Source organism: Neofelis nebulosa, chromosome 6, assembly GCF_028018385.1.
Source record: "Neofelis nebulosa isolate mNeoNeb1 chromosome 6, mNeoNeb1.pri, whole genome shotgun sequence".
Classification (NCBI taxonomy): Eukaryota; Metazoa; Chordata; class Mammalia; order Carnivora; family Felidae; genus Neofelis; species Neofelis nebulosa.
The window spans coordinates 147162589-147234677 of NC_080787.1; the positions used below are offsets into that span (position 1 = coordinate 147162589).

The 72089-nt window shown below is 44.7% G+C and overlaps 3 long non-coding RNA genes across 5 annotated transcripts in view; all 3 read left to right on the forward strand.

The window, feature by feature from the left end:
- Window positions 1–77, forward strand: part of LOC131513540 (uncharacterized) — a 2779-nt gene extending 2702 nt beyond the window's left edge. Inside the window, exon 2 of the long non-coding RNA XR_009262634.1 lies at window positions 1–77. This exon is cut by the window's left edge and continues 295 nt beyond it. This is a non-coding gene — a long non-coding RNA (uncharacterized LOC131513540).
- A 38023-nt stretch (window positions 78–38100) lies between these two features.
- LOC131515130 (uncharacterized) lies at window positions 38101–45635 on the forward strand. Of its 2 annotated transcripts, XR_009263462.1 has the most exons (4): window positions 38101–38758; window positions 44033–44248; window positions 44416–44475; window positions 44611–45635. It is a non-coding gene; the product is annotated as an uncharacterized LOC131515130 (long non-coding RNA). The 2 variants fall into 2 exon arrangements; XR_009263461.1 differs by having other exon boundaries at window positions 44033–44475.
- Window positions 45636–47291: 1656 nt separating this feature from the next.
- On the forward strand, window positions 47292–50408 carry LOC131513541 (uncharacterized). 2 transcript variants are annotated; one of them, XR_009262636.1, is made up of 3 exons: window positions 47292–48445; window positions 49844–49877; window positions 50039–50408. It is a non-coding gene; the product is annotated as an uncharacterized LOC131513541 (long non-coding RNA). The 2 variants fall into 2 exon arrangements; XR_009262635.1 differs by having other exon boundaries at window positions 49844–50408.
- The last annotated feature ends 21681 nt before the right edge of the window (window positions 50409–72089 follow it).

Here is a 72089-nt window from a genome sequence, read left to right on the forward strand (position 1 = left end):
TGGAAAAAGCTTGACATATATCAAAACTAATACACAAAAAGCCCAAAATCAAGAATTAAAGAGGAATGGATCCTGGAGACATGGTTTGAGCACCTGGATCCAATTATATTTCCAGGAACACACTCTGTAATGTACCAGTTGGACAAGCCAGTGGCTTAGCTTTCTGTGCATACATCAGTCCAAGTTGGGTTTTTGAGACTTGGCATGAAAAAAATCACCCAGGAGAAACATAACTGATGGGACAATTCACAGACTTCTCTGAATCTTGGACTCCCTCTAAGACATTATTAAATAAGAATTAAGAGAGGTTAAGTGGGTTGGCACAGCGAGTGCTGAGTGATATGGAATTAGAGTGAGTGAGTCTTATGGGCCGAGTTTGTGAGTGAAGAAGGGGTACTGGAGAAGCTAAGGATGGGGGTTGGGTGAGGGTGGAGTGTTCTAGTAAATGATTCTAGAGTCGAAAACCATGTATTTAGGTCTTCTTTAATGTCCTTCAGAGATGCTAGAATAATAGAAGTCCTTTTTAATTGCATTTGACCTTTAAACTGAGCTACTTGAACCTTACACTGTGTTTATGGATCCCACAGGATCCATAATTTTTGGATAGGTTGATAATTTTTGTGTATCACAGTTTGTAAGGCAAAGAATACTTTCTTTCTCCTCAATTTTAATTCCTCTGTTTACAACTTTTGTTTTGGCTTGAGAAATCTTCACCAATGTCTACAAACTTCATTGTTTCCTAATATTAATATCCATAGAAGAATGATAAAGTACAATTATGAGGGGACTAATATGAAACTATACAAATTCCCAGGTTTTCAGTATAGTTTTATTTAAAAAACAGACTAAGAAAAAAATTTGATTTTATCCAGAGACTCTTTTTTTTGAAAATATAAGTGTTGCATTTCATAATGAAATCAATGCTAAACAAAGATCTGTTGTTTTTGTTGTCTGAACTGATTTGGATAAATTTCTGGAGGACAAACTTTGGTTAGCAGTACAGACAGATGATGACTTACTCAGCACTGGTTTTCTCAGAAATGTAGCATAGCACATTCTGCTAACCAAGGCAATACCATCACGGTGATGGGACTATGGCTGTATTGCCTTTTCATGTTATTTTGAAGTCCCGAGCTTCAAATGCCAGTGTTGAAGATATATATGAGTAAATGAGTGATAATCCAACAGTATAAATGTTACTTGAGATCTAGTACATCATGAAATGCTTATTGCCCAAAGCTGAAGAAGAAAAGGGGCAAAGAAGCCAGTGAAGACTTAATAGTCTTTATTTTTGGTGAGAGACTATTGAAAGTATTGGGCCTCGTTTTGTTCTTGTCCCTGTGAGATTTGGAAAGAATTTGGGAAAGGAAGCAACATCTAAAGGAAGGAACAAGAAAACCTGTGAAGTTAGCTTTACAGAAGTGGGGGTATCTCTGCAGAGAAGGCGGAGGGTCAACATAGCGGCCTCGAGAATCTTGTGGGTGGTGATAACAAACCGTGGCCAGGTGTTCTCCATGTCAAGAGGGACAAGAAACAGCAGATGGGTTTATGATGTAACTAGAAAATTTTAGATTACAGCAAAGGAAAAGATTAATGGTGAAAAGTTCTTCTAAGAAATGCTGTATTGTCATCCAAAAACATATTTAAAATACAGCTGATTTTCATCTTCTTTGTAAGGCTTTGAGGAAAAGGAATGTATGAGATGACTATATGAGATGTGCCTTTGGTGGCATCCCAGCTGGATGCTGGACCCCAGTAACTCTTCATGCTCTTAATGGTGCCTATGATTCCCAAAAAAGAGCCCCCTGTGAGAATGTGGAGACCCTAGAATGGGAAACAACAGAAATCACTATGGAATCACAGAACGTTAGAGGTTGGAGGGAACTTGGTTTTCAACACAATCCTCTGGACCTCTTCATCACACCTGGCATATATTGTAATTAGGTGTTTGTTTGACAACTGACATCCTCTTTAAGTCAGGAGCCAGTATCTTTGTTCCCGGCCCAGTGCCTGGAACTCTAAGTAGTCAACTAACATTTGTTGAATGAATACAGGAAGGAACTCTCTCACTTACAAATGAGGAATCTGAGCTCAGGGAATTCACACAGCTGGTCAGCAGTAAAGGCCTTTTCACCCAATCTTTGCTACATTCATCACATTTAATACATTTACTGCAGAGAGGACTAGCCCCCAATTCAACTAAATATAAGTCTTAGTCAAGAGGGAACTGTTTTTTGGGTGAGGTCTAATTTATTTTGAAAGTGGAACCTTAAATTGCAGAGATTTGCCTTTGAATTCCTTACAAATTCAGCTCAGAGTGCATGTGACAGGCCAATACTTTGGAAATATTGACATCTCCCCTCTTTCCCAAGATTTCCTTCTTCTCATTTCCTCTCCACTGGCATGGCTGGTGCTTTTGTGTTCATTGTTTCAGGAGGGTGTGGTGGTGTGGAAAGCAGATATCTACCCATTTATTCAGGTATGAACTCATTCCATACTCATCCCATGCTGAAGACCAGCAAAGCACATTTAACACATCTGCAAGTAAAAAAATAAGCCAGCAAGTCTCAGCCTGTCCCTGACCAGGCAGATGATGGCACAGAAAGATGACTTAGTGTACTGGCTCCATTGCAAGAAGGGGAAAGATGGGTGCTTCTCCATGGCCTCTGTGAGATGGCCAGTCCCAGATTCCCTCCCACCTCTGTGACCTCTTCTGCCCCTTTGCTGATGTGCCTCTTCAAATGAGTTGGGAAAAGCTAGACAGCCCTGAAGTTTGGCCCTAGACCCTCCTCTTTTCCCACACTGTGCAATGGACTGGATGTCTATGTGCCTTCAGAATTTGTGTTGAAAGTGTGGTCCAATGTGATGGTGTCAGGAGGTAGGGCCTTTGGGAGGTGATTAGGTCATGAGGGTGGAGCTCTTGTAAGAAGAGATGCCAGGGAGCTTGCTCTCTCTTTCCCCTGCCATGTGAGGACACTTCCAGAAAATGGCTGTGTCTAAGCCAGAAAAAGAGATCTCACCCAACCATGCGGGCACCCTGATCTCAGAACTTCCAGCCTCCAGAACTGTGAGAAATAAATGTTTATTGTTTAAGCCACCAGTCTGTGGCTGTTATAACAGCCTGAATGGACTCATATACATTCTACTCTCCACTTTGCACTGAGAATAGGAAGGAAGACTTTGAGGAGAGCTGAGGGCAGAGCTCTATGGAAAGGGATAGTTTGCTCAAAAATAACATCCTATCCTCGTGATGCTTGCAAATCTCTGTGGAGTTAGCTTCTTTCTGTGATCTAATTCATTCCTGTTTCTAATCATTCTTTTAAAAATGTCCAAGAATCAATTTAACATTATTTACATTACCGTTTTTCATGATTACTGGTAACTCAGCAGCCAAGGATAGCACAATTATAAATGTTTAATTTTGTTTAGATTTAATTTTGTTTCAAGACCCTGTGCTTTGATACCCCACATAAAAAAAATTTTTTTGGAAACCATGTGCCAATTTCAATTAACTTGTGGGAAATATTCTTTTTTCTTTTTTCTAATTTTTTAATGTTTACTTATTTTTGAGAGAGAGAGAGAGAGAGCGCAAGCAAGGGAGGGGAAGAGAGAGAGGGAGACACAGAATTCGAAGCAGGCTTCAGGCTCCAAGCTGTCAGCATGGAGCCCAATGCAGGGCTCAAACCCACAAACCGTGAGATCATGACCTGAGCTGGAGGTTGGACGCTTAACCGACTGAGCCACCCATGCACTCCAGGTGAGATATTCTTAAATGAAATATAGAATGTTTTGATTTCTATGAATTGCTGAAAATATATTTTTGGTTTCTGAGTAAATAGATGTGTGTTCTTCACTGAATATTTAATTGGATGTCCTTTGGAGATAAACCATTTAACTCCATTTGATTCAGTTTGATTTGATCCAGTTCAACTTAGCTCAATTCCATCATGTTTATTAATGTTTATTATCACCTTCATTCATATATAACAATTTGTTAGCAATTTCTATCACAGTCCCTAAATTTGAAAACTCATTGTCTAATTGGGAAAAAAAAAAAAAAGACAATTTCAAGATAATTTAAAAGCCAAAGCATGGTTCTTGGGAGAAGCGGGGATGACATAATTAAAGCCATCATTGGGGCGCCTGGGTGGCGCAGTCGGTTAAGCGTCCGACTTCAGCCAGGTCACGATCTCGTGGTCCGTGAGTTCGAGCCCCGCGTCAGGCTCTGGGCTGATGGCTCGGAGCCTGGAGCCTGTTTCCGATTCTGTGTCTCCCTCTCTCTCTGCCCCTCCCCCCGTTCATGCTCTGTCTCTCTCTGTCCCAAAAATAAATTAAAAACGTTGAAAAAAAAAATTTAATAAAGCCATCATACCACACTCCCCTCCCATGTCCATGGCAGACATTGCTAATCATTGCTGCATTATCTCTGTAGTCAATGGCATCTCCAGGATCTTTCTCAGTCACTACCAATCAATCAGTATTGGTATGTTACCTAAACCCTTTATCCATCCTGGAATAAATTATATAAATTCTCAGATGGATTCCAAACTAGAGAATTTCATCTGGGTCTGGGCCTGCAGGCTTTGTCTTAAGAAAATAAAGTAGCTTGGTAATTACAAGGATTTATTGGTTGAGCATGAATTAAAACAACATGAATCTTTACTGAATTTTTTCCAGTCAACTCAGAGCATAGATTCCTACACTATTGCAAAGAAACATTTGAGAAATTAATCAGAGTTTTGAAATCTGAAATAGAGATTAAAATTTCAAAATCTGCAAAGTGCATTGAAACTCAGGAGAGCAAGATTCCATTGTGCTTTGCCACTAATTAATTGTATAATCGTGGATGATTCTCAACCTTTCTGTACATTTGAGTTTCACTATGAGGGTTAGGAAGTGAAATATTTTTAAAACATGTCTTTCAAAATGATCCAAATTCAGCACCCTAATAAAATAATAAAAATGCAATGTTTCCTGATGGAGCTGAGGCTTGAAGCCTGAGCCCTGACCCCCATTGGCTTCCCCTCAGCCTCCACCTCAGTCTCGTGGAGACCCCTGGAATGTTTGCAAGGAACATCAGCAATGTGAAGAACACATTTTTAAAACTCCTAGACAAGAGATTCTTGGGATATCCTTCTAGCTCTACACATGTTAATGAACATAAATCAGCTAGAGGTAATTCATACAATTATGCTGAGCATTGATAAAAATAACAAACTCTGGGAATCATTCATATTAGGGGAAGATTTGAGCAGCGGGAGCACATAGTCAGTTCTCGCCTCCATTTAGGGCCATTCACTTCTTCACCCACTCTCGAGGTCCTGGTTTTGGACCTTCTGTACGGTCCATCTGATTGTTTGCATATCACTTTGCTCTCACTGCCACGTGACAGTGTGAGATCATCTCTGTGTACATAAAACGAGAAGAATGAATAAACTTCTAGTGGACTTGGAGGCCAGATTGTTAGCTCCAGTCTGTTTTTAGCATTTTGACATTTTCTTCTTGACACCAGTTCAGTAACACATTAAAAGATTTTCCAGGGGCTGTATTAATCATAATGCCATAAAACAGACTTACTGGATCCTGCACTTCATTGAACTATTAAGGTCATATATATATATATACATACACACACACACACACACATATATAATATATATATGTAGAATATATATATAGAATTTATATATAAAGTAGAATTTATATATATAGAATATACATAAAGAAGAATATATATATATATATATATAGAGAGAGAGAGAGAGACAGAGACAGAGACAGAGAGAGAAAGAGAGAGATAGAAGTAGAATCTTTGTGCTCTAATAGTAGCAAAACAGGTGTCTGGTGATTTGGTTTTTCTAGGGTCTAGAGTTGCTTAGGTCTTGACCTGGCTGGGGGAGTGCTAGAGAGCCTTAACAGGTTACTTATGTCCTGTCATTTATAGATTCAGTCCTGCTGGATTTGAAGTTGGAATCACACAAGGAAAAAAAAAGACAAATTAAATCATTTAACAAAATTCTCCTTTTGATTGTTCATTCAATAATAACTAAAGAGAACTCTGGACATCCCTTCTGGGATAAACTTTCACAACAAATTTTTCAAGCTCTTGGGTTCTAAAGAAACTGGATCACTTACAGGGGATCCGAGGCCTCACAAAGATTCTAGAAAGTAGCAAAAAGAACAAAAAGATAAGTTTGGACAACATCCAACAGGACTGGAACCCAATGTCGGCAATACTCGTGTGCTAGAGGTGATGAGCATTAAAAAAATTTTTTTTCTAGAAATTGTCTTTAAGAGGGCAAGAGTCAAAGTGAATCAGAATACACTGGGCTCTACTTAGGAAGAGGGATCTTGGAGCTGGAGGATATATCAGGCTTATTCTCACCTGCATTTTTTTTTCATTTGGTCTCCCTACTGACATTCTTCCAGCTCTCAGGCACTGTGTACTACCTTCTCGATGGGCTGAGACTTCAGTGGTCATGGACCGTGTCTCTTGTAAGTGTCTTATAGTCTAAGGCAGTTCTCAGCAGCTTTAAGAAATACCCCTCTTGGCCCACCTCAAACCTTCTGAATTGGAATTACTGAAGGCAGCTCCTAGAAATAAGTATTCCTTAAATACCGGCGGGGGGGGGGGGGGGTAGGGCACCTGGGTGGCTCAGTCAGTTGGGTGTCCGATTTCTGCTCAGGTCATGATCTCGCGGTTGTGTGTTTGAGCTCCGTGTCGGGCCCCGTGCTGACAGCTCAGAGCCTGTAGCCTGCTTTGGATTCTGTGTCTCCCTCTCTCTCTACCCTTCCCCACTCATGCTCCGTCTCTCTCTTTCTCAAAAGTATACATTATTTTTTAAATTTATTTTGAGAGAGAAAGTGCAAGCAAGGGAGGGGCAGAGAGAGACAGGGGCACAGAGACAGGGAGAGAGAGAAAGAATCCCAATGTGGGGCTTGAACTCACAAACCATGAGATCACAACCTGAGCTGAAAAGTAAGAGCCAGATGCTTAACTGACTGAGCACCCAGTGTGGTGCTCGAACTCACAAAACTGCGAGATCATGACCTGAGCCAAAGTCAGATGCTTAACCAATGGAGCCACCCATGCGTCCCCATTTAAGACGTGCTTTTCTAATCTCTGCTGATGCTGATGTAGGATGTGTGTTGCTATGATGATTAGGGGAAGGAGGTAAGGATTAGGAGTGGAGGTTGCAAGGTGGAGAAAGGTACCGACTACATAAACTTTTGTCAAGGTGACACCTCTGAGTAGGCATCGCTTGTCACTTTGCCTGCTCAACAGGGGCCACAGGTGTCTGCTACTGCCCAGGCTGAGAGCCCAGCTCACTGTCTTACATCAGCCCGGATCTCAAAGGACAACAGGTAATGAGGAGTTTCCCTGGTGATAATTTTATAATGTGGCAACAGTCAATCAGGCCACCGCTTTCCATTACGTATTACTTTCTAAATGACTAAATTACTTACTAAATTCTGCCATGGGCAATGTTCGCCCAGCACCAAGGCAGTCAAATACTGAAAACATCAGTTAGTCTGGTTATTTTACATAGTACAGAGTCCCAAACTCAATTGTTGGATAGAACTGGGTACTTTTCAGTTGGCTCTCTTTAGTGTGATATACCCAGGGCCAGGGCAAATGTACAAGATCTTGCAGGTTTTGTACAGTTTGCAAATAACTTGATTATAGGGCCCAGAAGGTGGCAAAACAAGTCAGTGTAGGACATGGGCTGACTCAACAGGAGCAACTGAGGCAGGAAGGCACAGGTAGTCGTTCGGGTTTACGGCAGTCAAGGCAGGTGAGAGGTCTGGAGGCTGACAGCCAGGCTAGGCCTGCACTCACAAGTCACAAGCAACTAAAGTCAGTAACCAAGACAGAGGCCAGGAGCCAGGAGCCCCGGAGGTCGGGGTCAAACCTGTGGGTAGGAGTCCGGGGTTCAAGATCAAGATCATGACCGATCTCAGAGGCCAGCCCAAATTCAGAGTCAACCAATACTACACATCACAGGTGCCAAGCACCTGCACCATGTAGTTAATCCCCACCACAGTTACAGAGTAGGTGTGACCCATAGCTGAGGTGGGGCAACAGTTCCAGAGAACAGCGGTAGTAGAAAGTAGTAGAAATTTGTTGAGTGTAGGCACTCACTGTATGAGCATATACTGTTTTGTTTGGTTTTCAAAATTCAAGGCATACTTACAAATGCCACCATAGAGCAGGATTGTGCCGGGTGCAAGGGATTTAAAGATAAATAAAACCTTGTCATCACCCCCTGACCTCAGAGGCTAGAATGGTCGTTCTCAGATGGAGCGATTTGGCCTTCCCGGGGACGTTTTTTGGCAACAGTTTTGGTTGTCACCCCTAGGGGAGGGGGCGAAGGCCGGGGATGATGCTAAATATCCCACAATACATAGGACAGCCCCCACAGCAAAGAATCATGTGGCCCACGGTGCCAGTGGTAGAGAGATTGACAAAGCCTGGCTGGGATGGTAGAACGCTCACGTACCTCTGTAAGTGCAATACAGTGTTAGGTGTGGGATGGGACTACCCACGATGCAGTGGGGATTCCGTAAGCAGGAAGGTCACATCTCCTGTGCGGGAGGGAATGGAAGGCGCTCAGGAAAGACTTCTGGAAAAGGTAGGTCTTGAAAGAGAGCAGGCGTTGCCCTGGCAGATGGGGTGCGCAGGGAGGCAGCTGTATAAGACCAGGGGCAAGGAATATGCCATGGCATTTTGATTTAGACAGTTACACTGTCTAAACCAAAATAGGGTTTTTTTGGCCAAGTTTTTGTTTTGGCACATTAAGTGAGAAAACATTATAATCAAAGAATTCCCCATTATCGATTCTGAAGCACGTTTTCACCACTCACTGTTGTTTGGTTCACTTCGATGGGTTGAGGTCAAGACAATGAGGTTGACTTTCCCACTAGGGAGCTCCGAGCTTTCCTCTGTGAGGTGCAGAAAAGTGAAGTAACTGCACAGTCAGCTTCCTCGGCCAAGGAGGGCATAATGAAATCAAGAACCTATAAAATATTTTTGGAATTTGCTGGAACTTCTTGCATTTTTACCTAGGGCTGTCACTTTGCTAACACTTTCTCACTTCAGTCCTATCCCACAGAATTAGTCAGCTGAAGCGAGCCAGCCCTCCCTGCTGGAGATTCGTTTATGAACAGAGGCTAGAAAGACAGTTTATGGAAATGTTGCCTTGTATAGTCAAACCTTAAATGTACTCCAATATACTAAAGAAACAGTAATGAGATGTCAGGATAAAAGGAGGCCAGTATCTGAGAATGCAAGAGAAAATGTAATAAATGAGTCCCTGAGCAGGAGGTGGGTTACATAAAACCCTGGCTGATGTGGCCAACAGACTTTTCTGGAACTCTGGAATTCAAACCCTCTTCTTACGGCATAGGATAGGGTTACAGGAACATAATGTGCCGGGTAATTGATCAAACCATTAAAAACAACAGCAGAAAAGTTCAGAGCTTTGACAGGCTTGATTCTTTTCAGAAGGAAGCCCGGCTTGTGAAAGTGCTGATGTGCATCTTTGCAACCTTCTATAAAAGTGTGGTGAAAAAAGGGAAATTTATACTGGCACTCCTCCACTCGTCAGCTGAATTTCCAGCGCCCTGTTCACTAGCCGGCCTCGCTGGCTGTTGGCTGACTGCGACACGGGGAAGGGAAGCCCAGAGCTCACGTTCAAGGGTGGGAGGCTGCACCTCAGCTTACGACTGGGAAATTAACCAGAGGAAGACATGGGGCCAGGGAGGGCGAAGACACATGTGGGGACGGGAAGGGTGTGGACCGGAAGGAAAGGAGGACCTTTCCTTTCTGAAGGAAAGAAGGACCTTAATCGCTGAATGAACTTTCCAGCGACAAAGATTACTGATGGCTTTGTGAGCAGAAGCAATCGCCTGCCTGGTCAGATAGCGAGGAAGAAAGCAAATATACCTAGTGGCTTTCGTGTGTGACAGAACGGCACTCCTGTGCCAGCCGGGGGCCTGAAGATATTTATAAAGCAGCACTCCCAGGGTCCCCTCAGAGAAGAGGAACACACATTGCCCTGTGTTTTCTTGTCCACTGATGTGCTGCCACTGAGCTGTGCTGGGTCCTGGTGCCTTGTCATAACCACCGGATTAGGGGACTCTTGTGTACAAGTGGAGGAAACTGTCCCATGATCTGGGACAGTCGGGTCATTATCTTTTACATCATTGCCTCAGTGTCCCTCGTTTTACTGGATTTGTCCTTCACTAATTAATCTTGCATTTCTTCTCTGGTCCGCATTCTGGGGACGAGGGTGGAAGAAAGAGACGGGGGTCACTGGAGGTCCACGTGCCCTCGGGCAGATTCCACCTCACACGAGAGTGCCCTGGCAAAGGCAGCCCATCACAGCTCTGCTGAGCCCTCACCTCTGGCATGGAGCCGCTTGGGAGCCTTTTTCTCATTCATCCCCAAAGACATAATCCACCCACCTGGAAGAGGTACCTTCTTCATCCCCACAAAGATGCATATGTGGGGGGCAGCCCCTCTTCTCATTGGTTTCTTATTCAGACCAGGCTACATCCCTTCCTTCTACCCGCCCCTCTCCCCCTCATGCTGCACCTGAGCTCGGGATGGTACCCCAGCTGCTGGACCCACAATGCAGAGAAGGGTGGGGACAGCCCTCCTCTGATGCCCCAGTGAATTGTTCCCATTGGAATGGTTGAGTGGGTCCAAGGTTCAGTGATGGAGGTTGCGATGTCAGCTGTGGACACACCTGCCCGTGTGCACACGTGAGTCTATGGGCAATCATGAATAGTCCTTGTATCGTGAACACAGTCAGCTGAGGATTATGTAAATCATTCCAGAGCTCAGAGGAGCAGAAGAGGAGCAACGAGAGATGGACTAGGAAATTGTGTGCTTGAAAGGAGTCAGAGATGTTAAGTTCTGTAAACTGAGTAACAGCACAGTAGAGGCAAGAGTCCTGTACATCCTCCGTCTGCCCCATGTGTCACACTGAGGTCGTGAGAGGGGATGGGAAGCTGTCCTCTAGAGAGCTCTTTTGGAAAAAAAAGTGGCTTAGTGGGAAAGAGCCCTGCAACTAGAAAAGAGATGTGGTTCTTGCCCCAGCTCTGCCACTGAATAGCTGTGTGATCCCCTGGAAGTCAGCCTCATTTTCTGGGCCTTAAGGTTTCTTGATGTTCTGAAATGCTGTGGATTTAGAAGACTAGATGGAATTGTACAGCTATGAACTGGCATAGCCTAAAAAAGATTCTGGCCCCCTAGAAACTTCCTCCACCTCAGAAACCAGTGCCACCCCCCAGGGCTTGCTTTCCAGCCTGTTCTTTTTTCAACAGACTCCAGCAGAGCTCACCTGCCCTTCCAGCCTCCGACACCTGGCATCATGGGGCCGTCAAAGGGGATAGAGTTAAGTGGCAGTGTCTGGGTGCCCCTGCCTCAGAGGGGTTCTCCATGCAGCCCAGGGTCCATGGGGCCAAAGCAGCAAGACAGGGGAGAAATGATGACATATTTCAGTACAGAAATAACAAAACAGGCTTCCACTTTCCTGCCAGCTCTGAGCTGTTTCCTCCTTGATGCTCCCCACAGATACAGAACAGAAAAGGTGACAGCACTAGCAAGGCCACAGGTGTGTGCTTGCCACGCCAAGCAGAGCATCTTAGGCTTTTGTGACTTGTGGCAAAAGAGAGTCCTATTCAATTTGGGGCACCTGGGGCACCTATTCAATTTAGGGCACCTATTCAATTTTTGTGACCTGTGGCAAAAGAGAGTCCTATTCAATTTGGGGCACCTGGGGCACCTATTCAATTTAGGGCACCTATTCAATTTTTGTGACCTGTGGCAAAAGAGAGTCCTATTCAATGTGGGGCTCAGTCGGTTAAGCATCCGACTCTTGATTTTGGCTCAGGTCATGATCTCACAGTTCATGAGATCAAGCCCCACATTAGTACTAATAGCACAGTATTATATTAGTATTAGTACCAATAGCACAGAGCCTGCTTGGGATTCTGTCTCTCCCTCCCTCTCTCTCTCTCTGTCCCTACCCTCGTTCATGCTCATGCGCTCTCTCTCAAAATAAATAAATACCTTTTTTAAAAAAAGAGAGAGAGAGTCTTATTCAATTCCTAATCTAGTGACAGTGGCTTTTTTACTCCCTCCCCAGCCCTACAGGACCCCATGCCCTCCAAGGGCAACGGCAGGGGTGGGCAGCTGAGAGACAGCTGGCTGCTCTTCAGGGGCAATGCAGCTGTGTCGAGCATCCCGGCCTTTGTTGATGTGGCCTGTGTGGGTGCATCTCTGGTGGGCACGGCACTCTCCAGCCGCAACCCAGGGAATTCCCATCATGGGGTGGGTAGCTCTCGTGAGCCCTGTGGCATGCGAGCATGGGCACCCTACTCTTTCTGCTCTGGCCGTGCTCAGGGGCCAGGGTCCAAGTGTCATCCCGCTGTGCCCACGCCCTCATCTCCTCCATGAAGACAAAGAGCTCAGGTGGCTCGGAGGCTCCTCTTCCCACAGGAGGTGGTGCTGCGTGAGGCAGTCCCTCTGCTGAGCTCTGTCCAGCTTCCTTTGGTCCTTCCTTTGCTTCCTCAGCCCCTTCCATGCTAGATTCTCTTTGTTCCCACCCTCAGTCATCTACCACTTCTTCCTGGCTCCCTGTAAACAAGGCCCAGAGAGAGAAAACATATTTACATATTTTTCTCCCCAGCAGACCTTCTACATCGTGCTCTCAAAACGATCATGTCTACAAGGGGCCATTTGACACCCACGGAGAATCCAGGTGGCCTGAGATCTTGCCCTGAGGCCAGGTCAGGATGCTGTAAGGCCGAGATGGTCCAATACCATCTTGGTGGCCTCTTTGGTCTCAGAGGAAATGGCACAAATGGCCTGGCCACGTATGTAGCTTTAACATCAGATGCACACAGGCAGAATCAGAGATCTTCCTGTCCTGGGCTCTATACGAAGGCCTTACATGTCCGCAGTGTCTAGGAAAGTGTAATGCACACCAGCTATTTTATTAAGACCCATAAAACAAACCAAGAAAAAGTGTGCCGTGACTTTTTCATAATCATATATGTTCAGGCCTCTGAAAATGGTGCTTTATGTGAAATATGTTTTCTTATTGAAATATAAGTTACTGACACTTAAAAAGTGAAACAAACGTCCTAACGTTTATAAAAGCACTTAAACAATGGCAATGTCCGTTTCATAAGAGCAATTCATGCATAAAAATAGTGATGGCACTACCTGTAAAATGGCCTAGCACTGTCTAGACAAACACAAACTTGGAACAGCTCAGATTTGGAACAAATGGATTCCTTCTAGAAACGTAATCTCCATTCATGTTTTGTCTGAAAAGCCAAACAGCCTATAGAAATAGGATTCCCTTGCTATCTTTTTTTTTTTTAAGTTTATTTATTTTGAGAGAGAGAGAGTGAGCATGCAAGCTGGGGAAGGACAAAGACAGAGAAAGAGAGAGAGAGAATCCCCAGCAGGCTCCACTCTGTCAGCAGGAGCCCAATGTGGGCCTCAAACCTATGAACTATGAGATCATGACCTGAGATGAAGTCAAGAGTAAGCCACCCAGGCACCCCTCACTTGCTATCTTTGATTCAAGAGAATATTTTTAGGACTATTGGGTCAACATCAACCAAGATAATCTGGCTACCAAAGATGAAAGCATGCATCTCTAGAAATCATTATCTTTTGAGAACTAACCTAAGTGGACCAATAATTACAGAAATAGTGGCTAAGTGAATCCAGAGGCTTCACTTCTTCCTAGAATTGATCTTGTAGTACCACTGATATTACACCAAATGGACTAATGATCCCCAAACTCTGGGCAAAGGGCGAGGGATTCATAAAGCCATATGGACAAAAAGTGTGGCATAATATTTTTCAAATGTATGTAGATGCTGTTAGAATTAGTAAAATATAGTTTAGAAGTATTGCTCTTTAACATTGACTCAGTGGATATTAACAATACATCTGGGGGCGGCAGCGGTGATTCCCTGAAACGTGTTTCGTGTTGCCAAGTTGAGAATCACATGAGGAAAGCTTTTACTTTAGGTCTTCAGATCAAGTCACCCATCCTTTTAGGTGGTTGTTACTAATTTTGTAACGTTTTTGACTTTCCTCTGGCATTATTCACCGTTGAGGGAACTTATCCTGAATTGTGTCCTACTTGTCAGAGTATTTTTGAAAACATTCAAAAGTCCAGTGTGTCTCAGTTTCACCCCAAGGGTGGCTATTTAGGGAGATTTCCACTAGGTCTGATTGTACTTGATATTGGTTTATGCTGTTTCCGGTCTATCACTTTCAGCCATCTCTGGAATGTTCAAAGAAATGAGTACTGAGGACTACAAAATGGTATCACTTAGGGAGACAGATCAGTCATGAGCAATCTCTGGGTACAGTTCCACCTAGTGCTATCCACTCAGCTTCTTCATTCCATTAAGTGAGCTAAATTATTTAAATGGGTAGGCGTGGCTCTGGCCCGATGTTCAGCATGAGTTGCTGGGGGGCTTTTTCCGCTGAGAGCCTTTGGGGGTGCCATTACTCTAGTCTTAATATGATGGTCGCTTGTGGATGGAACCACTTCTAGAAACACAGTCAAAGCAGGCTGGAGGAGACAAAGTGTGAGCCGAGCCATGACAAAGTGTGGCATCGTTTCAGAAGAGCCCAGCGTAGAGCAGCCCAAGAGAGTCAGCTGCAGTCTCCGAGGGTATATAGACACCCACTGCTTTTGCCAGCAGATCTTCCAGAAGACGTGAAAACCAAAACACTTATCTAGGGGACTAATGCAATAGAAAATTGACCCTAAAAAAACAGTTTCTTTTTTATTCCTTGTGATGGTTTTAATGTTCCAGTAACTCACGCTTTCTTTTGAGAGTTGAAGATAAAGCATCCTTCCAAAACCCTGTTCCATATGCATCTAGAACTACCTCTACACATGTCCAGTCCTAGATGCATTTTGTGGGGCAGGGAAGGAAGGTTGTCTTGGATATTGATAAACAGCAGGATAACAGGAAATGCTTTCCCTCTCCAGCAAAGACCTCCTGAGGTCCCGCCCACTGTTTGATCTTTTCTCTTCTGAATTTGAAATGAATGATCCAGATCGGTGGTATGAGAACCATGCCCTGCAGAACGCTGAGCTGGAAGATGGCTGGGACCTGGTGCCTCGTTAAATCAAACAAATATTCTGAGCAGTTAAAACACCCTTAGAGACACTATGTTTACATGTCTAGCTTCTAACAACAACGGAAATTGGAGCGAGTTAGATTGGAGGTCTGGGCGTCCACTGCCAGCAACATGCTCAGGAGTTCTCGGACAGTTCAGAGTCATTGCTTTTCTGTTTCCTGTCACTTCTCCCAGTACAGACCCTCCTTATTTCCAGTTTCCTGGACTCCTCCTTCCCTGATCCTCCTCGTGGCAGACCGTTTACTCCCACTGCAAGTATCCTTCTAGCCTCTGCAACAAGGCTTGCTGAGTGTCTGTAACCTGACATCTCCCTGGTTTGTCTCAGGGAGGGACACCCCCCGCCCCCAACCTTCTGCAGGAGTAAAGCTGATCTCTGGGGTCCTTACGGGATCCTGAAACATTTTGATTCTTCTTTACCAGAGACAGGAAGAGAGAACCTATAGCAAATCTAGTTTTTGTTATTCCTGCAAAAAATTTTAACTTTCTATTTTTTTCTACTCAGAGACAACCCTGAAATATAAAGTAAATTGCCAATAGAGTTGTGTCCCCTCACTTTAGAATTATATAATATAATGTATTTTGTTCTGTTTTGAGGTGTGACAGCAGTTCCACGTGTAGCAGGTTTTTCTCATGATTGTAAGGGGCAACAGATACATCCGGGATTGGTCCAAATGCGGGTCAAATACCCTTGAGGTTTTGTTTATCCATTTGTCTATTGGGGTTTGTAAAAAGTAATTTATTTTCCCCATGATTTTAGATCTGTATGTTTCGCATGAAAGGGAGATCACAGAGTGTAAAGTCTGAGACGGAAATAGCTAATAACTAGTAGTGGCCAAATTCAATTTGCAAATACTTTGAACTTGCTTCAAAAGTAATAGCACTCTGTTCTTCAAAATGGAATGGTAGTGGACTCCTCAAGCGCCTTCCAGGTTCAACTTCTGCCCCCTGGGCTCAGCCTCTGCTCACCCCAGAGTGAAGGGCTCTTTCTGGGTTGGTGACTTCCGCCCCCAACAGGATGGGGTAACAGGGACAGATGTACCTTCCTACCCCAACCAATGAAAAAACTGAAAAAACGTACGAAACAACTGCTTTCAAAGCACTTCTGGGGCAGCAGGACGAGTACTCGGGAGTGTCTTGCCCCAACGAAAAGGAAGAGGCTGTCAGAACTGACAACACAAAGAGGCCAAACCGTGTGCTGCCTCCAAGAAACGCAGTTTAAATATAAAGACACAAAAAGATTGCAAGTGAAGGCCTACAGAAAGGCCAACACCAATCAGAAGAAAACCAGGACAGCTGTATTAATATCAAACAAAATCTATTTTAGAAGAAAAAAATATCAGATATGAGAGGGTAATTTCATAACGGCAAAAGGTCAAACAATCAAGATGATATAAAATCCTAAATGTTTACGCTCTTAATGATGTTTATGCTTCCCGGGCACCTGGGTGGCTCAGTCGGTTAAGCATCCAACTTCGGCTCAGGTCACGATCTCGCGGTTCGTGGGTCTGTGCCCTGCATCAGGCTCTGTGCCGACAGCTCGGAGCCTGGAGCCTGCTTCGGATTCTGTGTCTCCCCCTCTCTCTGCTCCTTCCCCGCTTGTGCTCTGTCTCTGTCTCTCTCTCTCAAATATAAACATTAAAAAATTTTTTTAAAAATTACAGAGCTTCAAAGTCCATGCCATTAGAGCTGGAACCTGGGGCTCCAGTGTAGACTGTCCTTTCCCATGGAAGAGCAAAGAAATAACATCCAATTTGACAGTGGAAACAGTTGTGGAGCCCCTTTCAGCCAAAGGTTAAGGGTGTAGCGAAACCAAACCTCCAGGGGCCCTACTTTGCCAACTCTTCCTACTTGCACTCCAAAAAAGGGCAAGGAGTTTGCTCTCCAACCACCAGTATCACGGCTCACCTGATACTTCTTTTTGGACGCGAGGCCCCTGTGATGGTGACTGGAAAGTCATAGTTACTAATACATAATAAGAAGCCTAACAAGGGTTATCCCTGCTTGGCACTGACTTTGACTCTCTTAGGAAGCTTTCCCATAGGTGTGCTTTGACAAAGCGAACGTCCTGGTTGAGGGCTTTTCTCGCAGACATCCTGGGGTCTGGGGTGGAGCACGCCTGGGGGACCGTATGGCTGGCCCAGCCGCTCAGGAGTTCTGTTCTTGGGCAAGGTTTGCAGCCTCCCCATGTCTGGCTTTCCTCTTCTCTAGTGGGGACAATACTATTACCTGCCCTGTGGGTTGTTTCGAGAACTGAGTTTTCTAAAGTGCTTAGCTGAGCGCTGGCACACAGTAAGCGCCACATAGGTGTTTTCTGAGCACAAGACACAATTTTTAGCAGCTGCCTTGAAGCAAACACACAGGCAAAGGTTTCGTGTTGCGCTCACTGCTCTGGGCCACTTCAGCTGTTGCTTCTCTCCCCAAGCTCCACGAAGCTGGTGTGCCTTATGGAAGCTTACGGTATCTTACGATACGTCCCCGTGGCCACAAAGCCGAGAGCCCGCCAACTTCAAGTGGGCATGGCATCCAGCTGGTCCAGTGGCCTCTCTTCCATTTTCCAAGAGAAGAATCTCTAAACTAGTCAAGGACTCATCTTCATCCCGGTAACAGAATTTTTCATTAGGGGTGTTGAACAGTCTGTGACAAGGTTTACAAAGTTCTCAAATTTGAAAATGTGTTGAGGCGATGGGAAAAATATAGGAAATAAGGGAAAACATCACTGTTCTTTATTATTATTTGCTGCCCCCACACTGTTTCCCCATTTTCCGACACACTGGGGACGTTTCTTCCAGTGACAGCAGCCCCCTCTGCGTGGTAGTAGGAAAAGCATGGGGAGAGGTGGCAAAGCCAATGGAGCAGGGGCATTTTGAACTTTCCACACCCAGGCCTCACCCTAAAAAATGGTAAAGCATTTCAGAACGCAAAGTAAAACAAGAAAGGCTTTTTGGCACACTACAAGAAGACCAAAACCTTCCAGGAACTCCGTGTGGCAGACACCGCGATGGGCTCCACCCTTGAAGAAAGCCACGTGGCTTCAGCCTCCAGCCCCGGGGCACCAACTACCTGTCAGCCTCTCCTGAAACTGGCTCTGGATCCAGGGGAGAAGGTCTGTCTTCATCTGCCGCTGGTCCCTTAAGACAACTGTGATGGCAGCAGATAAACAACCCTCCTGCCAACTTCAGGACACGTGAAGTTCCTGTTCAAACAATAGGAAAACATGTTTCGGTGGGAGGTGAACCTCAAAGCAATGGGCTCCAGCTTCTGCTGCCCCGACAGGGGTTTGGTCAGTGTAACCGCCCTTCTGTGGGTGCTACTTGAGGCCAAGAAACACGTGTCCCCACTGCAGCTTCCAACACAAACTTCCTTAACTCCGTCGTCTCCCAGACAAGCATTCTTGCCTCTGCAGATGCAGGCCTTGCGGTCCTGGGGCTTCTCCTCCGGCAAAGTGACTCAGAGAACACAAAGGACCAATGTTTTCTAACTTGCTGGTTCAATCAGGGTCTTAGCGTCCCTACCAAGGGGGTGCTGACCACTTTTTCACCCATAAAACACAGTCTGCTTCTATTTTAGCCACCATTGATGGCTTGCGTGTTTTCTCTAGGATCCCTGCGGATGCTTTGAACCTCTTCTCACCAACTGGGGCTCCTGAAGTGTTAGGTGGCTCTTAAGAACTGGCAAAAATCAGTTTACTAAGAAGGAGAAGAGAATCAATGGATACTGAACCTTTGTTTTAGGATCATGATGTCAAATATACTGCTTATCTCTCTGCAGCCAAACAACTTTGCACTGGCTTTTATTAGTGTACTAGAGAAAAAATAGGTTGAAATGAGATTAATATTTTTATTTTTTTATTCAAAAAAATTTTTTTAGTGTTTATTTATTTTTGAGAGAGAGAGAGAGAGAGTGCGAGCAAGAGAGGGGCAGAGAGAGAAGGAGACACAGAATCGAAAGCAGGCTCCAGGCTCTGAGCTGTCAGCACAGAGCCCAATGCAGGGCTCCAACCCACGAACCATGAGATCATGACCTGAGCCAAAGTCAGACGCCCAACTGACTGAGCCACCAAGGCGCCCCTATTTAAAATTTTTTTTTAATGTTTCTTTCTGAGAGAGAGAGAGAAAGAGAACACGAGCAGGGGAGGGGCAGAGAGAGAGAGAGAGGGAGACACAGATTCCGAAGCAGGCTCCAGGCTCTGAGCTGTCAGCAGCATAGAGCCCACCCAATGCGGGGCTTGAACCCACAAACCGTGAGCTCATGATCTGAGCCGAAGCCAACTGAGCCACCCAGGCACCCCAAGATTGATATTTTTAAACTTACCTGCTTCATCTCTTACCAAAAATATAATAATAATGGGAAACAAAGAAGGCCACCACTTCATGAGAAAAATGAATTCTATGTACCACGTGATTAACACTTAAGAGGTGATAATGATGTTGTGCTCAGCATATGCAATATTTTCTTTAGTCTTTTCTCATTCAATTCTTATAATTATTCCATAAACTTGGAAGAGTAGATATGATCATCTTTACCTTGTAAATATGACTTGTCCGATGCCTCGTGATGATGTAGTGTCAGAGCTGAAAGAAGAATTCGGTTCTCCTCAGAACCGGTACTGGATCCATCTGTGGCCAGACAGGCTCCTCTCAGCCCCGGATCCAGCCCATCTGTTCCCACTGTGATATTGGAGGCTCTTGACCTTCTTCATTCTCATCCCGCAGCCCCCACCCTGGGAAGGCAGCCCTTTAACAAAATACTAAATAATGGGACGGCACTCCAGCCGAGGTTTGGTACGATAACGTGAAGATCAAATTACTGGAAAGGACCTGCATCTCCCCGTAATGCCTGCCTTACACAAGGATCACATACAAAGCAGGTGCTCTGTGTCACCGGGCCCTGCAACTTTTAGAACCAGCCAAGCTAATGTGGGACAGGGAAGGGACGCCACATGCTGGTGGGGTCCAGCATTCAGCCACGTGGGAGGAGCGGGTGGTGGTAATGGGGTCTGAAGGTGCAGCCAGTCAAATTGCAGAACTCCAGAATTTGGCCGTTCTCGAACGTGTCTTCATCAGCAGAATCTACTCCTTGATAGAATGCTGGCGTGGAACCCCTTCGTGTAAGTCAGCTACCAGGAGAGCTGCCTCTGGCCAAGCCGGGGAGGAAGCTGAAAACACCCAGCTCCCAGTTCTCTGGGTCCCAAAGGCCTCTCCTTGTGCCAGGGGTCACAATTTGAAAACCACTGACCTAATCCAACTCCCTGCTTTTACAGATTTGAAAGCTGGGCCTGGAGCAGCTAAATGGCCTGCCAAAGGATATTTATGTGACAAAGCCCGCGCTGCTGTCCTCAACCCTAGCTTTAGGCAGAGAGATTAAAAAAGCTTAGACTCTGGTACTGCAGGGTCTGGAGCTGATTCCTTGCTACACTACTCATTGGCTGTTTGACTTCGGACAAGATCCTTAACCCTTCTTAGCCTCAGTTTTCACAATGGCAAGATGCAGGTGATAATAGCTGCACACCTGCCTCAGAGGGTTGTGGGGAGGCCTGAATGAGAGAGTAAAGCACTGGGAACAGCACGTAGCAGGGACTAAACATCACCCTGTTTAGTCGCAACAGTCAGCTGCCTGAGCTGGAAGCTTGGTAACAGCGACTTTTCGTGAGGTGTTTCCCCTTCACAGTGCACACCAAGGCCCCTTTCCGGTGTTCCCAGGTGATGCCGGTAGGATTAATCGTATTTCCCCTTTAGTCCATATTGCATTGGTGACCATCACCCATTGCTTTAGCGGTCTATCGCTCTAGGACAAGTCACCCCAAAACTGAGGGGCTCAAAACCACAACCATCTCCGTGCCTGCCATCCTGTGCTTTGGGAACCGGGTAGGACTTGCAAGCGATGCTTCCCTGACATGGTGTCAGTTGGGTGACTCAGCTCCTACCCACGTGACCTCTCTTTCCCTATACCCCTCACCGTTCGGTGATGGCGCTGAGTTTCTAACATGGCCGCTGGCTTCGAAGGGGGCACCGCGGAAGCGGAAGCGGAAACGGGGAGGCCTCCTGAAGTCAGGGCTCAGGGTAGCCGCCTGTTGGTCACACAAGCCTCCCAGCAGCCTGAGTTCAGGGGGAGGAAATTGGTTCTATCTCTGGGTAGGAGGGGCTTCCCGTGGACACAAGGAGGGGGCGCTCTTGGCACCCGTCAGCAATGCTGACACCCCCCCCCCCCCCGCAGACAATTTACCAAAGTGCTCTTTTTGCAATTTTACACTTATTACAGCTGTTTATCTCGCAAGTCTTCCTCCTCTGGGTGCACCGTGGTGTGTTTATCCGGTCGCCTCAGGGCAAAGCACACAGACTGACGTGCAGACTATATGCTGATTGAATTTAGTGAAAAACAAAATGAATGAATCTTGGTTTTAGCCTTAACTTGTCAACAGTAACAGACAAAGACCACTCGAAGTCGTATTTAAGACTTGGAAAACGTCAGACTTTCATTCCTTTTTTAACTTTTAATGCACGTACTTCTCTCTCTCTCTCTCTCTGCCATTGTGTTTTCAGCCTTTGGGCTCTGCAAATAGGAAAATAACAGTTTTGAAAGGATGTCATAAGAAAAAGTGAACTTCACCCAAACTGCAGACCAAGGTGGTCTGACTGGAGAGTGTGTGGGGGGAGGGATAGTCAAGCCTTGAAAAAAGATGAGATGGGTTTAATATTTATGTACACGTTGAAAACTGAAACGTCAAAAAAAGTACATGATTTCTTAAAGCAAAGCAAAGTTTAGCAATAAAAACAAATCCTCATAACGTCTCTTAGGGAAGCTGCACTTTAGCCCCAGGGCACATTCTTGCCTCAAACCTCGGTAAATAGATTTTTCTCTTCGCAGAAAGCTGTAAAGCAGATCCTGGGTTGGCATAGTGAAGCTTTGTTTCTATCTTCGCAGCCAAGCTAAACAGCGCGCAGTCCCGTGTCAGCCGAACTGCCCAGGAAGGAGAATGCAGGGGGCTGAAGCAGGGCCCAGAAAGGCAGCAAGGGCCCCACCTCAGCGAAGTGCATTCACGGGCCTCGGGGGCTCTGGCCCAGTCCTGGCCTCTCCGCACAGCCAAAGGCAAACCGGATACCCTTCTTTTCTCAGTGGCGGTGGATTCCTGCAGCTGTGTCCTCAGCCAGGGATTGAAAACCAAGGGAGGCAGTGGGGCTGGGGGTGTGGGTGGGAGGGGTGAACGAACTTTCCACTTTACCATGCGCTTGGAACAAGACAAATCCCTAAATTGTCACTGCAGTTTAAGCAACCTCAGCCATGTGGAAACTCGGGAGGCCTGAAGCCAGGACCATTTGTCAAGCATATTGGATTCCAAAAAGGAATCTTAATAGTTACCAAGAAAACCTTGCACTCTTTGGGAGGGAAACAGAGCTCTGTTAGGAGTTAGGCAGATATGCTTCCCTGGAACACTTCTGCCCCCTGGTTTAGGCTGGTTGTTTATTCTTGTAAGCTGTGCTTTGGGGACTGGCAAACTCCAGATGAGCCACATTAATCCCCATCCTGGTGGCACAGACATTGCAGACTGTGAGGCTGGGCGGTGGGGGGATGGTGCTGCTTGGTTACTAGCTGGGAGTAATGGCTTAAACCGAGAAGAAGGGGCATAAGGACTCAAGCTGGGGTCCTGGCACCAATGAGGGGCCAAACCCAGCGGCTGCCATTTCCCGGCTATCCCATCTTGGAGGCTTTATTTTCTAGGGGCCTCTCGATTTCCTCATGTGCAGAACAGAGGTAATCACTCCTTCTCGTAGGGTTGTGGGAGGACCATGTTCTTCAGCACCACACGAGGACTTCATAAATAAGCTCTTACTAGTCGCTTAAGAGCATGTGATCCAAAGCTGTACCTACAGTCCTACGTTCATGGAACTTTCCCAGGAGAAGAATTCATTAACACCAATCCCCATTTTACGGCAGCGATACAGAACAAAGAGACCACGTGAACTCAGAAGAAAGACATTTGAGTTCATGGGCATAGATCTCAAGGGAATCAGACTAGCAGTTATCAAATGCCAAATTATTTGTCTCACTCACTGCATGGAAACCTTGTAGAAGAATGTTCTTTTCTCCACAGCTGACTGTCTTGATGCAGAAGAACAGTCTCAAGGTAAATGTAGTTTTAAGAGACATTAACGTCCTCTGCACAAGCACGTTCTTGAACATAAGCACCTGGAGCTTGAGCAGAACGAGTCCGAAGGTGTCCAGGTCGGTAGTTGAAGAGGATCTTACTGAAAGCCTCACGCTTTTACACATCTTCACCCAGTAATTTTCAAGAGTGTGAACTATCTATAATTTCTCCTTTACGGGCAGTAAATAATTACTGCTTTGTCGTAAGAAAAAAAAATTGTATTTTAACTGAGAGAGGAACCAGTGTTCACAGGCTTGAGTATGAGCCTACAGAAAAAGGAGACGAATCTTTGGCTCTCCGTTCTGGTAGATTCAATGCTACCTTACCAGTGGAAGGGGAACTCAGACATACTTAGAAGCTGCTAGGTTGAAACTATCTGGAAGAGCTCATCAGACCAGCCAGGGCTATCCCTGGGTGAACTAGTCCACAGAAGGCAGAGCTAGGGCCATCCCTGCGTGAGGTGGTCACCACAGCCTGGCTGACTGGCAGGGTTAGAATCAGCAAGCACAGTCAATCTTCCAAAAATAAGTGGGCCAGAGAGAAGAGCTGCCTTAAGAGAGATCCTTAACTGGGGCCAACTTTATTCTAGAGCCTTCCATCCAAAGTTCAAATCAGGGCTATTCAATCACCCCTATCAGCATGATTCTTTTGAAGGGCTGAGGTCGGGCAAGGCAGTTTTGAGTCTCCCGTGAAAAGTGGATGCTCTTTATTAGAACTTCAACTTCTACGCTTTGAAGACAGAATCACACGCTAAAGCCAGCTTGGGATGTTCCCAGATACCTGGGCTTCTTTGTTCCTGGAGAGTTTGGGTTCCGGGCCTGAAGAAAACCAGGAGCATTACAAGTTATCCATCACGTCTGCATTCAGGAAACCTCATCCTTCTTGACTCAGTTTACCCTGAGACAATAGTAGAGTCCATGGCCTCCCAGACCTACTCCATTGGGGAAGCAAAGCCTGGTTTGGTTTCATGCTTCTAGCAGAAGAATCAGGCAGTTAAACCAAAACTTTCTGTAGGCTCTGGACCTTTCTATCTACTGGTGCAACCAGATCATAGACCCCAGAATAAAGCTTATCTCAAATTCTCTATTTTGTCTTACCCAGTTCAGGGATGAATGCACTGATGGAGGTTGAAAATCAGAAACAACTTCTTTAAGGTGTTGAAGGAGAAAATTAAATATTGGATGCATCCACAAGAAGTGAACTAACCCAGACACAGACTAATTCTCTAAAGGAACACAGGAATCCCAAGGAAGTCTTCTACTGTTTTCGGAAAGCAGGATCAAACCAGGTCTATTAAAGCTAAAGGTCCTTTAGCTGATGTTGCTTGGTGGTCTGATAGGAATTGCATCACAAAGGAGAGGGCAGACAGAGGGATCTGAAAAACACAATCTAATAAGCAGGAAGTCATGTGTTTCTGGGGGACACTGATTGATTCCCAGGAAGAGTTTAAGGGGAGCAGTTGCTCATTGAAGAATACAGAGAGGTCTTTTATTTCAGTCAAAGTCAGCTACACACTCAGAGGGACAAGCTTAAGTTCCACACTCAGCCTTAGAAGCTCAAGTTCCATAAAAAAGCTTAACCTTCTCTCCAGAGTCAATATCATTAAGACAACCTATACCCTTTGTCTGAAATAGAGGCTTCCCAGGGTGAATTTGCTCCCAAGAGGAAAAAGATGGGCAAACCAAACTGTTTTTTTTCTTTGATTTAGAGTAAAAAATCCTAATTTTCCATAATCTATTACCAGCAAGGTGACAGGAGACAGGAGTTGATGTTCCCTAGGTCCAACCATAAGGGCAATTTTTTCTCTTGCAAGGATGTGAGAAGTTCATTCAAGCCCTTGCTTCCAACTGTAGCAGCTCCTGTTCTCATTCAATTTTTGGCAAAATATACTCAAGAGGTTTCAGCTTTATCCAAGAAGTTTTTGAGACTTGGGAAAATATGTTGAGAAATAAAAGATGTCATGAAAAACTACAGACTCAGCTCAATTCCCAACATAATTATTTCCATTCTCCTTTGGTACTTGTTGTGGGGGCTGAGTACTTCACATGGAAAACAATGATCAATTTCTAATAGCACAAGGATATATTTAGAAGTTAGATGCGTCTTTAAAAATAGTCTTGTTGAGGGGTGCCTGGGTGACTGAGTTGGTTAAGCGTCTGGCTTCAGCTCAGGTCATGATCTCACTGTTCGTGGGTTGAAGCCCTGTGTCGGGCTCTGTGCTAACAACTTAGAGCCTGGAGCCCGCTTTGGATTCTGTGTCTCCCTCTCTGTCTGCCCCTGCCCCGCTCTCACTCTGTCTCTGTCTCTGTCTCTTAAAAATAAATAAATGTTTTTAAAAAAGTTTTTTTAAATAGTCTTGTTGAATTCTACACTTAAGTGCATTTCTTTTTTTTTTTTTTTTAATGTTTATCTATCTTGGAGAGAGAGAGAGAGGGTGAGGAAGTGGGTTGGGGAGGGGCAGAGAGAGAGGGAGACAGAGAATCCCAAGTAAGCACTGCACTGTCAGTGTGGAGCCGGACACAGGCTTGAACTCATGCACAGTGAGATCATGACCTGAACTGAAATCAAGAGTCAGATGCTCAACCAACTGAGCCACCCCGGTGCCCCGAATTCTACACTTACATGCATTTCTAAATATATATCATACATCAATTAAAAGTAAAGTTCACAAAATAGTATTGCTTTCCCAAGATTATCAGTCATTGTTTATGTACACACTTAAGTGTATACGTAATTGTATAGAATTAGCCCATATCCGAAAATTATTTCTACAGTATACAGGCTTATTTCTTCTCGTTATCTAGTCATTCTCTTTGTGCTAGGCTTAAAAGTTCCTTCCACATAATTATATGATTAATAGTAACTTCACATTATGCCTTCAAAAACACAGTTTTAATGAAAACATTTCAAATTTTAAAAATCTCCTTGGGGTTCTACTTCTACCTAAGAGGTAGAAAGCTACAAAGGTATTGACCCATTGTAATAAGGAGAAAAATCCAGAAAAAAAAAAAAGTAGTATCACAGCATTTCCTGAACCCATCAGAGAGCTGACCTTATGGGGCAACCAATGAAGCAGTCCAAAATCCAAGGAGGGATAGGCTTCCCCAGGAGAGTTGGGATGCACGTACTAGCTCATGTGTGAAACAGCACCAGAGGAAGGGGGAGTTGCCATATAAGTAGGGAAAAAGAAATCAGCTATACTTTTACAGAATTTCTAAAGGTCAACAATGGGCTAACATGACAGCATAGAATCCGTGGAGGCCCCAGATATGAAGGGAGTTTGTACTAACTTACAGGATCTTTTCTACAGACCTCTGTGGGTGGCCCACAAGAAAGCTCAGGTGCGGGGTAGGAGCCAGAGAGAGCCCTCCCTAGTGACATCGAAGGTGAGAAGCAGAGCAGCTGCCGTGATGACAAAGGCTTGAAGCCTTGCCCTTTGGGGATTTTTCTCACAGAATGAACATCTTGAGCTTCTCAGGGAAGCAAACCTTGTCATCACCAGGGCACAGGTAAAGATCCATTGTTGCTGTGGAAAGCACAGGCCAACAAAACAGAAATGAACAAACGAAAAATAAAACCTTTATTCATGGGGAGGGGAAGGAAATAATCCAGGGCCCTGGGTTCTATACAAATATAATTAGGGACCTACTCCTGGTTGAGGGTGGAAGATTCTCTTCTAATCAGCGTCTGCCACAGATACAAGGCAAAGCTTGGCTGATGGGTTCATGCCACACATAAGGGTCAAATATGTAACAACTGGGGCACCTGGGTGGCTCAGTCACTTAGGCGTCTGACTTCGGCTCGGGTCATGATCTCATGGTTCGTGAGTCTGAGTCCCGCATCGGGCTCTGTGCTGACAGCTGGGAGCCTGGAGCCTACTTCAGATCTGTGTCTCCCTCTATCCCTGTTCCTCCCCTGCTCATGCTCTCTCTCTCTCTCTCTCTCTCAAAAGTAAATAAATATTTAAAAAATAAAAAATATGTGACAACTACTGTACCAAAGATAAAAGAGAGGGATAAGAGCATATTGTTGTAGGGTTCTTACAATGTTGTGAAGTGGTATCATTCACTTAATGATAAATTGAAGATATATATGATGAATCCTAGGGCAATCACTAAAAAGTGTTGGGAAAGAAATCATTACTAATAAGCATTGACTACAAAGGGGCCTAAAGAAATGTTGGGGATGAGATATTTACTTGTTTATTTTTTGCAGCAGTTATAAAAATTCCTAGAACCATACACCTAAAACAGCGAATTTTAGGGTATGCAAATTATACTTCAGTTACTCTGACCTCTACCCCTAAACAAGAACAAAATATGATCTCCCAAGACTGTTCCACCTCTCCTCTTTCCTCTTCTCTTCTTTGCTAAAAAGTTAAATTTTAGAGCCAGGCTGGTAGGCTTAGCAAGGTCGGCATATATGTGTGTGGAGGAGCCACAGTTGGCCCAAGTGGAGTCTCAGAGTCTGTCAAGAGCGTGGGAGGCATCTCCTGAGTTGTGGCCTTTCATGAGATGTCACAGCTCAAGAGGATGAGGAGGACGTCACTATGTGGGACAAGGTAGAGGGAGTCAGATCTCAAAGACAGTGAGTATGGCATCCACTGAAGTGGGAAGTCAGATCCTATGAGTGTTAGTAAAGCTTTCAAAGGTGGGGGGGCAGGGTTCAGCAAAGGATGGTAAAGGATGAGTGAAGAGTATGTCCATTTGAGAAGAAGGCCCAACATGGGTGCTGGAACTTAAGCAGGTAAAGAGAATATATGGGCGAGATGGGGGTGATCCATCATAGGGATTAGGATCCAGAGCAGGGCAAGAAAGGTGTCCACATAGGGTATGAGATGGCCCAGGATGGTGGTGGCTAGGAGTGAGGAACAGAGCCTGAAGAAGGTGAGCAGGACATCCACACAGAATACGGTGTTGGAGTCCAAGCAGAGGGACGGGGGCTTCCTCCTCTGTCACGCTGGAACACACGGTTTCAACTGCAACTTTGCTCAGGGAAAAAGGCCTACTGAAGATTCCAGTTGAATTGGAATTGTTGCAAATATATAGCCAGATGGACTGAATGGAAGCAGAATGCTTGTTCCATTGGCATTCAGCAGCACCAGGGAGATGCAGCTTCCCTGCAAAATCTGGGGGAGCTTCTGCAGAACCACAAGAGTAGACCTGTCATCACTTGGATTCCCCCAGTGGATTTATGGCTACCGGTATCCGTGAGGCTAAGTGCACTGTGCCAAATTGAGCCAAGTATGGAGGACAACCATGGACTCTTGCAATAACGACACAGCTCAGTTGAGAACGGAGACAGGAGTGACATTCCTGGGGAAATGGTAGAAAAGAACTTGCATCCATCTCCCCCTGTTGAGATCCTTTCTGTCTTTCAAATCCCATAATTACCAATTCTCCTTTGAAACCATTTTCCCAGTCTTCCACACAGGTGCAAGCTTTTTCTTCCATGCACCCCATAGTGTTTTTAAAACCTTTAATTATGGAAATTATTAAATAGATTCAAAGTAAAGACGATTGCACAATCAACAGCATTTGCCACATGTCCATCACTCGGCTTCAGCAGTTACGCACATAATGCCAATTGGCCCTCGACGCATTGCACTCGGGTTCCTTTTTTTGGACAAGGATAATCTGAACTTTGAGTTCTTTCTGTAGATGCCTCACATATTCATCCCCCCTTCCACTTTGCCCCCAAATACCAGATTCCACACGGTGGGACCTGTATTGTGTATCAGTGTGATCCCCACTGTCCTCAGCAAACGCTTGGAACCTATCTGCTCAACTGCATTGAATTAATGAGAACCCAGTCCTTCTGTGTGAGTTTTCTCTCTCTAAATACCAGAGGCAAATTTCTCCCCAAGGACTGCTTGATTTTTAATTTGGAAATAGGAAAGCTCTGCAGAGATAAAGCATAGTGGGGTTGGGCTGGCTTGGTGTGGATCACACCTCCACGGGGTATAGGTTTCTGGCAGCAGGTTACTTGACCTGTGGGTCTCAGTTTTATCATCTGTGAAATGGCAAAGATTATATCTATTGTACATTTGACTTTAAGAACTTGGGGATTGTGTGTGTGTGTGTGTGTGTGTGTGTATTGGTCCAACACCATGGCAGTGTAACAATATCTAGTTGTAGAATAGTTAGACTTAAGGAAGACAGCATGACTCTTCCTAAGCTTTTAGTCCATTCCTGAGAGTACTTCTGAAAGCCTTGGGCTCCAACAAAACCACTTACCCAGTGAGAAGTGAGACAGATTTGGGGATCCCTCTGAGTGGGAGGAATGACTGCCAGTCATGTTTCTCAACTTGAGGACACTGCAGACTATACATTTAATGACACCTGGCCAAAAACATTTTTCTAGATAAAAGACAGTTGCAACTCTGTTAATAATTCCATTTCAAAATGTTATTCCCCATGGATTATACTAATTAGAATAATATGGGAACATTATCCCCCTCTTCTTGGTAAACCATTCAACTGGCATTAACCTTAAGTGGTGCATATATATGGCAAGCCATATTTATGTATTCATATTCACTGGTATACTTTGTTTAGGGTATAGGGTTTGCAACTGGTAGATAAAGCCTAAAGTAATTCTTATTAACTAAAAAATATTCTCTAACTCTGAGGAGGTTTGAGTAAACAGTATACCTATAGAAGCAAGCTAGTAAGACCATCAATAATCATTTGCTGCAAATTTTATTTGGTTTCCAATCCAATTTGTGTGAACCAGATCTTCAAAGTTTATTTAGCTATGTAAGATCTGTATTTCAGGTTAAAAGTATACACATCTCACAATGATTGCTAGTGATAAGAGGGGAAAGATAAGTTTGGACAAAGGATGGGTATACAAGGTACAGATTAGAAGTATTGCTTAAAATATAATTTCATGGATCCCTCACCATTTCGTAGGTTCATACGGATCCATTGCAGCATAAAAGGGCTCATATTCAATAATCCTTCACAATTTGGGAAAGCAGAAAGAGATATCTTTTCTTCTTGAGACCCGGTTGGCAAGTAAAACACAGGTTAGCCATACAGGACGGTTCGTGGAGCTCTTCCTCAGGTCTGCTGAAGTGTGAAAGGAACAAGAGAGATGGAGGAGTGTTCGTGCATGTGTCCACTGTGGCCCAAATCAGAGCTTCTGGTGGAGCCTATGGCTCGGTTCTCCATAAGCATCACAACACAACCACGTCAGACAGGATGGTTTCCCAGCCCTGCCCACCTCACTACTCTACACAGGTCACGTGTGTGTGTGTGTGTGTGTGTGTGTGTGCGCGTGTGCACGAGGAGGGGAAAGACATGGAAGGGGACTAAGACAATATGGTACATGTCCCAGAGAAGGGAAAAAGTGGTCTTTTATACTTTCCCTCTCTGGGTCTCTATTTCACTTCTTACCTCTTTCCTCTGCCCATTCACAGACCTCCTTCACACGTCAGAGTCTGAGTGGACGTACTCGCCATAGAATAGATTTATGCATTACAAGGTGGCCACAGCCCACACCTCCCCTCTGACCTCCAACTGATAGGATCTCTCCATTGCTGCCACCTTTCCTTCCTGGGTCCTGATCAAAGCATCTGCATATCACTTCTCTCCCCCACCCCCACCCCCAGGTTATGTGTGTGACACTACCTCTACCCTCCCCCACCCCCTGCAGATGTGCACTGCCGATCCCCCTGGCACCTCTGCACCACTGTCAGGGGAACAGAACGTTTTTGTATCCTCTCCATGGTGGATGCCTCCCTTCTGCCTCAGTGATCCACAAGCCATTTCTTTCCTACCAACGCTGCTCTCCGTTGTGCCTTCCCCATAAAGCCTGTTGCCTTCCCCATAAAGCCTGTTGCCCTTCTGCATTCAGAGACAAAGCTGAGGTTCCCCACCTCCCAAGGTTTCTGGGATTTCTTTCATTCTCCCATCTTCAGGGGCTGGGCCCAAAACAGAGTGGAATATCTTCGTCTGGAACTCACTAGCATCTGAGCCCAAACCAATCACCAACAGAGAAACTTCTCGTCTGTCCTAACATCATCACACGCTCTTCCCCACTCCATGTATGGAAATTGTATGTCTTAAATTCCATAGACCATTTTCCTCCTTATAGTCAAGGTCAAGCTTGTGAATCCCTAGAGAAAATCCTCCCCCAAACTTCCAGCTCTTGTATAGAAACTGAGCCAAGATTTTGATTCTACTCTCGGCTAACCATCCCTTTCCCCGAGGTTTCTGCACAAAGAACGCCATCAATGCCACCAGTGGTGGGGCAAGTAATGGGTACAGGGGACCACCGTGGAGGGAACCTCAAGGATTACCTCAAAAATACTATATTGCCAAATTACCGGTGTCCCATTGTCAGCACTAACCCCAAAATGTAACCTCTGACTAGGAGCAAGATGGCAGCAGGAAAGGAATCTGGTTGTGTTCCAGTATCATGGACCACCAACAGAGGTGGCTGCTTTGCTACGTTTTCATATTGGCCCCATGTTAAGTCACAGACTGGGTGGCTTAAACAACGGAAACATACCGGAAACATATCATCTCAGAGTTCTGGAAGCCAGAAGTGCGAGATCCAGGTGCAGCCACGCTTGGTTCTTCTGAGGGCTGTGAGGAAACTTTGTTCCATCTTCTCTTCTAGATTCTGGTGGTTTGCCGACAGTCTTTGAGGCTCCTTGTTTGCAGATGGCGTTCTCCCTGTGCCTTCACACTGTCTTCCTTCTGTATGTGCCTTGTTTTTTGCACGTGGCATTCTTTTTGTAAAGACAAGATTCATATTTGTTCTGCACATGGTATTCTTTTTGTAAAGACAAAATATCCATATCATAGATTAGGAGCCCACTCTACTCCAGTATGACCTCCTCTTGGCTTAATTACACCTGCAATGACTCTATTTTCAAATAAAGTCACGTTCTGAGGTACCAGTTATGAGGATTCCAATATATGACTGAGGTGCATGGCGGGTACATGACTCGACCCGTAACAGACTCTTTTCTCTTCCCCCAGTTGCTCTGAACAGTTTGAGAGTCAAAAGATTGGACCCAAGGTCGGCTTCTGCTACCTCTGTCATTAAAGAGACACATCTTCTCTGTCTCAACTCTTAATTCCGGAGAGCCATGTTTTTTACACAGCGGGACCTGGGATCCGAAACTCTGACTTGAGCAATCAACATGATTTACGATCGACAATTATAAGATCAAGACGGCTAGGTGGAACAGGTCTAAACTGGTGTTTAACTCCACTTTGATTTGATTTGATTTGATTTCATTCCAGTGCCCGCAGAGGCTCTTCTTACAACAGTGTCTTTTTTTATCAGTAATTTTCAGCTTTTAGGAGTAACCTCAATTTCATGTACTCATTTCATTTAGCTCCAAATTAAATTACCATTTATATTTAACCACAATTCCAGTGCTAATTAAGCCAAGCCTGTGGCATAACATCTGGCCGCAGTCCGTAACCTAGCATGAGTGAGCGCGTGCATGCCTAGGAAGTCCCTAGCTCGTTAATAAGCTAGCTCATTAGGTAACCCTTTTTCTTTCTCTCCTTTTGAAATTGCAGACAAGCCATACACGTTGTGAGGTCTGAGTCTGAGAGTGCAGGCACTAATAAATTCATGAACCCTTATTTCCAAGACATCCATGTTCTCGTTGTTCACTCCCCTTCCAGCACTGAGGTTGTGTTGGGGCAGACGCTGATAGCCCGGGGTTGTCTTGTCTTTAGATGGAGCTTCTCCTCATGACAGGAAGAGGGCGTGAGTGTTTCTTCCCTCCCCTGAAGGGGATCTAAGGACAATAAATGCTCCATCTTTCCTCCAGAATCATAATGGAGAGCAGGGTTTGATCCAGGACATGAAGTTTTAGAGGACAAAGAATCAGGTAGTTATTTTAAATACTGCACAGCTTCTGAGCCCCCTTCCCCATCACCCCCTGAAAATTTGCCTGGTCGCACAGCCACAATGACAAGTGCATTCAGGCCCTCCTCAGCCACCTGGTCCCTGAGGAGCTGCTGGGACCCAGAGCCAAGCTCCCTGCCTTCCCTCCGCTTTCCTGCTGAACAGGCACCTCATTGTTTAGGGAGCTCATGTTTGCCATAGGCTAAAATTACCTCCTCCATCCCAGATTCACTTTTTCTGCCAGCTGACAGTGTAAAGATACTACCAGAATTTTTTTTTTTTTTTTTTTTTTTTTTTTTGCCAGATTTGAGTTACCTTTAATGTCAAACATAGACGTCAAGGGAAATGGTCATGCATGTTTCCAAATACATTGTATTATCTCTGGTATCAATTGAAAAATGAAATTTTAATGGATGCTGAACATTCAGTTTGCCACTCATGTTATACGGCTATTCCCACACAGCCCCAAAGATGCATTGGCTGACAACAAGGTTTATAGTTGCTCAGAACACTTTTATTTATTTTACTTTTTTTTTTTAATTTTTTTTTTTAACGTTTATTTATTTTTGAGACAGAGACAGTCAGAGCATGAACGGGGGAGGGGCAGAGAGAGAGGGAGACACAGAATCGGAAGCAGGCTCCAGGCTCTGAGCCATCAGCCCAGAGCCCGACGCGGGGCTCGAACTCACGGACCGCGAGATCGTGACCCGGGCTGAAGTCGGACGCTTAACCGACTGAGCCACCCAGGCGCCCCGCTCAGAACACTTTTAAAAACTGAGGCCAAGTGGAGCATGGATGACCTCTCACCAGATCATACTAGTCAATGCACACAACTAGATTATGCAGCACGAGAAAACCCAAATCAGAGAAGCAACAGGGGAAAGTCAACGGAGAATTGTCTATAACAGCAGAATCTAGGGGACAAGCCAGAGGAACTGATCGACAGAATTTTAAAAGCAATAGCTGGGAAAATATTAGGATCCAGTTTGGGAATGCGTGCTAAGCTAAAAAACTAAAAGGATCAAGGAAGTAACAGGAAATCTGAGCAGCCCAACTGATTTTCCGCAGAGAGGGATTCCTCCGCACAGGACTTTTCTTGACGTTTCCAAATTCTCCCATTTAGACTTAGCTACTCGTTAGTGTTCACGCATCTGAAATATTGGATCTTTGGCAACTATGGTTACATAACGTTTGCATTTTTTGCAAGTTCATTTCATTATTCTATTATCTTTTAAAACTATGCAAAATATTGTCAACAAAGAGAAATTAATCATATTGCTCGAACTAGAATGCTTGATTTTTCCATAGTTACAGTATTTACCATGGAAATGGATGAACAGATAATCCTCGGGTCACCCGATGACACCAATACTGGCTTGGAGATGTTTCTGGCATGGGAAAGAATATTTGGCCAACAATGGTAAAAAATGAACTTCCACTCCTAGCTCAAACTTCCAACTAGATTTCTAACAACTTCCCCCCGGAACACATACACCCCTTAAGAGTTTTCTCTGTCCCATTTATTTCTGCCACTTACTCTGTAGTTAAGTCCTTTAGATTCTGCAAGACACTGGAAATACACAGACTGACTGCATTTTTCTATTGGTTTCTTTTATTGCAATGTGGTACAGGAGTAAAATGCCCTGCAGTCTGATGGGCCATAACGAGAAACGGTCTTCCACTACCAAGGCCTTGACCATGTGCTGGTGGATTTGGGGGGAATGAGATGTGTAAACAGCACGTCACTAACAGAGTAGTTTTGTAAGACTAAGACTGGATCTTATTGTAAAACCAGTTGAAGTGGGAGAGTTTGTGGATTCAATTCATAGTTCATTCAATAAATATGTCATGAAAGTTGATATTAGGCTTGATATTGCTCTGGCTGCTAGAGATTCAGCAATGAACGTAAGAAAGCCCACCCGTCAAGTAAATGATATTACAATATTTGTGGAGGAGGGGGGAATGGTAGACAGAGGATGAACAAATAAATAAATATGCAGGCTAGCAGGTGATACATTTATGAAGAGAACAAAACAAAATTGGGTCCAGGAGAGGAAGAGATGGCTGGCAGGGACAGGGGTTTGTTTTGTATGGGGGAGTCAGCGTAAGCCTCTGATAAGTGGTTATTTATGCTCCACCAACCCACCCCTCCCTGCCCCCACCGTAGGATTTCTTTACACAGCCCATTCCCTTCCAGTCCACAGCCCACACAGTTGGCTTATGACACTCTACCTACCCCTTTGGGGCCAGAAAACAAAAAATGAGCATCATTCACCATTAACTTCAAAAGCCACTGAGCCAGGCATAAAACAGAAAGGATTTGAAAAGAGATGTGGTCTGGCATAATCGTTTCTGCCGCCTTCCCTCCTGGCATCCAGATTTGATAACATTCCTCGGGGCTGGGACGGGCATGGAGAGTTGAGTATGAAGCATAAACAGGGAATACATCTGATGGAGTTTCCCAGACATGACTAGACAAAAATCATGTCTGGATGTGTTTAGCTTTTAACTGAATGGGGCTCAGAACCAGAAATATACCTAATCATTCTACTTCTGAAAAATCAAGTTAAATTCTGCCCCCTCCAGCTCATGACGATGAGAACCAGTTCCTGCCCCACAAAACTAAACCAGTCAGTTGCGTGGGGATGTACAAGACTGCGTAAGAACAGCAAGGATGCCATCAGCCAGCCTGCGAAGCTCCCCTGAAGGTTTGTGTCGTGCACGGAAGTGTGAGCGTTGAAGCAAGCCCCGAGCCTGGGTCAAATCCCAGATGCCCCACAACTGACCAACTGTCGCTTAGGCTGCTGCTTCCTCCTATTCAAAACTGCCATAGTGATATCTGGCTTTATGTTTTCTGTGAGAATTAAGGTATTTGAACATTTGTAAAGTGCTAGAGTTGAAACTACCATTGGATGTTGGTGGCTGCCAGGCCACATATCCCCTCTAGGGAAAGCCTCTCCAGGCAGGGTTTTTTTTTTTACTCTTGGTGGCCCTTGTCACACAGTGCCACGGGGGTCACACAGGTGCACAAGCCGAAGATAATGAGGATCCAAGCAGGACATGAGGTGCCTTTGGGTAAAACTGAGCGGTGACCTATTAACATTCCCTTCCTTGGTGTGGCTGGGGCAGATGCACACATGAGATGCTTGACCTGCTTCTCAATATGTCTGAGCCACCATCCGAACCCTCCCTGAAGCCTCCTCCTCCTATAATCCCCGTCTCAGGAGGCTCTGGGACTTGGAGTGACTTTATAGCTCAGAAGAAGCCGACAGCCCCATGTGGCTCTTGGTTCCCTTTGGGTTCTTGCCGTAAACCCTCATTTTATATAACCTCAAAGAGCACATGAATATCCGTTTGCATCAATAAATAAATACAGCGTATAAACAAACCCATAAAATACAAGTAAACTAACAAATAACATGCAAAGCTGTTCTTGGGCAAGTTGCCAACAAAGCAATAGGTCTTTTGGGATGGTGAAGGGGTGCTCTGCAGCTATGTGGGCTGTATCGTTTGTTAGACACTGTGTTTTATAACAGCAGGTGGAGATGAGCCCGTCGTCCGCCCCATGGACCCCTTCCCCTTCCTGGAAGTCCTCTCTCTTTAGAACCGGAAGTGGGTGCCTTGGCCAGGGAAGCATGGAGGGCCTAAGGGCTGATGGCAAGGTGGGGCTCCCTCCTGTGTCCCGGACCTTTGACTTCCTCTCGTCGTGGTCACGGGGGTCCTGGCCTCGCTAGGGACTTCGGATTAAGTCACGGTGGCTGTCTCAGAGCATGTGTCTGAGGACTGAAGGAGCTACTTTCCTTCAGGGGGAAGGGATGGAAGGAGCAGGGGCCCCCGCAGCTGTCTTTCCTCCCAGAGCGGCCACCCCAGCGTGGGGTAGAGGTGCTGCTGCTCTCTGTGTGCCACATCCAGCTGCTGCAGAGAAATGGCAGTCCCCAACACACCCATAGCATTTGGAGTATGTTTAGTCACCTGCAGATAGTTACAAACTGGAGGGGTTGGTGCTAGGTGTTTTGGGGACCACTCTTCGAGACAGGAGAGCACTCCAGGAGCTGCCTAGGAGGAGACAGTTTTGGAGGCGCAGGGGGATGTGTTGGAGACGAAGCATGCGTTCTGACCAGAGAGGGACAGAGCCCCAGCAGTCACCACCCAGCGAGGGCGGCTCATTTAAGGGAGGTCAGCGTCTTCCAGAAACGCTCCGCTCTTTTCCTGACCTAAAAGCACAGTTTTCTATTTATCTTTTGTAGACTGGTCTCATGAACAATTCACTTTTAATCAGAGCCAATCGTCTTATCAGTAAAGTAGTTGAAAAAGCTTCCCATGTGGAGGCAGACCAGACATTTGTGAAGAGCTGTGCCGGCTTATGTTGACAAAAAGCTTTAGAGACAAGATAAGATCTTTTTCAAGATGCCTTTCCTTTTCTAATGAGAAAATGTTTCTTGCAATCAATGCGATCATCGCTCAGTAATCCCGCAAGCCTGGGGCTGAAATCTGTAGCTAGATTATTTTTTTGTTTTGTTTTTTTGGTCAGTCATATTCAAATTCTTTCAAGTTTGATGGAAGGAGTAAGAAGGGACGGTAAAGAGGGTACGTCTTTTGTGGGGTTTTTCCCTCCTAAAAAAAGGTGGTAGTTACTGGAAAGAAGAGTTTGAAAAGATGTAACAGATTCAGGCGCTCAGTCACAGCTTGCTGATTTCCTTCTCCGTGCACCCGCTGAGTCAGGCCCTGGGAACAGAACCGGCCACGGAGTTACAGAGTAGCTTGGGAGATAGACGTTTTTCAAATACCACGGAAACAGATGTGTAATTATGAGTCGGGCTAACTGTCACAGTGTTCAGGAGCTGTGAGTATGTCAGGTGCAGATTGACCGGTTCTGAGGGAGGGAGTGGGGGTAAAGCTAGCATGAGAGGGGAGGCATGAGTAGCACCGGGCCTAGGGAATGGCATGTGCAAACGTCCTGGGAGAGGATACAGCTCTGAGAATTCTTGGAGCAGAAAGAAGGCTGCAACATCTTGAGAGCAGGGAGCAAGCGACAGAGTGGGATGAAGGGAGAGTCTGGAAGGACCCAGACCACATAAGGCATCAGTGGTTAAAGCCCTATAAAAGTGAATGGAGAGGTTGGGAGGGCAGTGAGGAGCAGGTGTAATTAGATTTACATTAAGAAAATTTTTTTTTAATGTTTATTTATTTTGAGAGAGAGAGAGAGAGCACGTGCGCATGCAGGGGCAGAAAGAGAGGGGGAGAGAATCCCAAGCATGCTCTGTGCGGTCAGCACAGAGCCCAACGCAGGACTCAGACCCACAAACCATGAGATCACGACCTGAGCCGAAATCAAAAGTGGGGTGCTTAACTGACTGAGCCACCCAGGTGCCCCTTAATTGGATTTACATTTTCAGGCCAACCTGGCTGCAGGAGGAAGGATTGGAGCCTGAGGAAACTCTGGGGCAGGAAGGCCTGGAGAGAGGCCATTGCAGTGGAGTTGGTCCTCGAGCCCCAGTCTGGAGAGGAGGTGACGGGGAGAAGGAGAAATGGAGCAGCCAACAGAGGTAGGGGTGAAATTGGGAAGACCCAGCCATAGACTGGATATGGGGGGTGGGGGGAGTGCCAGGGCGGCTTCCAGGTTTTTACTGCGCACAGAACAGGAAATACTGGTTTTTCCATTTTGTTTACATTTCTATCAGTTTCCTAGAGCTTCCATCACAAAATTACCTCAAACTACGTGGCTTGAAGGGACAGAAATTTATTCTCTGATAGTTCTGGAGGCCAGAGGTGTGAAATAAAGGGGTCAGCAGGGCTGGGCTGCCTCTGAAGGCTCTAGGGGAGGATCCTTCCTTGCCTTTTCTTGCTACTGGCAATGCCAGTAGCCCTTGGCATTCTTTGGCCTACAGCTGCTTCACTCCAGTCTCTGCATCTGTCTTCATGCGGCCTTCCTTCAATGTGTGTTCCGTCTCCATGTCTAAATCTCTGTCTCCTTTTCTTACTAGGACCCCAGTCATTGGATTTAGGATCCATCCTAATCCAGTATGACCTCATTTTAACTTGATTACATTTGCAGGTACTCTTTCCGAATAAGGTGACATTCACAGGTCCGAGGGATTAGGACTTCAGTGTATCTTTTGGGGGGACACAATTCAACCCACTACATCTTAGGATAATATTCTATTGTAGCTGTTGATATTGTGTACAGACATTAAATTTGCTGATATTTTCCCTGAATCTCTCAGTTGTCCTCAGTATTGTTTTCCAACTTGTAGATTTCATATAGCACGGTCAATTTCAACAGCCCTACAAAGGAGTTCAGATTGGTGGAGTCCCTATTATGAATTCATTTTATAGCTTACTAGTTTCTCTATAATTAAAGACCTTTCTCATTTTCCTAAAAGGTCTTTTGGGTGAAGATTTCTATGGTTAATTTTATTGATGACTTTTATTTTTTTCTACGGAAATATGGCAAAAGACTATCGCCAAAGATGATAACAGTAGAATTTTATTAAGAATATCATGTGTGTGACGGTCTTATTACCCTGAAAGAGGGTTTCACTGGTCCGGGTCCCCAGCTTCTGGAAGAACTAACATACCTGAGCCATGCCAAATTTGTGGTGGTTCTTTTATTGAAGTATACATGACTCCAAATGCATTTCTCTAAAGACCCGGTCCCATGGTAAATACGGTGCCCTCAAGGCAGAACCACTAGCAGTTTTCCAGAGTTAAAGTATTGTGGCAAATCTCAAATTGTTGCAAATGCTTGTATATTTATCCGTGTTCATGTATGTAACTTTCCCTAAAACAATAGTTTGAAAAACGGCCCAATATATTTTCCTAAGTCTTTAGGAAAAATGAATAAATTATTATAATTTTCCAATCCTATAACTATGTATATTCTGTAAGTTTATATACCCAGAATATGATTTTCATCAGGCATAGAATTATTTACCTTTGTCACTTGGCTTATTCCATTTATTATAGTCTACACTGCTATCAGGATTCTATCAATAGGCCTTCAATTTGGCCTCTACTAAGATGCATAGATTATAGTTCAGCCTACCAAGAGACCTGTCCATGCTCCTGTTGGCTGTGATAAGTAAACCCCCCATGCCCCACTGCTAGCATTTGGGTTCCTTGACCTTCTAAACCTCTGGGTCCCTTTATACCTTTGGGTCCCATAAAGTGTCAGGATCTTGAATATTGCCGCTTAGTTCAGCTATAGCCATGAGCTTCTTAACCCCAAATTAATAACTAAACCTGAAGGTGATCTCCACACTATTCCTTTTTTTTTTTTTTACAGCTGTATTGAGATATAATTGATACATAAAATTATATAAGTTGAACATGATTTGACATATGTATATATTAAAAAATGACTACCACAATAAGTTGAGTTAATAAATCATCACTTCATATAATTAGCTTTTTTTTTTATTGAGATGGTGATGAGAACATTTGAGATTTACTCTCTTAGCAATTTGCAAGCATACAGTACAATATTGTTAACTTAATCACCATGATCCCCAGAACTTAATCATCTTATAACTGGAAGTTTGTATCCTTTGACCAACGTCTCTATTTTCCCAACTCACAGCACCTGGCAACCAGCATCCTACTGTTCCTATGAGTTTGACTCTTTAATATTCCACACGTGAGTGAGATCATGCAGTACTTTTCTTCCTCTGTCTGACTTACTTCACTTAGCACAATGCCTTCAAGTTCCATCTGTGTTGCTGCTCATGGCTTAATAATATTCATTGTATTTATATTCTTGCATTACATTTATATTCCCATTTTTATTTAGTTGCTGTGAATATCCAATTTTCTTAACACCATTTATTTAAGAAACTACCCTTTCCCCATTGCATATGCTTGGCTTCCTTATCAAATATTAGTTGACCGTATAGCACGGGTTTATTTCTGTTTTTTTTTTTTTTTATTTTGTTCTATGGGTCTATGCATCTGTTTTATGCTAGTACCATTATATTTTGATTACTATACATTTGTAATCTAGTTTGCGATCAGGAAATGTAATGCTTCCAGGTTTGTTTTTTCTCAAGCCTGTTTTGGCTTTTCAGGGTCTTTTGTGGTTCTATATGAATTTTAGGATTTTTTTCATTTCTGTGACAATTTCCACTGGAATTTTAATAGGCATTGCATTGAATCTATAGATGGATTTTGGTGCTGTGGGTATTTTAACATTACCTTTTCTGATCCATGATTGTGGGCTATCTTTCATTTATTTGTATCTTTTGGCATTTCTTTCATCAGTGTCTTATAATTTTCAGTATACAGATCTTTCACTTCATTGGTTAAATATATTCCTAAGGATTTTATTGTTTTTGATGCCATTGTAAATGTGATTGTTTTCTTTCTTTTTCAGAGAGCTCACTGTTACTGTGTAGGAGTGATCTCTTATGTTGATTTTGTATCCTGAAACTTTACTAAATTTATTTGTTTCAACAGGTTTTTAGTGGAATCATTAAAATTTTCTCTACATAAAATCATATCATCTGTAAATAAAGACAATTTTACTTCTTCCTTTCCAATTTGGATGCCTTTTACCCCTTTCTATGTCTAATTGCTCTAGCTAAGATTTCCAGTCCTATGTTGAATAGAGATGATGGAAGTGGGCACCCTTGTGTTGCTCCTGATCTTAGAGGAAAAACTTCGTTTTTCACCATTGAGTATTTCACCATTGATATTAGCTGTGGACTTGTCATATACATCCTTGATTATGGTGAGGTATATTCTTTCTATATCTACTTTGTTGAGGGTTTTTATCATGAAAAGATGTGGAGTTATCCAACGCTTTTTCTGTATCTATTGGGATGATCATGTAATTTTTATCTTTCTTTCTATTAATGTGGTGTATCCCGTTTATTGATTTGCATATGCGAACCATTCTTGCTTCCCATGGATAAATCCCACTTGATCACAGTATGCTCTTTTTTTGAAAATGTACTGTTGCATTCAGTTTGCTAGTATTTTGTTGAAGATTTTTGCATCTATCCATATTCATCAGGGATATTGGTCTGGAGTTTTCTTTTCTTGTAGTGTCCTTATCTGGGTAATGCTGGCTTTATAAAATGAGTTTGAAAGTGTTCCCTTATCTTCATTTTTTTGGAAAAGTTTGAGAAGGATTGGTATTAATTCTTCTTTAATGTTTGGTAGAATTCCCCCGTGAAGCCATCTGGTCCTGGAGCTGCTTTTGACTGGAAGTTTTTGATTACTAACTCAATCTCCTCTTTGTTATTGGTCTGTTCGGATTTTCTCATTTTTAATGATTCAGTCGTGGTAGGTTGTATGCTTCTACAAATTTATCCTTTTCTTTAGGCTTTTCCAACTTGTTGTTGTGTAATTGTTCAGAGCGGTCTCTTATGGTCCGCATTTCTGTGATATCAGTGATAATGTCTCTCTCCTCTTTCCATTAATAATTTTAGTTAATTGAGTCCTCTCTCTCTTTTCTTCTTGGTAAGTCTAGCTAAAAGTTGATTTTGCTTCTCTTTTCAAAAAACTAACTCTTAGTTTTATTGGTCTGCACCATTCTTGAAGACTGATTCTGGCCAAGGTAAAGAGTCAAAAGGAATAAAGCTTCAATTTAGTAGCGGCCTGGGACATTCATTGATTCAATTCACCACCATCTGTTGAGCATTTATTATATGTCAAACGCCGTGCAGTAAACTGTGTACAGATGAAAGGGCAGGTATTTCCTTCAAAGAGCTCACAGTCCAGCAGGCAAGAAAGAACACAGAGTGGGCCATTTAGTAGAGTAGCAACTGCTTCATAGTGATAACTGGGAGAAAATGTACTGCTACCTCAGATTCTGATCATTCAAACTGAGCTAGATTACCCTATTTCCCTGGTCCTCTGGCCGATGAACAGCCCCGTCCTGTTGGAATTGATGCCTATACTGGGCATTCACCCTTTAACCCGCTGTGTCCATCTTGTTCTGTGGTGGGTTCTATAGGCAGCTGCAACATCATCCATTGCCCTAGGCTTACAGTGGCATTTACAAGCAACAACTCAGAAGACAGAAGGAGCTGAGTTGCAGAAAGAGTGTTGGTGGCTTCCCCAAAGAATGTAACTCCCTCCACATGGCCCCCTCTCTCTCAGGAATCCAGTGAGCATTTCTGGCCTTCCCCCATCAGGCCCAGGGGCAAAAGGTCTCCTTGTTGAAATTGGCCCTATGGTGTTTCATCATTCCATGTTCATTTCTTTTAAGCTTATTCATGTTTTTGCAAATAATCATAATATTAAACTTTCCTTAATTATCCCTATTTAATGTGCCATCTTTTCCTGATGAGATGCTTGTATCCTTGCTTTACCCTTGAACTTGTTGCTGAAGGTCATGGGTTGTGGGATCATTTCTAAGGAATGTGACAGGTTGATATTCGAGTATCAAAGTTTGCAAATTACCTACTTCTTTATGTAAGTTAGAACCGATTCAAATATATGCCTATGAAAGCATCACTCTCCTTGGAATTATTCCATCCTTTCTTGTGCAAGAGCGAAGGTGGAATCGCAGCAATCAGCTGGGACTTTCTCCTAAGTGTGACACACATGGGAGGACCATCTTGTGTCCCCTCAAAGTTCTCCCCAGAATGGATTCCCCAGCCCTGTTCCTCTTTCTGGAGGATGTCCCGTGCACTTGTCCCTGGGTCAATGAGCTTCTTAGTACATTTCCTGGATGAAATCTGAATGTCTGAACACCTGTGTTGGGATATAGCCTCTGCCCCACCCAGAGCCCCCAAGCATACCTTCCCCGCCGCACCTTTGTTACATTAGCATTGTTTCTTCACAGACACATCTGCCTTACTGTTTTGCCTTTTCAGAAGACAGTGAAGGATACCAAGAAACCTGACCGAAACTCTGTAACTGAACACACCCTGGGGAATTCTTTTGCAAATACTCCTGGGTTCGGGTGGGTTTCCATCACTGGCTTTGCCTGGACACATCAGATTCACCTTGAAGGAATTCAGTCAAAGAAACCACCTGGTGCTATGAAGTTGTGTCTGAAACCACCATGACTTGTTTCAGCTGATTGGCAGGTAAGGAATGATGAATTATGATCTCAAATAAAAAGAAAGCATGCGAGCAGAAGAGGAAGGAGAAAGAGAGCAAGCAGCTCAGCCATGTAGGCAGATAAACTGTCCCAAGAAGCCTGTCTGTGGCCGTCTGGGAGAATGTTCCTCTGCGAATTCCTCTCTCACCGCAGATCACAATAAAGTCAGAGACGGTCACGGTCTGGAGGCGGAGACATTGTTCTTTATTCCATGTAAGTCATAAAAATGGAAAGCCTTTTTCTCTTTTGCTAAGAGATCAGCTTACCAAGCGGGTTTGGGGAAGGGAGTGGGTGAGTAAATGTGGTCAATTTGATTAGAAGGTCTAGGAGCCAATTCTTCCTTCACAGTCCATTTCCTTTTTGCAAGAAATCGGTTTCTACAAAAGAACACTGTCCTGATTGACTTAATAGAAAGTGGAGTTTTAAAAGTTTATAATGGCACAATGAGATCCATAATCGCTGATTAACATGAGATTTGTGAAGACACGTGGTAAGTAAACAACTCCTTTAAGTTTTTAAAGCATTACATATGACTATATTTTTTAACGGCCTCTTTTAGCATGTGATGACCATACCTGGTCCCCAACTTATATTGGACCACCCAGGATAAAGGGACTTAAAGTGAATGATGATCCATAAAAGACATACAGACGAAGGGAATAGGGATCACACCAAGTACTTAAACACCTAACACAGGAGAGACTATTTTATCCATTCTGGAAGATTATATCATAAAGGAGTATTCTTCAAACAGCTAAAAAGACACAAAAACAGCAGTGCTGTTTCTGTAAATACAATCTTGCACAAGCTGCTACATGTCAGATTGATGAACCTCCTCCAGTTGATGCTGGCATGGGCCCCGGGTCTAGCGCTCCCACTCACCATTCCTCCGAGGCCCCTACTTGGAACCCTGGCACTCTAAAGGAAACAGTTTGGAAACCTCTGGAAGCATTGGCTCAGCTGTTCTCCATATACATTCAAGACAGTCCAAGAGTAAATGGATTTGAGATATGGGAGTAGGAATGTCGGATAAAATAACGGACTTTTAAAACATTGCACAGAAGCCCCCGAAAAGGATTCCAGTGGCTCCTAATTGTTGATAAAAGGAAATACAAAAGCACCTCCTTTAAGGCCACCCAGAACTGAGCATTCTGCCTAAGCCGGGAACCCTGAGGTCATGATCTGGCCTCAGTCTTTCTCTCCAACCTAACCTTCCACCGCTGGTCCGTCTCTCCCAGGTAGCACAACAGCGTCCTGCGCTGTTGGGTTCCCACCCACCGGCCGCATCTGAAATGGAGCAAGCCGGAATTGAGATGTGCCAGAGAATAAAAGTGCATTTTGAAGATATAGTATGAATAAAGAATACAAATGTCTCATTAATCATTTTTATTGGGCCCCCCGGGTGCCTTAGTCAGTTAAGTGTCCGACTCCTGCTTTTGGCTCAGGTGATGATCTCACAGTTCATGAGTTGGAACCCTGCATCAGACTCTGTGCTAACAGCACAGGGCCTATTTGGGATTCTCTCTGTCTTCATCTCTCTCTGCACCCCCGACCCGCCTCATACATGTGCACTCTTTCTCAAAATAAATAAACTTAAAAAAATAATTTTTATTTTAATTGCATCACATTTTTGACATGTTGGGTTAAACAAAACATATCATTAAAATTAATTTTACCTGTTCCTTTCTCCTTTTTAAAAAATGTGGCTGCTGGAAAAAGTGCATTACCTATGTTGCTCGATTGCACCTTCGGCTGGCATTATACTTCCATTAGCACGGCTCTAGCTGTGGTCACCAAGTCGGATGACCACAGAGGCTGGCTGGTGACACGGGTGGTCCCCCTGGGACGTCCGCAGGCAGCGATGGGGACCGTGGAGTACGTGCCTACAGCCAGGCGCGAACAGGGCCTCAACTGTTCCTAGCTCTCCCAAGTTTGTTTTTTTTTTTAATTGAAGTATAGTTGAAACCTCACCTAAGTCTTTAAAGAAACATTGGCAATCAGGTTCTAAATGTGTGTGGGCAGTGAGTGAGCCTGAGCGCACGTGAATTTTCCAAATTTTCAAAAGTTCGCAACTGTCTCATAATTTTAAAAGCTAATGTAGCACAACACTGTTCAAGTTGAACGATACATGTCGGGAGGCCGACGTGACCCACAGCCGGCAGCGTGTGCGGCACGTTCACCCCCTCACCCTACCCCCCCTCCCCCACCTCAGCACCCCCCCACCTCCCCCCCACCCCCGCGCTGCCTGCAGCTCTCCCTCCACCCCCAGCGCAAGGCCTCCCGGACCCAGACGGGCTGCATCCTAAGTACCTACGTTCTGGGCTCAAGTGCCCCATCTGAGGCACCTAAAGATACCGAATAGAAGGCTGTGCAATGACGCGATCAATAACGCTTCTGGAATCTTCTTGCTTTGGAAGTTCTTAAACGGGAACAAGTTCCTGCCTTTCGGGGTCTGGGCTGTGGTCCTGCCCTGAAGGGAGAATGAGGAACCAGCTACTTTACCTCGAAAGACCACCTCCTTCAAACATTTCTGCAAAACGTAAAACGTTCGTTTTGTCCTGCCAGATGGAGCTGCTGTAGGTTTTCTTCTGTGCTGGGGCTGAAAGTTGAAGAAGGAGGAGGAGGGGGAGGTGAGCAGGAAGGGGGGGAGAAGGAAGGGGAGGAGGGGGGAGAAGGAAGGGGAGGAGAGGGGAGAAGGAAGGAGAGGAGGGGGAGGAGATAAGGAGGACAGGGAGGGGAGGAGGAGGGGGGAGGGGAGGAGGAGGGGGGAGGGGAGGAGGAGGGAGGGGAGGAGGAAGGGGGGAGGGGAGGAGGAAGGGGGGAGGGGGAGAAGCTGAAACTGAAATTCTGGAATGTAATTTTTAAATGAGGCCTGAATTCTAACCTGGAGCCACAGAGCCAGGAGGGGATTTGGATCTTCCCCCTTCCCTGCTCCTTGTAGCTCGGGTTGCAGACTGCACCACAGCAGGGGGGGGGGACTAGAGGCCGGGTCTGTGAATGGCCAGGCTGGGACCAGGTTGTTGCCAGGCCGGCCCTGAGTCCAGGCCCCTCAGGGGACCCTACGGAGCTGAGCGAGCTGCCCAACCCCGCGTCCTGAGTCATGAGATCAGGCGGGGTTATAAAACCACCCTTGCCCACACTCTGTTTTGTGGCATGTCCGATGTTTTAGAAATACCGGAGGTCTAAATTCTGTACGCAGTTTTTAAAAATCTGGTGATTTGAAATGTACTGACTTGCGTTTCAACCCTGGGAGTAAACGTCCTTTTCGGTGCCCTGCCGGACCTTCGCTTCACCAACTGTGCGGACTCGGAGAGAGGAGGACCTGGTCCAGAGACACAGGCACCCGCAGGGTGGCCTACAGGTCGGCCGCTGGCCCCCTGCGCTTCTGTCCTGCCCCAACCTCAACAATTATGACGTTTGAAAATTTTCCGCTTTTCAAATAACAATAATAAGCATTCATGAAAAACCCGAAGTACTTTATGTCACCACCTGGAAGCCAGCTAAAGTGCCCACTGCGAAAATAAGGAAGAAAATAAGAAAATATGCCCCAAAGAGAAAGAATTAAAAATCGACTCTTCTCTGGGAGAAAATGAAATCGAGAAGCTCAAGACCAGGACCTCTGATAAATGAGTATATTTGGGAAAAGGTTTGATTTTCCAGCCACTGGTGCCTCAGCTTCGGGCTTTCCATTTGCTGGGCTTCTCCTAACACCTCTGGCACCCAGCAGCGTGTTCATGGGGTCACCTGCTTCTGGTAAACTGCGCACATGGGATATTTTGGCTGCTGCGTTCAAGACATTACCTCTCTGCACTTGAACTTCCCTTATGTCACACTTCCCTGAGGTCAAGTAGCACTGGCGAGTCCAGGGGAGTTTTGGAGATCTGTCTTCTTATAAGAGAAGCTGAGTTGGAGATCTATGTATATATTTAATCTCACAGTGTCTCCCATGTATATAGTTAAGTCTTGGCCATCAGTCCTGATCCAGGAAGGGCTTCCAGGAATTCTCCTGCCACGCACCTGCTGACTTACCCAGCGCAGACAGAGGTCCAGGGATACGGGATATCACCATGTGAACGGGTCCTCCAGCACCAGACCTCGGATGCAGGCGGGCAACGGAGGAGAAACCCAGTTTGACATGAGGAGTCACCCCGTGGGAAGCTTTCTAGCATCAGGCATGGAAATTGTAAGCTAAGGACTTAAGTTCTCACCAATGCTTATTCAAAATTAAAGTTTTCCCCTACAGAGAATATACTCCCTAATGCAGCGTATGGTATTATAAATGTGAAGTGCAGCTTTGTCTTGTTTTTGCTTTGTTTTGTTTGGGAATCCTGCAGAATAGCATTTATCAGAACTCCTGTGTCTGAAGTCCATCCCTTCCAGTCCTGGCCCTATTGGTAACATACCTGATCTTCCCATGAATCGGGCATCGGTTGATTTATTAACACGAGCAGAAACTAAAACCTGTTTCGTGGACCAGCCCATCTCAGCCGCTATTGGTCCTTACTTGAACTTGTCTGTTTTGCTAACACTAGACTGTGACTCTGACACCAGCTTCTGGCCTCCCTTCCGTCTTGTCAACTCTCTAAATTCCATTCCTGGCTTGGGAACCCTGGTTGTGCTGTGCTGTGTTTGTCCTCATGTTCCCTCTCCACCCAGAGACAAGGGGCCCTGTCCCTCTCAGAAATCTCCTAGGGCTCTGGCTTCTCTTCTCTGTGTGCCTTTGTCTTCACTCATGCTGAAGTCCTGGCTTACAGTGTCATTGCTGCAACCTCTCTGCTCAGTCCCCTCCTATTTTTCCAAGTCTGCCTGCTTGACCCTGAATGTTGATTTTTGGCTTCAGATGGGTAGCCGCACCCCTCCTCCATGCTAGGCCAGTTCCCGGAGCCCAGGCCGAGGCCAGATCCCTGGACGCCCACTGCCAAGGAAAGAAATTCGGACACACGCAGTTCAGTTTTGCTTTTTCCCTTAGTCTGAACTTTCCTGTTGCCCCAGATGAGCACTCCCACCCTCTGCAGAATATCCCTGGCTCGCTCCAACGGTGGTAGGAAGATAGGGTTTGGTGACTAAGTTTATCAGGATAGAAGAGTTGCGAGTTACCCGGCCCAACAGTCAGGCTGAGGCTAAGGCATCATCAGCATCCTGCAGAACTCAGCATTGTTAACCCCTGGGTCCACCCAGCCAACCTCCCTTTGATCTAGAAACGAATCAGCTTTCCAGGACTAGGAATGCCATATGGATAAACCTGGAAGGGATTATTTACTCCGCAGGCCTCACTGTCTGATTTCATCTTTGTTTTGGAACATCCGCGGGAAGGTCAGGCACGAGAAAGTGATCACACTCGTGGATCCTTTTGTCTTTCTTTCTAGGTGGTGCTGTGTTTTTTGTTTTTGTTTTGTTTTTTTTTTGTCATCCAGAATGAAGAGGTACAAATGGCTAGTGTATTCAAGAAAACCTTCCTAACAGTTTATGGTTACAGTGAACATAATCCAGACACTTTGATATAAGACAAGTCATATAGGAAAAATATTTTTGACCACAAAGTGATGGTAATCTCTGAGACACAGCATTTTGTTCATTGCAGGAACTGTTCTCCAGTGTTTCACTGACCCTTAAAGGTATGTCAGCAGAGCTGGTAACATCGCAAAGGCAACCTGAAAGAGAGCGCCTGTCAGGCACCCTATCTCAGAAATTCAAAAGCCGATGAGGAATTAATGATACTATAATTCCAAATTTAAGTGGTGATACATCCCAATTCTCTACTTCTGTTTGATTCCAGCCAAGTAAAAACAAATTGAGAAAGTAGCCTTTGGTCTGAATCGGACCGAAGAAACCTAAGAAGTATGGCGAACTAGGACGTAGCAGCTTCATGGATGGCAGAGCTCCCCTGGGCTTCCTCCAGACCCTTGCGGTGGTGAGCCCTGGCTGAAACTGCCACCATTCGTGGATGGACACCAAGGATCCCATCTGGTAAAAGGACCACAGGCCAGAGTGACAGGGCCAGCATGGGTTGGCCTGTAGTCTATCCCAGGAATTCAGGATTCTTTCCTGAATTCCTTTTGAAACAGTGATCCCAACAAACAGACCGTGTGGAGCATGTTTGTCGTCCAAAGACTTCAAAGTTAAAAGTTGTATGATGTTGATCACGATATGTAGTGATTTAAATATTGAGCTTCGCTCCTGTTACTAACTCATTTTAGATCGATTATACCTCAACTGCACTCTTTCTTGAGCAGGTGCAAACTACGTGTGATGCCCATCCCAGACACGTGCAGGCTCTGAGGTCCTGGTGCTATTTGGGATGTGATGTCCCCAAACCCAGACCTGAGCACAGGGTGGCTGCGGGGGGGTGGGAAGCAGGACTCCATCACTAGGGGCAGTGAGAGAAGCCAATGGGAGTCAACTCTTTTTGGATGAACTAAAGTCAAAGGCAGGCACCTGGTTCGACTGAGTCACTGATTCAACAAGGAAGGCAGGAAATCCACTTCCAGATGGGAGGCAATGGGAAAACAAGTGAGGAAGAGAGAAGGGGATCCAAGCAAGGTGTAAGAAACATAGTTTTGGGAAATAAATAATTCACAAGTACTTCTCAAATAACCGTCTTTTCTAGCCTCATTAATCTGTGACTACAAAGTAAATTGCATTTCCTTCTAATATCATAATTTTATAGTAAAAGTTCCCTAGTGCCTAATTGGCCCTCATAACATGCCTGATTATGTCACCCCAGTTAGTGTGTTTTTAGGTACTGCTTCTATTGGTCATCCGCTGTCATTGGCTCCTCTCACTGCACCCAGTGATGGAGTACCGCTTCCCAATCAGCAAAAATAATGGCTAAAATTAACAACTCAGGCAACGACAGATGTCGGTGAAGATAACGAAGAAAGAGGAACCCTTTTGCACTGCCGGTGGGAATTTATCCAAAGGATACAGATATGCTGATTTGAAGGGGCACATGCACCCCAATGTTTATAACAGTGCTATCAACAATAGCCAAAGTATGGAAAGAGCCCAAATGCCCATCGATGGATGAATGGATAAAGAAGATGTGGTATATATATACAATGCAGTATTACTCAGCAATCAAAAAGAATGAAATCTTGCCATTTGGAACAAAGTGGATGGAGCTACAGTGTATTATGCTAAGTGAAATGAGTCAGAGAAAGACAAATATCATATAAGTTCACTCATATGTGGACTTTAAGATACAAAACATAAGGGAAGGGGAGCATAAATAATATAAAATCAGGGAGGGGGACAAAACATAAGAGAGTCTTAAATACAGAGAACAAACTGAGGGTCGCTGGAGAAGTTGTGGGTCGGGGGATGGGATAATAGGCAACAGGCAAGTGTTTGGTGAGCACCAGGTGTTATATGTAGGGGATGAATCACTGAATTCTACTCCTGAAATTATTATTGCACTATATGCTAACTTGGATATAAATTTAAGAATTAATTAATTAACTAATTAGTTAATTAAAAAAAACAAGTACCCTCCTTAATGCCTGTCACCCATTTAGCCCCTCTCCCCACCCAACACCCTTCCATCAACCCTCGGTTGGTTCTCTGTATTTAAGAGTCTCTTATGGTTTGCCTTCCTCTCTGTTTTTATTTTCTTTTTCCTTCCCTTCTCTGATGTGCATCTGTTTTGTTTCTTAAGATCCACATATGAGCGAAATCATGTATTTATCTTTCTCTGACTTATTTCGCTTCGCATAATACCCTCTAGTTCCATCCACTTTGTTGCAAATGGCAAGATTTCATTCTTTGTGATTGCGGTGTAATATTCCATTGTGAATATATACCACACCTTTTTTTTCAACATTTATTCATTTTTGAAAGATAGAGACAGAGCGTGAGCAGGGAAAGGGCAGAGAGGGAGGGAGACACAGAATCTGAAGCAGGCTCCAGGTTCTGAGCTGTCAGCTCAAAACCACAAACTGTGAGATCATGACCTGGACTGAAGTCTGGCGCTTAAACAAATGAGCCATCCAGGTGCCCCGATACCACATCTTCTTTATCCATTCATCAGTTGATGGACACTTGGGCCCTTTCCATAATTTGGCTATTGTTAATATCACTGCTATAAACATTGGGGTACATGTGCCCCTTCAAATAAGCATTTCTGTATCCTTTGGATAAACTCCCAGTACTGCAATTGCTGAGTCACAGGATAGTTCTATTTTTAATTTTTTGAGGAACCTCCATACTGTTTTCCAGAGTGGCTGCACCAGTTTGTGTTCCCACCAGCAGTGCAAAAGTGCTCCCTTTTCTCTGCATCCTCACCAACATCTGTTGTTTCCTATTTGTTCATTTCCATTCAGACAGGTATGAGTTGGTATATCAGTGTGGTTTTGATTTGTATATGCCTGATGATGAGTAATGTTGAGCATCATTTCATGTGTCTGTTAGTCATCTAGCTGTCTTCTTTGGAAAAGTGTCTGTTCATGTCTTTTGCCCATTTCTTCACTGTACTATTTATTTGTTGGCTGTTGAGTTTGATTAGCTCTTTATAGATTTTGGGTATTAACTCAGGGGCCATTTTAGAAGCTGCCCTCTATACCACACTGCTAGATAAGTTGCTAAAATCCCCTGGCTTATTGCCTGGCTCCCACTGCTGTTATGACTGCTGCTTTGGTTGTCAGTGGCCCTAGGAGATCACCACACAGATGCTCACAGCTCCCCATAGCATGAGTGAAATGGGGCTCTGCCCCAAATGACACTTCATCAAGAGCCCCTGGGATTAGGAAATCACAACTCACAGAGTAAAACGCAGCTGTTTCTGAAGGGTCTGTTCTTAGGGTTCATACACAGGCCCCCGACTGACCCCACAGGTCCCCTCCCAGGGAGCTCCTTACCTGATCCCAGGCCAACCACATGGCAGGGCCTGGGTCACATCTCCATGAGAACTGCAACAACTCTTCAATTTTCACAGTCTTCCTTTTCTAGATATCTCACCTCAGGATTAGTGTTTCCCCCAATGACTGAGGTTGAAAACATCCATTGTTTTTCAGTGAAAAGCCCCCTGCCACCCAGAGTGTGTGCTGTGACTCCTTGAGCTAAACAGGACAAACACAACCCATCAAATACTCCAAAGTCCAAAATCACCCATTGTCCATTCTCTCAGTCCTAGTTATTCAGTAAAATGCCATGCAGGGGACCTCAGTGTCTAGCCCAGTGTGTGCGCCATGCTTTTCCATTCCTCCTTCTATCATTCCCTCCAGGGTCAGGGGAAGAGAAAATCAGCTAGGTGTCCCTGCTGCCCTTGTCTTTACCTCCCAAACTCCTAGAAACAGTTCTTAGGTATGATCACACTCTAAGAACAATAATGTTCAAGCACGAGGCAGCCTAGCTCCAAGGGGGAACAGTGCTAGTAAAATGCCCAATTGACATTACTAGCTGCAACATTCAGCCTGGAGCATTTTTATTTGGGTTACTTTATTGCATTCAGGGTTTCATCAGGACACTGTCTAAGCAGTTCTTCTAGAAGAGGAATTAGAAGATATTCTAATCTCCACCTCAAAAGATAGAAAACCAGGGTACCTGGGTGGCTCAGTCGGTTGAGCATCCGCTTCAGCTCAGGTCATGATCTCACGGTTCATGGGTTTGAACCCCACATCGGGCTCTGTGCTGACAGCTTGGAGCCTGGATCCTGCTTTGGATTCTATGTCTCTCTCTCTCTCTCTCTCTCTCTCTCTCCGCCCCCCACCCCAACTTGTGCTCACAAGTTCTCTCTTTCTCTTTCTCTCTTGCAAAAATAAACCTTAAAAAAAAAAAAAAAAAAAGATAGAAAAGCTTTTTGGCTCCCCAAACCTCATTTTCCCAGCTTCAAAATAATGCAAACTCCAGTCCCCATCAGGCACTCTCACACAGTCTCCAGAGTGTTGGGCAGGGGTCATAGGGGGGTGGGGGAGGTGGTGTTCAAAAGTCTGGGGGATATTCTGTGGGCTAAAGCACCCTTCAACATGATCAATGGGCCCTTCACTCTTTCAGGCTTCAAGTGGTACTGTCTTCTACTGTTCCAGAACATAATGAAGGAATCTAGTGGTCGCTGTGCACACAATTCCATGGAGAGTCTACATGGCAACTGGTCATCATTATCATTATCACGACATGAAGCCGGAATCCATGGAAGGAGCAAGCCACACAAGTCTCCCTGTGGGCTGCAGCTGACCTCTCCCCTTGAAATATCCGACACCCCCAACACTGTGCTTGAGCCACCCGGGAGGGAGAAAGGATACTTCCGTGACTGGATGCGTAGGTGGCGGCCACCTAACCAAGCTTTCTCCCATTTTCCGTCACCTGATACTTCAGAGGGCGCTTAACAGATTGCCTGGTTTGGGGTGTTGGGTTCTGTGGTGTATGTCACTGTAGGTGGGGACAGGACGGTTAGGACAGTGAAGAAGAGGCACTTGGAGGGATTCATCATTGTGGTCAGACGTGATCGAAGGGGGTTTATACCCCTTTTCAGGAGGACTCCTGTCCTGGTGTGTGAAGGTTTACAGGGCAGAGAATCTTGGTGCGGAAGGGTTGAGGAATAGTGTTCCCTGCTCTGGCTTGGGGACTGTGAAAAATGAAACAGCGCCAGATGCAAGCACTGCCAAGCACAAATTTATACACTTCAAAGAATTTTTACTTTTTCAATCAGAAAAAGACATGAGATTCCAGACTCTAGACTCTCTATTTCAGTCCCAAATTGCCAAATTGCTGATGTTGCAGTCTTTCTTAGAATTTGTTTGGAGAAAGCAGCAAAGGGACGAAAAGGAAAAACTGTGTTTTACCCAAATGAGCTCCCTGAATTTGTAGAGTGTGTTATTAAGCAAAGCTGTGTTGGGGCAAGAATCATTTTACATTCCTAAAGGGTGACGCTCTGAGGCTCTTCAGCCTCGGGGCTGGTAAAACTCTAGAGAGAGGACAGAGCAGGAGAATTCAAAAATAACGGAGAATCTGGAGCTTAATGTGGGAAGGAGGAAAGGCAAGCACTTTTTAAACGCTCGCCTAGCCTTCTTAGCCCACATGACACTGGCTGAGTCCCAAGGCCGGGCTGGCTGCAGAAGGGCAGCCCCTCACGGGGGCGGAGCTTGTGGCTCTGAGGCCCCTCCCACCAGTCAGGTGCCCCAGTGCCTGCAGAAAACAAGGCCAGAAAGTCTCCCTGGGGCTCCCCCTGCGTGCCTTGTTGAATGCCCTGATTCATATGGACTGAACCCTTCCTGACACACGGGCTACCTAAATATGAAATTCCTTCCTTCCACGAGCATTGAATGAACACCTACAGTATACCAGTCAGAGGGTCCCCACGGCCAACGCACTACGCATTACGTCGTCATCGTAAGTCAGCCAGACGCTGCCTGGGCTGCAGCCCGCAGAGGGCACGGCAGGGGTCCAGGTGGAACAGTGGGCAGATAGAGGGGGGAACCTTGCTGCAGGTAACGTCCATCCCCGGTATGTCATCTGTGTTTAGTTTGGTCCTTTGCACGTAACACTCTTCATGGTTTTATTCCTAAGTGGCCTTTATTGGGGGAGCAAAGAGAAACAACCTCTAGTGATTTATAACTGCTGCGTAGACCTCCTGAAACCCAAGCAAACATCCTGTGGATAAGTTCATGGGTCAAGTTGCCGGGTGTCTGACATTGCTGGACACCGAGAAGTCCAAAAAGACAAAAAAGACAAAAGAAAAAAACTAGAGCAAGGAAGCCGCCGAGTCTGGCGTCAGGGCATTTCTCGGCCAGTGAAGAAACAGCCCTGGAACGCGCCGTACAATGCGGTTTGGGGTTTCTTCCAGAAGAGCCTGGGTGCGGGAAGGTGCAGGGAGGGCCTCCTGAAGAGGTTGTGGCGCGTGCTGCACACTGCAGTCGGCCAGAGGGAGGAGGAGGTGGGGTCCGAGGGTGGAGGCCCCTGGCGGCTGGACCGCGGCAGGTCCAGAAGCAGAGGCCGGGTTCCTGTGGGTGCAGCGAGTGGGTGCGAGCCCCGGGTGGCCTGGGGAAGTGAGGGCAGGAGGACAGGGGGCCAGAAGGTAAAGTCGGTAGGGTCCCCGGTCCTGGAGGCCGAGGGGCCAGCCCAGCTCTCTGGATTCTATGCACTTGGCAAGGCCAGCCGATGAAGGACCGGTGACAGATTTTAAGCTGGGGGTTAATAATATATACTTTTTAAAAAATCCTGTGTATTGGGGTTCATTTCCCAAGTCCAAAGGAATGCGTGCTCTTTGAAGAAAAGTTGGAGAGTCCAGAAACACTAAGAGAAAAGTTAAAGGAAATAAAATTTATGAAAAATGAGAAATCACAATCCAATCACCTAGAAAGAATTGTAAGCATATTAAACCATGAGCGTTGAGCATCTCCTTGCTGTATTTTATAGATACTGGGGTTGGTTTCTGGTCAGGGGGTGAAGAGGAGAGAGTCCCCAGAGAGGTCACATCATCCCCCAAGGGGAAAGGAAAGGAAACCGCGGCTCCGAGCCCACGCACAGGGTTTCTGTCCACGCAGAGCAGCAGTAGTGGTCACCATTTGGCGGAAGATCTGTGTACCTTCTTCCAGATGAAGAGAAGGAAATTTATACGCTGTGTTGTCTGAGAAATTCAAGGACATTGTGAAAATATCTTCAGTAGCTGTTGAAGCTGTTACTCAGAAGCTGTTACTCATCTTTTCATCGGTTTCCTTTACAGAACATCTAAGATGTTAGCCTGGGGAGGCGGGGAGACAAATGGAAAGTGAGGAGCCACGGATGATCTGGACATCCTGAAAGGCCTTGAGGCATGAGGTGGGTCCTCGTCCAAGGAGCTGGAAATTCGTCTCTGTCTTCCCTGTCGTCTGTCCTAAGTGGTCTTGGTATTTTCAGTCCCGTCATGCCTTGACCCCCAGAATTCTCTTTCCGATGTTGGGAGGAAGGATCCTTGAAGTGATCCAGAGCAAACGCTTCCTTTACTTGAGAAAACCAAGGACCGGAGATGTGAGGAGACCTGCCCGGAGCCACAGACCTGCCGTGGGAGAGATGGGACCAGACCCCGTTCCCAGAACATCCAGGTTCACCTTGCCTCTCCTGAGTGACCGCTGCGACCACACTGTCTCCTTCTGATACTTCATAATATATTCCCAGTAGGTAGAAACACACCTATTCATGTTAACTATCACTGAACGTAAAGGTAGAGCTAATACTACAAATTATTTTGATACACTATTGCTTGGCTTTAGAAAAAAGCATATGTTTGGAGAGTTATACATTTTTTTTTTTGCAAAATTTCCTTTTTCAAAAAAAGATTCCTTGAATTAGTTGTTCTTATTTTAAGAGAGGTAGAGAGAAAGAGAGATCCACTGCTAATATTTTTGTATTTACTTACTCTTCATCTGAGAAACTTTCAAGCACGCACCAAAGTAGAACAATATGGTGAGCCCCCATGGATCATGTGCTCAACTTCAAGGATTATCAGCATTTTGCCAATCCTGATGTCAGAGAGCTCTTAAAATACAGTTTAATCCGCAAAGATTGTATTTCCATCTAGCTTTTCATGGCCAAGCCTACTATGTAAAGAAAGACAATTTTTTTACATGTTTATTTGTTTTTGAGAGAAGGAGAGAGCTCGTGGAGGAGGGGGAGAGAGAGGGGGAACAGAGAAAATCCCAATCAGGCTGTAAGCTGTCAGCACGGAGCCCAATGCAGGGCTCAAAACCACAAACCATGAGATCATGACCTGAACTGAAACCAAGAGTGGACTTAACTGACTGAGCCACCCAGGCGCCCCAAGAAAGACAATTTTAACTCATTTCCTGATCTAAACAGATAGGGAAGATCACGTTCTTCTGCTGGCTACTCACTGATTTCTCCATTCTCAAAGGGCTCCTGGCACACCTTCCAGGCCCCACGTGGAGATAGCACCCACACCAGGCTACCTACCCTTACTGAATGACCAGGCCCTGATCAGCCACCGTTGCCTGGAGCCGTGCAGCCTGCGGGGAACAAGGGACTACAGCCAACAATCTGGAGTTCTCACCTTGGCCTTGCTGCTAAACCAACCCAAAGCCACAGGATGTCCCCAGTGACTTGAATTCCTCCATCCATAGACTGGAGCTATGTCTGACCTATATCCCCAGAGTCTGGGAGAGGCTATCATTGACCACTTAAAATGCACTGCTGTGCTAGGTATGGCACTGGGTACATCTCTACCACATGCTGCACTGGCTTTACTACAGTGCCCATCACTAGCTGTCACTTTCCTGTTCATTTGTCACTTGGCTTATTCTGCTTTGTCTATTGCCCATCTCCTCCTACTAAAGTGCAGATTCCTTGGACACAGAAGAAGCGTCTCCCCTGTTTGCTGTTGAATCCCTGTGAAAGACTGTCCACCCTTCAGTGAGCTAGCTGTCTGCTGAATCAGATGGGATAGTGCATATAAAAACGTCGCGTGCAGTAACACGTAGGGTGTTGTTTTTATGGTGTTGCTTTAGCTGGTTCTTGACCTGCTGAGCCCTGTGCTCTCCAGACGTTTATCCAAAAGCATAGCTGAGAGAAGAACCTAGCAATCCTCTCTCCTCCCTTTCCAGTTGGCAAGTTCTTCTAGAGTTTCCACTGAATTGTTGGGCTTTCTGACCGCTGTTCATCCCACAGGAGATCTGGAGTCTCTGTACATCTCACAAGGCTGCATTAGTATTTATTCAGGTGGTGCCTTTACTAACGTTGATAAAAAATCCACCTCTTTGGCCGAAGAGAGAGCCACTGTACATGGAGGCGGTACCTCCGGTAGATTGTATTTTCCAAAAGTGGCTGAAGCAATATACTTTCCATCCCACATACTCTCACAGTCCTACTTGACATTTCTGCAATAAGAGGTGGGCTCCATGAACCAGAGCAGGCCTTTGTGACTGCCTTGGCCAACAGAACACAGTAGAAGTGATTCTGCATGCCTGCCAAGGCTAGGTCATAAAAGGCACACAGCTCTGCCTGGATCTTTCTTTGTCTCACGATGGTCACACTGAGAAGCCAGCCACCACGTTGTGAGGAAGCCCAGGTCACGTGGGGAGGTCTTCATTACTGGGGAGAAATAACGAAGGATGATTGTCTTTTAAGCCATGAAGTTTTGGGGTCATTTGTTATGCGGCAACCGATAACCGTTGCACAGACTTTTGGAGATCACTCTGGTTTCACTGCCAGCATATATGAATCTCTATAGAAGAAATAATGGGCCTGGGGGTTGGCTGTCTGGTTAGAAGAAGGGTCTAGGGGATTCGTAATGAAGCTATGCTTGCATACCAAGCCACTATTTTCACTCAGGGCAGCTGGAGGTAGCACAATGGAGATGGCCGCTTCTGAACATCACTGTGGCTGTGCAAATATCTTTGCAGTTGACGAATCTTATAAGTGTGTTTAGTAGCCCTTCCATAACTTTGTAAGGCAATCCAAAGCCCTTCTGAAATACCCATAAAAATAGTTAAACAATCGTTTCACAATAGTTAAACCTTGAGAACTGGACATATTCTTGGGTCTGTAATGTTACTGGGATCTCCAATGAAGTGGACCCACTCCATCCCCACTCCTACCCTACACACACAAGACCTCCGGTGGTGTAAAATGCTAGAAGGGATGCCAGCTCCTTCTTTAGCAAGTCATTTTGGGGACCGGCGCTGAAAAGACAAGCAGTAATGTTTTTGGAGTCCAACACTATCATGACCTCCAACATTTCATGTTAATGTTATACATCTGGAATAAAACCAGAGGAACATGCATGACATAATAACAGTCAAGAATCCTAGAGAACAAATGGCTCCAAAACAGCATGTACCCTAGACGCCCGCAAGTCTCAACACTAGTTGTTGAGTGGCCGTGGGGGTATAGGGCCTGGTGGGGAGCAATCTGTGCGTTTACCCCATTTTTGTAAACAAACGGCCTTCCACATGTTAGCCTGGCACATATTTAGCAGTGGGCTTTGAAAGCTTGCTCCCCTGGAGACTTTTCCTAGGAAAGTAGCAAGACTTTTCCAAAAGAGTCAAAAATTATAAGAAAATGGCTGGAAACAAAACAGCTTTGCAGAAGGGATAGAAATCATACAGCAGGGACTTATCAAACTTTCTTCCTTGAGGGCATTTGCTTGTTCTTTGATTCTTATGGCCTTCCCGCCATAGCCCAGAGCGCCTGTCATCTCTGGTTCACCCTTGAATGAACTGCAGTAAAAAAAACTGCCTGGGGTTGCAAACATCACTGATGGCTGATGTAAGGAGAGCAGATAAATGAGAAATGCAGGGCTACACCCTTTCTAGGGAATGTTTGAAAATTTGCCATTGTTCCTGAAAATCTGCGAACTGCTTTCAAAGTCTGAGAATACAGTGGGAAAGTTTCGGCTCGAAAAAAAGGGAAAGGGGTTACATTTAGGGCTGGGGGAGCCTTGGCCTTTGTAAATTGCAACGACTATCCTGATCAGGCACACTGGACTTCTTTCTCTATGAGAAAGTTGTGGGGTTTGTATTAAAAAAAAAAAAAGAAAAAGAAAAAAAAGGAAGATCACTCCATCTCTATTTTTGTTAGGGGAATAGCTTTCGTTGCAAGAATCTTTTGTGATTTACCTAAAATGGATATCGTGGACCGCAAAGCAGAAAATAGATCGTTACGATGCACTGGTGTTACATGTCACCCAAGTTTAATCTGACCACTGACTTTAGATGTGAAAGACTCTCCCTGCTCTGAATTGCGCACAACCATTGCTGAGGGAGGAGGAGGATACCTCTTCAGTGGGGCCTCAGGAAAAAAGTCACATTGGAAAATCAGGCGACGGTTGGCCAAGTCCTTCTCTAAACTTTTCAGACAATGTTGAAGTAGATATGTATTTCGGATTGATCAAAATATAGATTTGAATCCAGCAAACAATTTTTGCGACTTCTTCTGTGTCAGAACCATGTATATATATGATTTATATATATAGTTTGCATAAATATGATATATATATATATACACACACACAATGTGTGTATATATGTATATATCAGATATACCCACACAGAGATGCAACACAAACAGACAAGAAAACATGATTGAGGTCATGGATTCTTGATAACAAGATAGGAGGGATTCAGTCCCACAGAAAAGGAAAATCCTCTTTCTCCCGTTCACCTCCAGAGATCTGATAATTACGTTAGAGGCAGAAGATCACTATGTCTTGAAAAGCACCAGACCCTGCTACGGATTTAACCTGATCCTTGCAAAGTAGAGCTGTGATATGTTTTACTCCACAATAGTCATGTGTTCAGAACACAAATTTGCAATAAGTGCAAGATACAGGAGCTTCTGAAAACAAAAGAATAACTAGAGGTGGCCAGAACAGACTATTCATGGCCTCCTGGATCAGTAACCTCTGGACCACTGCAAGTCTGCAGTGACAGGACCGCCTCAGCCCCCTGCACCAGGACTTTCCTCGTCAGTGGCTCCTGACCGCTCTGGGGCTGGTCCAGCCTGCTGGACCAGAGGCCAGAGTTAGGAAAACGTGATTCTTACCCATCCACCCCCACCCCCCCCACCCCCCCGCTTCATCCCTAACCTGTGCTTCCTGTTCTCTACCAACTAGAGAAAAGAGGTCGAAATCTACCCACGATCAGCCAAACCACAATGAAATTTGATGGTTGGAAAGTTAATGGCTGTGAAGTGCTGAGTCCCACAGGTTATAAAAATTGGGTTTAATGCACAGAAGAGTGGCAAGGACAGAGCGCAGAGTCCTCGTCTTTAGTGAAGTCCTCGGCGGCAATGAGGAGAAGAAAGACCCAGCTCTTGGAAGCACAAAGGTAGAGTGATCAAATCTGACATAATCCCTTGGGGCCTCACTGTCCCCGTTTAAAAAAAAAAAAAAAAAAAAAAGTTATGACTTCCTAGGGATTTAGAGGTTACAAATATGAAGATATTGAAATAATTTAGGAGACGTGTTCTAAATTCTCTATGGAAATAGAATTATTAACTTGATCTTTTTTTATTATTATTATAATGTACAAATGTGGGACAGGCTACATAATTTGCAAGAGCCAGTGCAAAGTGAACACGAGAGGCCCTTGTACAAAACTTAGTATGTATTTCAGGCTGGGGACAGCAGAGCATTAATCCAAGCACGGGGCCCTTCCAAGCAGGGGCTGTGTGATTGCATGGGCCCCATGCCCGGGAAGCCAGGCCTGCACAGACCAAAGCTGAAAAGGGAAGGAGTGATCTGTGACACTTGTAGGGCAATGTTCCTGTTTGCCTCGGGGCACAGGGGTGTGGGGAGAGCGTGCACAAGCCCCACGAGGGCAGGAATACTTGTCTGGTTCACCATTCTTCCGGCGCCATAACTGTGCTGGGGAACAAGGGGAAAAAACAAACAGAAAACAAAACACTGCTTCAGGATACGTTATTATTTCCACAATCATCTTTAAAAATGCACAAATATATATGACAGGGGCGCCTGGGTGGCTTGGTCGGTTAAGCGTCCGACTTCGGCTAGGTCATGATCTCGCGGTCCGTGATTTCAAGCCCCGCGTCGGGTTTGTGCTGACAGCTCAGAGCCTGGAGCCTGTTTCAGATTCTGTGTCTCCCTCTCTCTGCCCCTCCCCTGTTCAAGCTCTGTCTCTCTCTGTCTCAAAAATAAATAAACGTTAAACAAAAAAAAATTTTTTAATATATATATATGACAAAAAAATATACTATCCTTAAGCCCTTCGGGGGACAAAAACTAATTCATTATATTTAGTTACAGATAAATGTATTTACTTAGATATACTTACATATGGACCCTATACCAACTATATGGAGAGGATCACTGTCTCAAAACACTCTGGATCTGCCATTTGGGTTCAACGGTGCTTTCCCTTGTGTTCCCAAAAAGTGATTCTTGGATTAAGTTGATTTGATTTTTTCAAAGATTTTTCTAAGCTCAGGCTCACAAGACTAGAAGCTTGATTGTTAAACGTTCATGCAACCTAAGGAGAAATTAACTACTGGGCATCTTTTTCTTCTCTTTGTTTCTGTCTCGGATCTCCTTTTTCTTCTGTCTTCCCTTCTTCCCTCCTCCTCCTGTTTCCCATATAGGTGTCTTTCGCCATCTGTGTAATATACATAAACTTTGAATTCTAACTACAGCCATCATGGGACATCTGAAGATGACATCTTTTATGATCAAGCTCGATTGTTCAGGACGCTGTTCCCATTTCTCCAGAGACATCTCAGAATCTGGTACTGAGATTACTTGGGTCACAGACACGAGCCTCAGCTACAGTAAGCATAAAAGATAATATATAAAAGCATATGCGTGAATACGTAAGTGTGCTTTTATGCTTGTCACTTTGTCTTAGCTCAGTCCTGGTGATTAGAGGCCAAGAAATCCCATTTCCCGTGGTGAGTACGCATGCTATATTTCCAGAGTGGCTAGCGTGTGGCCAGTGTGGAGGATTCGTGATGAATTATGGACCTTGGAAATGTGAGACGGTTCTCTGGGAGAGGTAAGTAAATAAATGCAGGTACTAAACTCTGTCACGTACAGGGATTTGGGTCCGACTCGAGGTTTCCCAGGACACACTGTCTTGCATGAGTAGCCCTGTGTAGCTTCCCTCCTGTTGCTTCTGTGCTGCTGAGTCCACAACCCTACCCCTGGTCCCTTTTGTCTGTGGGAGGCAGAACATGGTCCCCTTGATTAAAAAAAAAAAAATCATTTCTAGAGAGAGGTAGTCCCCCACGAAATACTAACTAGCCTTGTAGGGCTCTTTCTGAATATCTTCCTTTCCGGGGCATGTACAGTTGCCAGGTAAAATAAAGGATGTCCCGTTAAATAGGAATTTTGGATAAACAACAGACAATTTTTTAGTATAAGTATCTCCCAAATATTGCATGGGATATACTTATACTAAAAAAATTACTGTTTATCTGAAATTCAAATTCAACTGGGTATCCTTTTTGGGTTTTGCTTGTTGGTTTGTTTTTGCTAAGTCTGGCATCCTACGGAGCATGTCATTTAGCACATTTTGGGCATTATTGAGGTTTCACTACTCTCCTATTTGCGTTTCTATAGCAAACTTACCCAGAGCATGAAGGGTATGAGAGGTTGATTGCGTCCCACCAGGGTAACTGACGCAGTAACACTGGCTGGAAGAAATGAAAATGGTATAGCACTTAGGAGGCTGTGGGTCTGGAGGCCCCAGGCAGACGAGTCCTGGAGTGTGCAGACACTATAGGAAGCTCCAAGGAAGCAGTGACCACACCGGGGAGGGGAATCGAGCAAGACCCCATGTTTCCTGTTTGGCGTCTCTCCTCCTCTTAGAAGGGGCAACAGGATATTGGCAGAAGTATCTGCGTTGTCTGTTTCGTTGGGATGTTTCTGCTTTGGCAAAAATACTCGAGTATCTGAGTCGGCAAAAAGGATGCATCGCTCCTGGGAAAAGGTAGTTTCGGGGGGATACCCTCAAGCTGGTGTTGGGGAGGGAATAAATCCTAGGTGAGGATAAATACAGTCTTCAGCAGAAGGCTGTGGCCCCAGTCTGAAATGGGGATATCAGAAGTCTATTTTCCTTTTCCCTCTGGCAGAACCACATGGTTATTGGCAGAAAAGGCTGTAAAGTTTGGAGCAAATTAATTTTTTTTTCATACAAGAGAAGGAAGAATTAACTCGCTGACGAGTTCTATTTATTTAAGAAACACATAGTTACTGTTTGCCAGGCATTACTCTAAGTGCTTTGGAAGTTTCGACTCATTAAATTTTTAAATAAACCTAGAGGGCAGATGTTACCATTCACCCCATTTTACAGGAGGAGAACCTGAGGCACAGAGAGGTTAAGTTCCTTGCCCGAGGCCACACAGCTAGGAGGTGGCTGAGTCAGCAATCATTCCATACAGTCTTTTAATATCAAAGAGGGCATGTGCCAGGGTTATATCAGGCAGCCAACCTTTGGTGTGATGATGATGTTTAAGAAGATGAAGAAAATGAAGACGCACTCATCAGGCACAAAGCTAGCTCAGAAAAGAGACACGTGACAGGTAGCTAGCTGGCACATCATAAGCACCCAAAAAATCGTGGTTATTGTTCTTGCGCCAACAAACCTTAATTGTGCGTGCCAGGCCCAGTACAAGCTTCTGGGGACACATACAAGAAGCAGGCTGATCTCTGCCACAGAAGGTGACAGCTACAAATGACGCCTTCTGCCCACATGGGACAAGAAGGTAAGAGTGATCTCATTAGCTAGGGCAAGCAACTTGTTTAATAGTCCTTGAAAAGTTCAGAGAAGACCAGACCACCAAGGATCAAGCTTACCAGCCAGTCTCCTCTCCACACTGCTCACTTGGCTGTTTATCTGTATTTCCTGAAGATGTGCCTGTTGACTGCACTGTATACCCAAATATTCATGTATGGCATCTGTCCAGCCATGTTGGCCAAATTAACTGAATAAATCACAGCATTGTGTATCCCTGGAATTTTTTTTTTTTTTTAAAGTATTATTGCTAAATGGTGGTGTATTTCCCAACGTCTTGATAGGAGAGATTTATGGGACCAGATATACTAGTATTTGGGGTATGCAAATTTGGACATTTTACTGAAATTTATAAAGTCAGGGAATCTCGGGGTTGGCCAGTACCTTCAAGTTGTTCTGGTTTAACAGTCGCCCAGGGGTCTGGATGTCCCCTACCTTGTTCCCGCTAAGTTCTATAGAGCCTTGCTCTTAGTAAAGCTACACGTACTGTTTTCCGTATCAGCCACTTATTACTGCTGCTGTGAACTTCAGCTGTACATCCTGTGCTCTATCTTATCTAGAAAACTGGGAAGCTGCAGGAGATGACTCCAGGCTACAAAGTGAACATTGATCACATTTTCTCAAAATACGTATACTTTTCTAGCTAAAGTTTGTCAGTTTCATTAATCTTTTCAAAGAACCACTTTGGTTTTATTGATTTTCTTCATTGTTTTTCTGTTCTCCATTTTATGTATTTCCACTCTAACCTTTATTATTTCCTTCTTTCTGCCTGCTTTAGGTTTAGATTGCTGTTTTTTTTTCGGTGCCTCAAGCTGGGGGGTTAGGCTGTTAATTTGAGATCTTTCTTCTTATATTATGTTTGGCATTTACGGCTATGCATTTATCCCTAAGCACGGCTTTAGCTGTATTCCATACATTTTGGTATGTTATGTGATTTCCTCATGACTCATTGCTTATTAAGGAGTATGTTGTTTGATTTCCACATAGTTTTTAATTTCCCAAATTTCTTTGTGTTATTGATTCCTAATTGTATTCCACTGTGGTCAGAAAGCAGACATTGTATTACTTCAATCATTTTAACTGAACAAAGGTTGTTTTGTGATCTAGTATATGGTTAATATTTGAGAAGGTCTTTTCTATATTCTGAAAAAAAATGCATATTCTTCTCTTGTTGGGTGGAACGTTCTACAGATGTCTATTAATTCTGGCAGTTTTTACTTCATGTGTTTTGGGGCTCTGTTTGCTCAGTGCTTATATTTATAATTGTTGTATCCTCCAGATGGACTGATCCTTTTATTGTTATAAAATGTTCCTCTTTATCTTTAATAACGTGTTTTTTTCAATTTATTTATTTTGAGAGCAAAAGAAAGAGAGAGAGCTCTGCATGTACAGGGGAAGGGCAGAGAGAGGTGGGTGGTGGAGAGAGAATCCCAAGCAGGCTCCGTGCTCAGCACAGAGCCTGATGTGGGGCTTGATCCCACCCAACGTGAGATCACGACCTAAGCCAAAATCCTAAGTGGGACACTTAACTGACTGAGCCACCCAGGTGCCCCTGGTTTTTGTTTTAAAGTATTTTTTGTCCGACAGGAGCAATGCTTCTGCGTTCTCTCTTACGGTTACTGTTTGCATGACACATCTCCCCCCATCCTTCTACTTACAGCCTATTTGTATCTGTGAATCTATGGTTTTTCTCCTAGAGACAAATGTACTTGGAGCTTGTATTTTCATCCAGCACAGTGATGTGTCTCTTGAATGAATTGTTGTCCAATGAAGATCCACTTGCGTTTAATGTTATCATAGAGATAATTGTATTCATATGTGACAATTTGCTTTTGTCTATATGCCTCATGTGCTTTTTGGTCCCCTGTTCCTCCTTCCTGCTTTCCTTTTGCAGTAAGTGAATATCAACTAGTATAACATTTGCGCTCCTTCAATGATTTTTCACTATATTTTTTGAGTTGGTTTCTTAGTGGTTACTTCATTATTTTTTTGAATGTATGAAAACAAGTTTACTTATGACTATAGGTGGAAATTCTAGTAATATCCAGAAAATTGACCGTGAAGTGGGACAGAAATACACCATGCCTTTCTGACTTCAGAGCCCATAATGCCTTCACCCCATTGGTTATGCAGAAATGGGTAGGAAGAGTATCACACATGCAGACACACACACACACACACACACACACACACACACACATACTTTGCCTTAGACCCATCCTGTTGTGACACTGATTAACATAGATCCATAAATACATTTCTCTAGTGCAAATGACATGAACGTGCAGGGAAAAAAACAAGACTCTTAACACATTATCTCCAGCAAGTTCCCTAAGAAATTATTTAGATGGCGCATATCCACATTGAACTACATAGGACTTGATCTCCATTCAGCTCCTTTTCAATCCTTGTGATATTATCAGAGCAAAAGCCAGTTTAGTGCTATGAGTCTTTAACACCCTCTAACACTTGTTATAATCTCCCTTTAACAAAGACATAAGCTTGGAGCTTTGAAAGACATCTACCCGGGGGCGCCTGGGTGGCGCAGTCGGTTAAGCGTCCGACTTCAGCCAGGTCACGATCTCGCGGTCTGTGAGTTCGAGCCCCGCGTCAGGCTCTGGGCTGATGGCTCGGAGCCTGGAGCCTGTTTCCGATTCTGTGTCTCCCTCTCTCTCTGCCCCTCCCCCGTTCATGCTCTGTCTCTCTCTGTCCAAAAAAAAAAAAAAAAAAGAAAGAAAGAAAGACATCTACCCGGACTTTTAAGCATTGTTTTGTTTTCCTTTCAATTATTTTGACAGTTACCTTGTATTTGTGATCAACAACACTGGTCTTAGTGGTTACTTTAGAGTTTAGGTGCCTTATCAGTATCTTCTTCAGATTTATACCAACTTACTTCCAGTGAGATATAGACGCATGACTCCTGAATAGTTTTATTACTTTCCCTCCTTTTTTGATCTACTGTTATCATACATACTACATATAGACATAGGTTAGAAATTCAATATTACAGGTGCACCTGGGTGGCTCAGTTTGTTAAGCATCAGACTTCAGCTCAGCTCATGATCTCGCAGTTCATGAGCTGGAGACCCACATCAAGCTCTGTGCTAACAGCTCAGAGCCTAGAGCCTGCTTCAGATTCTGTGTCTCCCTCTCTCTCTTCCCCTTCTCCCCTCACACTGTCTCTCTCTCTCTCTCTCTCTCTCTATTAAAAATAAATTAACATTAAAAAAATTTTTTAAAGGAATTCGATATTACATGGCAAAATTACTGCTTTTTAGGATTTCATGTTTTTTGAAGGAGCTGAGAGAAGTTGTGGTTCAAATGCCACAAACACTCACTGTTCTTACAGTTTTAATTAAAGCTTATGTATTTGAGAGAGAGAGAGAGCATGAGTGGGGGAGGGACAGAGAGAGAGAGGGAGAGACAGAGAGTAGCCCAAGCAGGTTCCACGCTGTCAGCACAGATCCTGACGGCAGACTCCATCCCACCAACTGTGAGATCATGACCTGAGCCGAAATCAAAAGTCAGATGCTTAACTGACTGAGCCACCCAGGCGCCCCGGTTCTTACAGATTTTTGATGGATTTTCTTGATTAAATTTTCTTCATTTGCTGCATGCCCTTGGAAATATTTCAGAGATTTTAAATGGCCTGTGTTGTTCTTTATCCTTTTTTCCAGGTGTCCTTGTTCTGCAGAGGAACGAGCCCGTGCAGCTCCTCTGTGGCTGGCCTTGACGTGGAATGCTGAACTCTATATGCTTTAATTTTTCATTCCTTTTTAAGGTATGCTTTCTATACACAAAGGACATCTTTCACGAGTGTTTAAATGGCCTGTGGCAGGGGGGAAAGACTTTTCTTTATATTCACGGTGTCGCTGAACACGTGTGGAATGTGCATTTTGAGTTTGTTTGGTTGGTTAAGTGCTTGTATACAGCCTCCCCCTACATCAGGCAGGATCGGAGAGGATTCAACTGCTGCTCACGCTATGGCAAGAAAAGTACAAATTAACCAAGGGGAGCAAGGCAAAGGGAAAGTAAGAACTGCTCAGAGGTACTTCCAATAATGAGATGAATTTTGTTAAGTGTTTCTACTTTCTTGACCGCTCTCCAGCGTAACAAGAAGCAGATACAAGTTTTTGAAGTGCCTGGTATCCATATGGGGACAAAACCTTATCCCCATGCCTAAGACTCACAACCTGAGGAACACTTGGGTTCTCTGGGCTGTATTTCCCTGCAGCACTTAACCTATGCGATGAGCCATTCATTAGAGCAGTTTTTCAAGCCCTTTGTTTCTACGCAAATGTTCCTCCTGTCTTGTGCCAATATGTAGAAGTCTCCGCACTTACAAATTCATGACCTATCTTGTTCTCAGAAATGTGGCACTAAAATTTATCATTGCATTATCCTGTGAGGATATTAACCAAAGTTGAAAATGTATGAGTAATTCATTTGGATTAATTTGGAAGAGCTTGTTCATGGCTGTGAACATATAGAAATATTTGATAGACCACTGAATCGCCTTCAGTTTAAATATTGTTGGTCTATAACACCAATCCTATGTCTTTTACTCTTGTTTTAAATTCTGCTGGGGCGCCTGGGTGGCTCCGTCGGTTAAGCGTCCAGCTTCGGCTCAGGTCATGATCTCACGGTCTGTGGGTTCGAGCCCCACGTCGGGCTCTGTGCTGACAGGTCAGAGCCTGGAGCCTGCTTCAGATTCCGTGTCTCCCTCTCACTCTGCCCCTCCCCTGTTCATGCTCTGTCTCTCAAAGATAAATAAACATTAAAAAAATTTTTTTAAATAAATAAGTAAATAAATTCTGTTGTTAAGAAAAAAATATTAAATGCCCTTGCAAGGATCAGCTCTTTGGGACAGAGTTTACTTGTAGCCAAGTAAAGGTGATTACATCTCCAATGGAATTAAAAACCTTAGAGCTGCATTGTTCAGTTGTGGTAAAAGCTTCTGTCTACCCATATTTATTTCCAGCCCTCCCCCTTGCTAACAAAACTATGATTTTATTCAGGGTGGCAATTTGACCAGCTCCAGACAATGATTCATGATTGGTTTAGGCCAATTATGACAATCATTCATCTCTCCCACATACCCTTTTTCCCAGACTCTTTTGCAACTATTTGACCCAGGTCTGGCCACAAGATGGTGAAGGGGAGGTACGGGAGGGCCCTTTAGGAAAGATTTTCCTCTGCTGTAAATGGAAATCCCTTTTTTCCTCAGGCTTCTCTTTCTTCCTATATCAAATGAAACTTTGACAGTTATTTTGCAACACTGAGGTATAAGCCTAAGGACAAAAAGCTGGCACCGCGAGGATTGGAAAGACAAGAGTCTGCATCCTTGATGACATTTTTTGAGCTTCTGTGCTAAACCTGGACCTTTATCTTTGCACTTATTATGTGGGCTGATTAAACCATTTTAGGGTTTAAGCCCCTTTTAGTCAGGTATTCTGTTGCTTGGAGCTTATAGCATTCCGAAGTAATACAGTGATCCTACCAAGTGGTTACTAAAGTTTCGTGGTATACAGACAATTTTGCAAAGAAGTCAGAAGAATTAGGACCTAACCCCAATGTAGAATAGAATTAAAAGAAAATGCTTGAGTGATTTAATCAGATAGCTGTGTCACTAGTACTTTTCAGAATACAAGAACTGCATCGATGGTTCATTGAAACTCCAAATGCAGCTGCGCCATTGGGGTCCCCCCCCCCCCCGCCCGCCCCCGTTTGCATCTAAATAGATGTGGCTGGGGCTCTGCAGGAGACCCCTGTCAGATTTGTTAGACACCTGCAAGAACCCCCATCCTGAGTGGATGTCACCAAATATTGATTGCTTTTAGAATTTGTAGCCTGCAATCCCTACTTAAAGCTCATCAGGAAGCATTTTCAGGCTCTTTCCTATCTCATTTTAGGAAGCAGTGGTCTACCTTGTACCCCACTAAAACCCTTCACCCTGCATTTCCAGCCTTTCCTGTGCTCTGGGCTAGTCCACACCAAAGTAGTAAGAACCTGTGTGTGGACTTTGTGCCACCATGGTTGTGTTGGTACACGCTTCACTTCTGTTTCTACCATAACAACCCATTAGGGGAGGCTAACCGAACGTATCTTTGTTACTATTTATAAACTAGTGGGTCTGTTCTCCATTTCCTTTTCCTAAATTCATCCGCTCATTCTTCTGCTCTTATTGAAATATAAGAGCAGAGCCCTCCAGAAGTTATTGGGCTCCTGTCTCCTATCAGGCTGACACCAAACCCTTATTAAGTAAGACACGTGGTTGTCTATTTTTATCCTATATGGTAACTGTGTTTAATTAGCATATGACTTAGAGTTTACCAGATGCTTTTATAATAAACTTTTTGTCATTTAGTGTCCTCGCAACTTTATGTGTTGGGTATTTTATTTTATTCCTCTGTTTAAAAACAGGGAAGTTGAGATCACGAGAGATTAAGTGACTTGGGTCACATGGTGATTCATAAAGAGACGTTCTCCAGGGAGGCTGAGTGGGATCAGGGAGGGAGCTATTCTGAAGACCAGAAGCAAATAGCAGCCAAGAAAGAACAGTATCGAATCCTGAGTTTCCACAGCCAGCGCACGATGGCAAAGGGACAGGGCAAGAGGCTGAGTGCCAAGGGGAGCAGGACAAGCCTGGGAAGCAAG